General features: G+C 44.7%; 2 protein-coding genes across 4 annotated transcripts; both read right to left on the bottom strand.

Annotated features, from left to right (window-relative positions):
- Positions 1–873: 873 nt before the first annotated feature.
- Positions 874–30,339, bottom strand: SECISBP2 (SECIS binding protein 2). 3 transcript variants are annotated; one of them, XM_037494521.2, is made up of 17 exons: positions 30,261–30,339; positions 29,379–29,524; positions 23,890–24,139; positions 23,533–23,656; positions 22,053–22,282; positions 19,791–19,872; positions 17,761–17,966; positions 15,699–15,821; positions 14,372–14,461; positions 13,029–13,158; positions 10,223–10,389; positions 9,493–9,631; positions 7,321–7,474; positions 6,479–6,699; positions 2,588–2,742; positions 2,214–2,406; positions 874–1,802 (listed from the first exon to the last, which is right to left on the bottom strand). In XM_037494521.2, the coding sequence occupies exons 1-17, from the start codon at positions 30,294–30,296 to the stop codon at positions 1,699–1,701; spliced, it is 2,550 nt and encodes an 849-aa protein (XP_037350418.1). In that variant the 5' UTR covers positions 30,297–30,339; the 3' UTR covers positions 874–1,698. The 3 variants fall into 3 exon arrangements, with proteins under 3 accessions (XP_037350418.1, XP_054545545.1, XP_037350416.1); XM_054689570.1 differs by lacking the exons at positions 23,890–24,139; positions 29,379–29,524 and having other exon boundaries at positions 876–1,802; XM_037494519.2 differs by lacking the exons at positions 17,761–17,966; positions 19,791–19,872 and having other exon boundaries at positions 878–1,802.
- A 1,059-nt stretch (positions 30,340–31,398) lies between these two features.
- Positions 31,399–36,613, bottom strand: CKS2 (CDC28 protein kinase regulatory subunit 2). The gene is made up of 3 exons (XM_037493935.2): positions 36,419–36,613; positions 32,731–32,858; positions 31,399–31,726 (listed from the first exon to the last, which is right to left on the bottom strand). The coding sequence occupies exons 1-3, from the start codon at positions 36,475–36,477 to the stop codon at positions 31,674–31,676; spliced, it is 240 nt and encodes a 79-aa protein (XP_037349832.1). The 5' UTR covers positions 36,478–36,613; the 3' UTR covers positions 31,399–31,673.
- Between the last annotated feature and the right edge of the window lie 24,335 nt (positions 36,614–60,948).

Genomic DNA, 60,948 nt, shown 5'->3' with positions numbered 1-60,948 from the left:
TGCACACAGGAGAGCATTGTCCTCACAGAACAAGCAGACACCTCCAGTTCCCTAATGGGTGTTCTGTTGGGATTTGCGGTTCTATGGTATGCGGATGAGGCTTTAGCTCACTGAACTGTTGAAAAAATTAGAGTTGTGCATGTGCTCTGTGAAGTGACCATACTGGGGAGGCCCTAGGCTGTTTGCTTCCTGTGGCACCTTGACAGCCCAGGTCACTGATGTCACCCGCAGCAGTGGCTTGGTCAGGAGTGAAGCCATGACTGGGGCACCTGGCACTGAGTTGCATGAGACTCAGATGAGCCCCTCCACCCCCAAGATTAGTCCCCAGGCCCAGAGGCCTTGGGCTGAGAGGATCTGGGTCCCCCATACAGATTTGTAAACGTTTTATAATTCTAGACTTCTTAGTACAGCTGATAGGACATCTGATTTTCTCCATATAAATTAATTTGGGAACTTCTGTGAATGATCTATTTTCAAACTTACTGTAGTCACCTTGCTACCTATTGACAAACGGAGGTTGGAAAGCCATTCTGGTGGCCCCAAGGAAGGAACTCGGGGTACACAGTGGGAACGACATGTCCCCCTGCCAGTGTTGTCCACACAACACAGCCTGCATTTCCAACTCATTATTCCACCTTTACTCGCTCATCACGTGATGGCGTAGAAGGGCTGAACTCAACAGAATAGTGTCTTCAAAGCCAAAACAGCACTGCTTGCCTGACAAACAGCAGCAAAATGACATCCATCTCCTGAGACAGGAGTGCAGGCATGCGGGACAGAGGTGGACTTCAGCAACAATAGGTGTCACTAAGGAGGTCCTGCCACGGTGCACCTCTTCCGACTGACCCCCTCAGGGTAAACAGAAGTGCCTGAGAGGGACACGGCAGGACGCACCAACAAGCAAGCCAGGAACCGTTCGCTCCGAAGCCTGAGAGGATGACCTCCAGTGAAATTAAATAATCGCTCTTTATTTAAAATAAATAAACACTCTTTCTGACAGGAAAATAGGAAACTTCTCCTGGCCATGACGACAGAAACTACATTCAGAATATGTTCATTTACAAAGGAAAAGAGTGGTAGATTATCAAAACCGAAATTTAAGAAGTTCAATATACATTGCTGCTTGGAAAAATAAAAGGGAATAATTCATGTCAAAAGGTCACAGGTTAGAGAATCAATATTCCTTGTGAGGCTCATTTTAGCAAACCCTCTAAGAATCTCCAACTCTTGTGGTTGAAAAGCCATGCTGTGAGAAAGGCCCTGCGCCCCCTGGGTGGCTTCTGCAGGGCCGAGCCGGCTCACTGGACAGAGAACAACTCCTGCCGGTCACTGCGACCACTGGTGCTGCCGCTCGCTCACCTGGCTCAGCTATTAGGCAATGGAGAGGAGGTCTCCCAGGAGCAGAGAACTCTGACACCATGTTTTCCAGTATTTTCCAGACTCAGTGCACTCAGAGAGCCAAAGCTGTTGAGACTTTTAGAAAAGGCTCCACCAGATGCCCAAGTGCCCATTCAGGAGGCGCAGCCTGGATGCCCACAGATGCTGCCACACATGCCCTCCACGTAGACTAACTTCCCAACTAAGGAATCATACAAATACTTTAGGTCAATGAAGAACTGAGAAGAAAAAGGCCCTCAAGTCTTTCAAACCACCCCTCCTCACCCCAAGTACACAAACACACAAAAAGAAGAACTCTTCTCATAAACTCAAGTTCATCATCTGAGAGGTTGAAGCTTCCAGAGAGTCTTCCAGTTCCAAGGCACACTGATTGTACACTTCCAGTTGTTTCTTCCAGATTTCAACTGCAAACAAGAAAGCAGCCCAGCTGATGAACAGGTACAGTCGGCACAGATGGGAGCTGCCCAGCAGCTGACTCCCCACTCAGTGACCAGCACAGACTCAACCACCCCTCTCATGCGCCACCCCAGTGAGCAGCACTGGCCATACCTCGGGGCTCTGGGACCTTGACAGACTCCCCCTGGGCCCAGTTACCCCCAGGCCACCTACTGGGTGCCATCTAAGCTGTGTCTGAGACACACCGAGCAGTGCCCTGACTTCTGCTAATCCAAGAACACCTCTTGGACAGCGGCCAGGCCTTCTGCAGCCTGCCCCTTGAGAGTGACCAAGTTGCTCTCCCGGGGAGTTGGACTTTAACTGAAGCCAGTGAAGACCCTCGGGCACTCAGTGCTGACCCAGGCCTTTCCCGCACTCACTGTAATGTGGCTCTTCTTCTCCAGTGGGAGCTGGGAAGGCATGGTCTGCAGAGCAGCTGGGGCTTGGCTCGTGTAAGCTCGTGAGCGCCTGGGGCCCAGGCTCTGCTACCAGCTCCTGGTGCACGTTCTCCAGCAGGGCCTTATATGCCTGTCGGGCGGCCATCGTCAGCTCTACCATCTTGTGGAACTGGTCCTGGGGTGGAGAGGACACAAGTGATGTCTCCTGACCACAAAGGGTCCTTTACATACTGCCCTGCAGGTCTGCACAGGAAAGTGGGAGATACCCACCTGATGACACCCAAAGCACTACTGTGACAGCAGTGAATCCAGACTACCCACCTCCCCAACTCCTCCCACAAACCCGCCCATCTCACCTGTGCCCCATCGTAGCTGAAGATCCCCACCACGCTGACAGGAACAGCTTTGTTCAAACTGCGCCCCAGAGCCTTGCGGTTGAGAGCAAACACGAAGGGGATGTTCTGCTCACAGGCGCAGTCAATGATGGTGTGAAGAGTGTCGTCCAGCCCGCCTGGTAGAAGGACAAGGAGAGAGGGTGGGAGTGCGTCATGGGGGTGGGGAGGAGGTTCTGTCATGGGGTGGGGGGGGTGGCTGGCCGCGAGGCCTTTTCCCATAGAAAGCAGCACTCCAGCTGCTTTCCACACACACATCAGGGGTCTTGCCAGAGGGCACTGGAGAAAGTGAGTTTCCTCACTCCCAGTCATGTGCAAGAAAAGACAAGTCTTCAAAAAAGATTTTGCTGGTGTAATAAACTACGTCTACATTGTGTCATCAGCTGGCATTACAAATAGTGGAAAAATGGAGCTTGGTGACTATTTACTGAACACACAGGGTGCTGTGCCAGGCCTCACTGCACTGCTGTGCCTCGTGTGTATTACCTTCCTCTATGCCCCCAAAACCCTGAAGGGGGAGGCTACACCCCACTTACAGATGGAAACCCTGAGCATGTCCTATCCCACATCCCTGCCCCAAACATGACCTTGCCGGGGTCCCTGACTGCTGCCTGCCCCCCAGTGAGGTGCCAGCTAGACCATGCTCAGGGAGTGCAAGGAGAGGCACTGTGAGCAAAAGGAAGAGGGCAAGGCTGTGAGGGGGAAACCAGCCCACCAACCCAAAAAGCCAGCAGAAGTGACCACTTCGCCCATCAAGGAGACGCCGGTGAACACACACCACACAAATCCAGCGCCGCACACACTCCACAGCAGCCTTGAGTACACGCCATGGAAGAAATGACGCCCTTACGAAAGCAACAAAACATCATGAGGAATAAATTTATCAAGAAACATGGCATTCACAGAGCCACCAGGAATCACATGAAAACACAACAGGAGCAGGAAACCAACAGAAGGCGCAGGTGCTGCTGAACAGTGATCCAAAACAACCTGTCAGTCAGCCTGAAACTGAAATAGTGTAACAATACGCACTGGATCTTTGCAAGAAACAAAGTATAAAAGCCCACAAGAATAGCTTTTTCTAAAAGGAGAATAGTGTTAGGCTAGGATCACTGGGCGTTAAAACTAAAGCGACCAGCACAGAAGCAAGGGGAAGCAGACCACCCAACAGTGTGGAACTGAGGTGTGAGACATGGCATGTGGGAGCAGTGGTGGTGGAGGAAAGGCAGCGGGGACCACTGGGTCAACTTCTGGAAAGATCCATCTTAGGTGGAAATATACCTAAACAAAGAAAACCATGGACGAATCAGGAAATTTTTTAATTTCTAATAACCGAACATGCTTTCATTTTGCACTCTAAAACGTTGCTTATTTATTATTAACATAATTACAATTTTGAAAATAAGAACAAAAACCTGAATGGTTTCATATACATTATGGTCTGTATATTAAGTAATAATATATAAGTAAAGATTTTGTACATTAAATCTCATGCCATTCAAGCATTTACATGTGTTTGGTGCAGACACTACAATCTGTAAAACAGTGTCCAAGCACCACCTGAAATCATTCTTTGTTCTATAAAATCTGACATCAGTATCGAGTAAAAAGGTCTTTGTAATTTAAGTCTAGTACTTCTTTATTGTGATATGGGGAAAGATAAGACACAAATCAAAGGGTTTTAAGGTGATGACACAGTCTCATTCATTTATTCATAGAACATTTATCCCATAATTATCTCCATGGAGAGAGAGTATGACTAGTTAAGAGATGAGTTAGGCTTTTCACATAAGTCTGTAATTTATATTAACTTTGAGAAATGTGTATTTGTGAACTTTTATGCAGTGGAATTTCATAGAATGAATAAACTTATTTCTACATCATTGTGATGTATTTATTTTTTCATGGGGAAATGTCATGACTTTTGAATTAAACTTCTGACATTTTCTAAAACAACAGACCTTTAATGACCTTAGACTCACAAGGCTGAAGAACAACGTGAAATCTAGATGCACTGAAGCAAGCCCAGTGACAGAGCCACACACAAACACCTCAAGCCTCTGCATGGCCCAAAACAGGTTAAAAAATACAGGCAAACCACAAACTAAAAAAGCAATTGCAACTCTTACCCAAAGAAATAAATTCTTACTTAAAAAAAAAGGTACAATGTCAATATAAAAAAGATCAACATCCCAAAAGACAAACTGAACAGAATGAGTCAGCAGTCACAGAAAATACCACAGTCTCAAACAAGTGAAAAGAGGTTCACTAGAAAAGCGCTCCTAATATTTCCCCAAGTGGTCGGGGTGGCCGGAAGGGAGCTGCGCACATGCTGGGGCTGTTCTGTCGTCAAGAGGTGGGTGGTGTGGGTACTGGGTGCACACGCGCACACTGCGTCAGAAACGACATGTACATAGCGGCCACGTTTACAGCTGTTTTTGACACAACAGCGGTGTTGGTGAGGACAGAGCCACGGGGCCCCTAGTGAGCTTGCCGCGGGTCTCGGAAAGACCTGGAGACACACAGTTGACGCTAAAACAAGGCAGACAGATACACACACACACTTTCCCTCCCCCTATAATCTCCAGGACGGACAAAAATCTGGCAGCAGTGATTGACTCTGTGTGGCTGGAGGAATCTGGGGGCTTACTCCTCAGAAGAAAGTAAAGAGTGATGGGCTGCTCCGGCAGGGGGTGGCACACACAACTCCTATCACCTGGTCCCCCAGTGACAAGGGCTCTTCGAACTTCCTTTCGAGGGAGGAACTTCTCTGGGAAATGGGCATATTCAGCTTGATGGGGGCTAATGCTAAAGCCCCCACCCCTCACTTCTGCCCACCCTGCCTCAGAGCACTCTGAAGAGCAGGGAGGGTGGGGAAGCAGCAACCTCAGGGGATAGAAACTTTAAAGAAAAGACCAATTCTGGGTGGTCTGGGAAAAGGGAGAGGCAGAAAGCAGAGCTGGGGAACGGTTGTGTTCCACGGGTCTAGTGACAGCGACGTGATTTCAGCTCACCACAGAGACTGGCCAGCCCCCTACACACAGGCCATGCTGTCTCTTGCTCAAGGGCCTCTCCAACCTTGGAACCCGTCATGCCACACAGCAAGCAGAAAGAACTAGCCCAGCCAGCTGAGAAAGGCCAATAAAACCCACAGATCTTCTCTAATAAGGATAATATAAGACTATACTATAGTCTTAATCAAGACTATAATCAAGTTGCTTATACCTCAAAGCAAAAAAGTACAGGAATTGATACTTAAACGTCTCATGTACACTGAACACCCAACGAACAGATGCAGCACGACTTGGCTCCTCTGCAGGGAGACGGTGAGAGCGCGGCCGGGGAAGGCCAGGTGTGCCGCGAGCGCTGGCTCACACTGACCACCATGCCCCTTGCTGTGCGGCCCGAGGACAGAAATGAATAAGTTGAGGGTTCACCCAGGACGTGTATCCCACCCCACTGAACACAACAGACCTCCCAGCATCAGTGAGATGGCTATGGCTGAGACAACCCACAGCTTCAACTGCGCAGCTTCAACTGTGACAGATTGAACAAGCAAATGCAAACAAGACAAAGGCCCGTGGCAGGGGGTATCCAGCTGCGGATCACACAATCTCTATGGTGAGTGAGCAGTGACCCTCCCCAGTTCCAGAGTAAACTGGCACTGCGCCACCTGGCACACGACAAGGCTACACGGGCCACGGGAACCATGACACACAGTCACACAGTAAGGCACTCAGTGACCATGAACTCTGGAAAACAAATTAACTGAAAAATAAAACAAAGCAGCACCAGGCACTGACTGGTGAGTGGTCAACACTAAAGGACCACGTGCCAGGAGACAACAGTGTTTACCTTTCGACTGTATCTTCTCACAGTTAGGAGAAATGATGATGCATTTCAGCTTTCTGAGCTTCAGATGTTTGAGAACTTCTCTTAGCCCCAGTACAAGTCGGCGTTTGGTCTTCGCCTTGACTGGATCTTTCTGGTACATACGGTCTTGGAAACGGACCAGTTCTTTCAGGAGATCCGTAACACAGGCGTCCACTTCTTTACTAAGCATCTGGCTGCAGTAACTGAAAAAAACACAAGACCATCGGCGTCCCATGGCTGTGACACCGCTGCGCCGCGCCTGTCCCTCCTCAGATGAGCAAAGTGGACAGTGTGGCCCTGCGCTAGCAGCACACTGGATGAGCAATGCTCAAAAGATGAGACTCCTGGGCGGCTTGATTTCACAGGGTAGGATCAGGGCATCCTCTCCCATTCCCAATTACAAGGAACAAAACCTGTGCCCCACTCGCCACCATGGCTCATCATGGCCGCTCCCCACGTGCCACCCCGTCATGAACACAAACGGCGGGAGAGGCCACCCTGGAGGAAGGGGCGAGACACAGCTCCCTCAGTAAGCATGCAGAGAAATGAAAGCGCACATGGAACCCAGGCAGTCACTTGCTTCCCGGGCTCCGGGGAGCTTCTGGCACCGTGCAGGACAGAAGCCCCAGAGAGGCGGACAGGCGCCTCTACCGCACGCCCCTCTTGACTAGGTACTGGTCACCTCCCACCAGCAAGAGGAAAACAAGCTGGCGCTCAGCATCGAGGCTTTGCCAGCTTCTCAGGGTGGCAGACACAGATGCTCCTCACCAGGGGGCCATCACCCGCCTAGTCCCCGTGGGCGGCACCCACCACAGCTCACTCACTCCCTGAATCTCCGGCTGTGGATCTTGGGGTAGCAGGTGCTGTCAGGGGCAAGGGGGCAGACCTCCGTCTCCTTCGGAATCTTTGCCCCCAGACACTCCTCAGACTTGCTCTCCACAGCAGGAGCCTCAGACACTGACACGGTGTCCACCCCTCCTGTATTCACAGAGAAAGGAAGAATTACACAGCATCTGCAACAGAGGCCTGTGGGTGGGGGTACACGTTAGCTTCACAACACCCTGTCACGATAGCAGCCGGACTCCACATGTGTCCACCACCTAGCTGCGATGCTGCGGGGCCTGACAGTGGGCCTGAGGTGCAATGACCTGGGACAAACAAGTACTGGTGGAAACAGACATGGCACCTTTCTGCCTTGCCTGGAGGGGCCCTAGCCTCTATTTTTCAGTGGCAAAATAGTCATATGACTCGCCATGATAGCCACTTCTAAGTGCAAGATTCAGTGGCCAAATTTATTTTAAATTTTGAGACTTAACCTCAAGTTTTTTTTTTTTTGTTTGTTTGTTTTTAAAGATTTATTTATTTATACAAGAACCAGGGTACAGGCCAGATATGTGGGAGGGTGAGAGGTTTCACCAGAGACAGAGCGGGGAACAGAACAGGCAGTCCGACAAAAGAAATACACTGCGGTGAGGGGAGCAGAGGGTGAGACAGGAGAGGTCTGCTGAGCCATGTGGGTTGCTCTGCAGCCAGCGGGGACTGAACCGGCACTGCAGAGGCTGCAGACAGCTTCACAGCACTGCGCTCAACTGCCTGCGACACCAGGGAAGCCCTTCACATCAGTTTTAAAGGTAGGGTTTTAGCTCTGAATTTTTGCACTTCAATGCTGGAGATATTTCTTTATCAAATAATCCTTGTAAGAGTTGAGAACTCATGGGCCTAACCCATGAGAGCCTTAAAAGTTATGTTTAAACATACCTTACGTAATAGCTTAAGTCTCCCAAAAGTTACTGCAAGAGACTTTCAATTTTCTTTTCTTTTTTTTTTAAGATTTATTTATTTATAAAAGAACTGGGGTACAGGCCAGAAGTGGAGGAGGGTGAGAGGGTTCACCAGAGACAGAGTGGGGAGCAGAACAGGCAGATGACCAAAAACACTGCTGAGGGGGGCAGCAGGCAAGACAGGAGAGGTCTGCCCCGCCATGTGGGTATCTCCCTGGCCGGCTGGGAAGTGAACCTGTGCTGCAGAGCCTACGAACAGCCTCACAACACTGCGCTCAATGTGCTGTACCACTGGGGAGGCCCGAGATTTTCAATTTTCAAGTGAGGGGAAGGGTTATCAGGTGAAGGAATTCAAAAGCCAGGATACTGTTCACGCGCTGCTGGCCTGCTCCCCACCCAGGGTAAACTGTAAGGCACCAGCACACCTGTTGGGCAGGAACTTCTAGGGCTAGAGGGCAGAGGACCCCTGGATTCCACAGTCCTGCCACAGGAAAACCATAGGAGGGAATGCTGGCACCCAACCCGCCACACCTCCAGCACAGGCCACAGCAACCCTACTCCTATAGCTGCAAAGCAGAAATGCCACACACCCATCTACGACCTTACATGCTCACATACCTGGCACTACGCAGCAGGGACATACACTGCCAGAGCCCACTGCTAGAAGTTCCAAAGTCACTAGCTGTGCTGTGGTCAGGAGCAAGGCCTTGGTCTAGGGTCTGGGGAACACTAGGGCTGTTCTGCTTCCGAATGGGGCACTCCCGCTACTCTGTAATCTCCCAAGCTGCATGTTTAGGGTTTGTGTGTGTGGATGTTTTCTGAATGTATCACTGAAGGTGCTATAACAGCCTTCTTACAACATAACAAGCTTGCTTAAATCTTGATCTGCCCTTTTGTTTGACACCATCCATGTCTTACAGGTTGTAGGAAACCAGTTTGGCAGTTTGTGGTGTCATTATCGTGGGAACTTCAAGTTTTGAGGCTCATCTCCTCTGTCCCTCAGAGACACTACCAGAACCAGAGCCCCCGCAAGCTCCACCCATCCAGGGTGCCCTTACTGTCAAGATGGGAATCTGAAAACTGCATTTCCCAGGGTCAAGGCTGGTGCTTTTACCACAAAGGGCAGGGGCCAGCAGAGCTTCGGATAGTTTGCTGTACACACACGGCTGCCCCAGTGAAAATTCCTGTAAGCAGCAAACAAAAAGAAATTGGTACCTGAGGGCTCAACCTGCTCCAGGGACTGGTCATCACCTCCACTCTCCCTGTGTTGCACATCATCACTGGCAAAAGCTGGGCTCACCACATTTTCCTGGAAACGCTGCTGCATTCTCTCTTGCCGTTCTTTCAAAATAATCTTCAAAATCAAACAAAAAATTAAAATACATAAATATTTCTACTTACAGGTAAGCACTCTGCGAAATAAGGTGATATGCCTCTTTGATCCTTACTCCCAGGCCCCGGGGCCTGGTTCAATCCTTCTTCCTGCAGCCCAGGAGCAGGGTGGCCCCCAGGTGCAAAGAGCAGGGCCCAGCACACATGTCACCCAACCCTGGACCAGACCGCACTCCCTGACCCGAAGGCAGACACAGCCCACACGCTGTGGGCTGCACCGTACCGTCCCCCGATAGAACACCTGCCAGAGTGGTCAAGAGCCACACTCACAACAGCAGACAGACGAGCTGGACATGATGAGGGTGTAAAGCGTCACACCCTCTCCCACCCCACTCCCATCCCGTCTGACTTCCCTTCTCTCTCCAGCAACCAGGAACCCCACCCAGGCCACATCACTCAGAGGGGGGATCACTTTCAGAGAATCAAGAACACCTCTTGCTATGATGTGTTCAAATAAAGGTTCAAACTACAAACCTCAAGTCTGGGTGCCAGCGAGCACAGACTGAGGAGAGGTATGGGGTCCCGGCACCTGGCTACACAGGAAACCACACACCTTCTTCAGTGAGGTTGGTTTCTTGGCCTTGGGGACTTCCCTCTGCTTCCCCTTCTTCGTCAGAGGGGCGCTGGAGTCCAAGGGGTTGTGCGGGGTCTTCACCTGGCTGAAGCGGTGGCCCTTCTTCCCAGATGCAGCCTCTTTGGAGAGGACTGGCACTGCCCCGACTGCAACACAACGGGGACACATCTCACAGCCACGCTCAGGGACATACGCCCCCTGCCCACTCTTTGGGGCCATACACCTCAGGCCCGCTGGGATGGGGGAGCGCGCGAGACCAACCACACTGCTCAGGCTGTCCCCACAGTCTTGCTCATCCTCACCACACTGTCCCCTGGAAATTCTTTTAAATGGCCAGGGTTTTCAATGAAATTTAGTATCTTTGGCAAGGATCCAAAACAACTGTCAAAAGATCATTGAGACAACCACAGAAATTTAAATAGACTGGATACCAGATGCTAAGAAGAAAAAATGGTTAATATTGTTAAGGTAGACAGGAGAATGGCAAGTGGTTTAGTTCAAAACATCAGAGATGCCAAATGTAAGTAAAATGATATGATGTTCTATGAGTGGCTTCAAAGTAAGTCAGAGGGTTAAAAAAAAAGCAAGTTATAGATGTAATGAGATGGGCAAAATGTTAAGTATTGGAGACAGGGCCTCCCCTGGTGGTGCAATGGTTGAGTGATGGGCTGCGAAGCTGCCCGCAGCCTCTGCAGAGCCGGTTCAATCCCCGGCCGCCAGCGAGGGTCCCACATGACGCAACAGACCTCTCCTGCCCCGCCAACTGCTCCCCTCAGCAGTGTATTTTGTCAGTCTGCCTGTTCTGTTCCCTGCCCTGGCTCTGGTGAATTCTCTCACCCTCCCACGCTTCTGACTATACCCAGTGCTTATATAAATAAATAAATCTTTTAAAAGAATTAAAAAAAGTATTGGAGCCAGGTACCAGGGAAACAAAAGGTCACAAATTACATTATCCCATTTCTATAAAATGCCACATACAGTAAATTCAGAGAAAATGTACCTTAGTGGTTGCCAGGGGCTAGGTTATGAGGGCAATGGGAGATTACCAGAGGGCTTCTTTTGAGGTGATGAAAATGCCCTGGAACTAGACAGCATTGTGGATATACTAAATGTCACTGAACAGCATTCTTTAGATTGGTTAATTTTACACTGCATGGATTTCATTTCCGTGAAAAACAAAAGAAATGACAGATACATATACACACGAGTAAATCTCAATGCTGCGCTGCCAGAACAAAGCCTATGCAAAGGAGGATGTGCCGAGAGCTTCCAGGAATCTACTTAGTTCTAGAATAGGAAAAATACAACCTACTATTCTATCATAGCTGTATATATATCACATTGTTTATTCATTCAAGGGTTGATAGACATTTGGGGCATTTCCACCTTCTGGCAATTATGAATAATGCTGTTGTGGGAATACAGGCATACAAGGATCTGAGTCTTTCTAATTCTTTTGGGTAAACAGAGGAGAGGAACTGCTGGTTCACATTAGTTATTTAGCACTTTAAGGCACTCTCAGCAGGAGCTGCACTGTTTTTACATCACCAGCAGCAATGTACAGGAGCTAGTCTTGCCAATGCTTGGTATTTTCCACGGTTTTGATTACGGCCATCACAACAGGCCAGAAGCACCATCTCTCCATGGGCCTGATCTGCACCTCCCCCTCATGACTGTGGCGCTAAGCAGGTTTCCTTTCCTGTGTCGTTGGCCATTTGTGTGTCTTCTCTAGAGAAATGACTTTTCGAGCCCTCTATCCACTTTTAATGGTGCTTGTCTTTGCTGTTGAGTTATACAAGTTCTTACATACTTGGATACCCTCATCAGAATCACAATTTACAATTTTTTTTTCTCCAAAATTACTCTAAAGCAGTCTCTGAGTAGTCTTTTCACTTCCTTGATACTGCTCCCTGCTACACAAAAGATTATATTTTGAGAAGATCTAATCCACTTTTGCCTTTGTTGCCTGTATTTTGGTGTCTTATCTAGAGATTCAATGTCTAATCCAAGGCAATGAAGATTTACCCAGGCTTTCTTCCAAGAGTTTTATGTTAGCTCTTACACTTAGGGAAATGATCCATTTTGAGCTAATTTTTATATATGGTGTGAGATGTGGGGTCCAACTTCATTTTTAGCATGTAGACATATATAGCTGACCCAGTACCACTTTGGAAGATACTGTTCTTTGTTCTTTGAATGAACTTATTAGTACCCTTTGTCAAAGATGCACCGATCACAGATACTGGGTATATTTCTAGACTCAATTCTATTTCACTGGTCTACAGCTACCCTTATTCCAGTACAATACTGTTATGATTATACAAAAATAATCTTTTTATGTTTACTAGATGATATAACTTGTCAGTATATATGTAAAAATATACGTGTATATAGTTTATTTATTTTTTTTTTTAAAGATTTATTTATTGATTGATTGATTGATACATACAAGCACTGGGTACAGTCAGAAGCGCGGGAGGGAGAGAGAATTCACCAGAGCCAGAGCGGGGAGCAGAGCAGGCAGAAGGACTGAAGTACACTGCTGAGGGGAGCAGCGGGCGGCAGGAGAGGTCTGCGCGCCATGTGGGACCCTCCTGAGCAGCCGGGGATTGAACCGGCGCTGCAGAGACTGCCGGCAGCTTCCCAACCCAGCGCTCAACCGCTGCGCCACCGGGGAGGCCCCGTGTATATAGTTTAGAAATGACTTTTGATTACATAAGAAAATAGTCACAAAATAGTATGAAAGACAACCAACCATTTGCTGGAGACAAAAAGCCTCTTTTACCTGAGAACACTACTGGTTTGGAGGACTGCTTTGCGTTCTGGGAGTGCTGCTTCTTCTCCAGTGCCGTCAGCATGCCCCCCAAATCCAACTGGACGGGAATTTGGCTTTTCTTTGCACTATTTTTAAAGTTCTAAAAAGTTAAAACAAAAACAAAAAACCCCAGAAATTTAAAAACAAAACCAATTTATTTATTACCAACTGTGCTTTTCATTTGTACAAGTCATATAATTAAAAGTACTGCCCATGGTTGTTTATTTCCTCCTTTCATAATATTGGGCTCACATGAAACCACCTAAATTTCTGTCTCTAGATAGCATCCTTATGAATAACAAGGTTCAGCCAGGGACAAGACACCAAGGTCTGTATGAAGTCTTTGCACAAAAGTCTGTATGTGAGGCTAATGGGCTAATTTTATTGCTTCATTAGATCATTCACCCTCCAACTGCCTTACTTAGGTGAGCCAACCAACTGCCATGAGACCATGGGATATCACCAAAGATTGAAACAAGTCAAATCACATCTAGCAGTTAAGTACTAAACTTAGGCACAAAGTTTAATATACTCTAAACAAATGTTATTTCTGAAATAGTTGTGATCTGGGTTTTGAGATTATATAAAAAGGCTTATAGGCCCATGGTTCTCCTGTGCATTAATGTCTCCATGCCTGCTCTCTTGCGTGGCATCAAAACCCACTAGCTGAGGGCTGGCCTCATGGGGTGAAGCAAAGGTACCCCAGAAACCTCTAAAGGGATGGAAGATGACTAAATTATAATGGGAATTCAAAGTTAATTTGCACAGGAATTTGGAATTTTACTTTTCACAAATGTGAAAACAATTACCCCCCCCCCGAAAGGTGAAGTGATAATGAATGTGCTAGAGCAGAAATGGCCCCAAAAGTGCAAATTTCCCCTGCAGATGATGCACCACAAGGTCATTCCTGACTCTCAGTGGGATGGGGAACAGGAGAAGCACCCCCTCGCCTTGCTTTGACTTCTTAGAATTAAATTTGGGTGACTCTCTTCCTTTTCTCCTCTCAGACATTACTGCCTCACAAAGGAGTGTCTGTTTCCAGAAGAAATTGAGTTTTTTTTTTTTTTTTCTTTAACTCAAAGTTTCAAAGGTAGCTGTGCTCGTTTCTGAGAGGGTGGTGCCAGTTACCAGACTCCTAGTACAAAAGGGACCAACTGCTTTAGCTGAAAAGCCAATGGAAGAAATGAGTCAAAACAAAATCACCTGTCACCGTACACAAAGAAGTCTAGAAAACAGTTTTCCCTTAGAGTTTAGTTTTAGCAAGAAAAGTTCATTTAAGCATATGGCAACTGTGGTTTTGATCTAAAAATTACCTGTGGCTGCTGTTTAGATTGAAATTTCGGTGACTCTATTCTGTCTCTTCTTTCAGATGCGACTGCCAGGTTGGGGAACTCCTCGGCATCCTAAGTAAACCACACATCCTTTAGCTCTAGTGAATCATGAGGATCAAAGATGCCCAAATACAAACATTTCCTTGCTCATGTTTTCTTTCTACAAGTTCCCCTGAAAGTATTCAATGGTAAAATAAAGGAGCCCAAAAACCTGTAAGAAAAGGACTTCACCATTACTATACTCTCAAACCAAAATTAAAAAGCCCAGGTCTACAGTCCTGCCTCAGAGTGTGAGAACAGAGGCACCATGGAGGCAGGTACACCTGAACAGTCTATGGGACTGTCCTGGCTGAGTTCAAGCACCCAGCACCCCCATGGCATTTTCATTAGAGAACCATCAGTCCACACTCAGGAGACATGTTTTCTGTTTTGTGTGCTGACTCCAAGCTAGAAAAAAGAAAAGGCGGTAGGCCTTTAAGCAATGTTGAAATCATTTTAAAATGTCTCATGAGTTTTTGTAGGTGACTAGAGAGGGGATGCAAGAAATAAGGGGCAGAAATAGGAACTACTTGTTGGCCCAAGCCATACTTGCTCTGCCATGGTCACAAGTCTTCAACATGCAGCCCCGCTATTCTCAAAGGAATATTCCAAGCGCCTTGGGATTTCCCCAGATTTGTGGGAACAACTGGGTCTTAACCTGAAGCTAGATGCCTGGGTCAAACCCAAGACTTTTCTGCAGGCACTCGGAGCCAGGCTGCTGAGTCTAGTTCAGCAGACTGAAGAGAAACTTAGAATCAAAGATGGCTCCCTGTAAGACAGGGATATTATGGAGTATCATAATTTACAATGCTTTTGCAAGTCCACGACATTCTCCCGATGAGGCCCACAATAGACCTATGGTACTCTAAATTTCTCTATAGCAAAATACTATTGCAAGATTTCTGGACAGAACAAGAGGCCCTGCAAAAGTCAGCATGCTAAAGCAAACACAAACAGGTAAACAAAATACCACCAGAGGGTAGAGATTAGCCTGTGTAACACACATAATCAAATTTTAATATAAGTAATCTGGTCTCTAGGCTATTTGCCCGTCCAGACGCTTACTGAGTGCCTGCTCTGAGAGGGCGCTGTGCTGGGGTGCAAAACGAACGAAGGACAAAAACAGGAGACTAGTTCTGCTGACACTAGGAAAATAGTTACTAAAGAAATGCCGGAGGTTTTCACTGAGGAAACCTGTATGAACCCATATTTCTCTTAGGAAAGAACCGTTTATTACAGCACACAAAGTGAGTGATAAATATAAATATACTTCAATCCTTGGCGGCTCTTGAACTGTCAAGACTTCATAGTTTGGTTCTGACTTTTCTTTCTTTTTCTTATTCTTTCTTGAGACTTCACTTTGCTCACGATCACCACATTGTGCTGCTTTGGACTAGAACAAAAAACAAAACAAAAATCTTGGGTTTTTAGGATATTCAGCAAGCTGTTTAATTCAAGTTTAGCGTACGGTAGCAAGTTAGATAAACAGATGGCATTTTATTCAGAGTTCTGCAGCTCATTCCCTATTTTCCAAGGAGCCAGCATTCAGTGGACTAAAAAATAAACAAAATAGTTGTTACATCCAATTATTTTGAAACTGGCAGAGTTGGATCTACCCTGGTCTCCAGCGTGAGGATGTCGGAGTCTACTAACACCAACATGAAGTTCTGCATAAATCCAGGTGTGCTGTTTCTATCACCAGGGCCCTATGTTTCGCAAAGCTGACTGGTTACCAGAACCCCTGTGGAACCTTTGAATCAGACAAACTTCTGGGCTCGCCCCAGACCTGAGGAGTGGGACCTTATCACTGCCACTCACTCTCCCCCCCTGGTCTTTCTTGATCAGGTCACAGGCTCTCCAGCCTCAGGGCCTCAGAACTTACACTCACAGGGATTCAGCCAGTCTGCCCCCTCCCTCAGCACAACATGACCCATCTTGCTAACCTCTCGCACCCTGTGCTCTCTGTGGCACCGCTTTCCAGCTGACAGGCCTGCACCATCTGTATACAGAGGTGGACAGAGGCTGAAGCGCTCAGGGCCTTTTCATGCTTGGATCCTGCTTTACCACAGTGGGAATGAATCCCTTAGAGAAAAGCCTCAGTGGATAGAAATATTTATCTACTGGCCTAGAGGGGCTGTCCATGAAACTATGTAAGTGAGAAAGGGAACTTTCAAAGGTAATGTGTACTGAATAATTTCATTTCTGTTTAAAAACAAAACAAAATACAAGCTCTATTTGTAGTTTTCAGGAGTCTGAGTCGATGCAGGCCTCCCTGGGGAGTGGAACCAAACCCTTTCCTATGATTAGATCCTTGTATTAAATTTGTCATTTCACAATACAGACAAAGCTTTAGAGCACGACGCAAAGCCATCTGGTTATAAGACGACAGGACAGCTTCACTTTCTTTATTTTGGAGCCTTTCTAAAATTAACTTTTCATATACCTATGACTAAAAATAATTCAAAACACTCTGGGAAAACGAAATAAGATCTGCTAACCCTTAGTAAATTCACTGTGTATTAAGGAAACTGTGTCCAATAGCAAATTGGAGGCCACAGTGCAGACCCAGGTAGAGGGCCATCAGGCAGCGGAGCCCAGAGCCAGCCATGGCCTGTATGTGTATGCTCTGAGGGCAACTCTCCACAGGCCTGGCACCTCACGAACTGTTCCCTCCATACTTTCCTCAGTTACCTGAGTATGAACACACCACTCCCATCAGCAGATGTCAAAAAGTACTTACATACTGAGAAAGAGAGGAAACCACCACACTAAACAAATGTGACCATGTTTCAACCAAAAATAACATTGTTCACAATGAAGATCAAGAACAGTCTTGATCAAAAAAAGGCTCTTCAAGAAACAAATCTAGGCATCAATACAAGGACAGCTTAAGTTATCTGAATTGAAGGGGAAAAAAAATGGGATTCCGGAATGCTATCTTACAATAAGCAAACAAATTGCAATTAACCAAGAATCAGTAACATACACCAGATGACTGCAAAATGTGGAATTAAATTGTTTACAGTATCCTAGGAGGTAAAAAAAAATAATAAACTTGGGGGGGGGGCTGAAGCAACTTTATACACCAGAGCTCAAACTCAAGGACCACGCTGCTTGCAGACATTGTGAGCGGTCTAAAATGTACACCCTCACTCATGTATAAAAGCTACCACTTGTGTTCCTGACTGATGTCTGATTTTTTCAAGATCCAACAGCAACCAGCTCAGATAAGCGACAACGGTACAGAATGAAACACTTTCAGTTAGGACTGGAGAGAAAACAAAGACTCTCTAGTGGTACAGAGATCAACGAAATCAAAACGTGACGCATACCTTTTGAGAAGGGTGGGCAACATGTTTCTCTTTGTAGGAAGGATCCGAAGATAAAACTTTAGAAGATGACATACTAACATTTTTAGGATCTGCTGATGAAGGAACCGTCTTTAGGTTTATCATGGAAGTAACATGTTTAGGGGCTGGTGACAGTTCTGTAGGTAATGTCTGCCGAACAACATAACCCATTGGTGTCCAAGATAACTCTGCTCAAAGATAACCAAAATTGTTGAACAATCTCAACGGTAAAACAGAAACTCCTTAGAAATTTCAGACATGCATTATATGCAGTAATTTCTCAGAGCACAATTTAAGCTAGGATATTACTCAAAACATTCTCTTGCAAACTATAGCACAGTAAACTTGTTTTTATTCCTTGAACAGGCATGCTGAATTTTAAGATTAACTGACTAATCCTAACTTGGGGGAGCAAGTGGGAAGACAAACAATATTTTGGGTTAAAAAACAATCCACAGTTATGTTCACAGGTAAACACACAGAATCAATGGGCTAAAGATCAAAATTTGGTCCTACTAACTTTGAAGTGTACCTGTAACATCAGAAGTCAAACATCACTAGCCTTCAGCTATAACAATAATTGGTAATTTATTTATTTTTAGGACACAGGCATAAGTATATCAATAGTAGGCCTTTGGTGCCTGTGACACTCTCCATACAGATAGAACAATAAGCAAACAAATTGCAATTAACCAAGAATCAGTAACATACACCAGATGACTGCAAAATGTGGAATTAAATTGTTTACAGTATCCTAGGAGGTAAAAAAAAAATAATAAACTTGGGGGGGGGGGCAGATCAGGTCCACAGCCTGCCACTGTTCTTATCAACACAGAGCCACGCGTCCTCAGAGCAGCCCTCCAGGGAAAATCTTTCCTGAACGTATGTACCAGACATGAGAATGGAGAAGAAACACACCCGTGGCTCTCGCTGGAATAATGCTGTATGTGCCCTCTAGAAGGAAGAGCTAGTTAGAATATTTTCAGGAGCAGACTCTTTTTTGACCTCTCCATGACTTGACTTAACACAACTTCTTGGCCAGAACAGACTAGCAGGAGTTCTCAAAGTGTGATCAGAGGCTCCCAGGACCCTCTCAAGGGCTCATGAAGTGCTCTGGTAGCAGGACAGCCTTCCCTGCTCTCGCTCTCCTGCACATGCAGTGGGACTCTGCAGAGGCTGTGGGAGCGAGCCGCAGCAGGTCTACTGAACCAGGCAAAGGGCTGATGACTGTACAAGGCTGCTCTCCTCACAGCAGTTTTTGATTTCAGGGAAGTTATTTTAAATAACAGTGTTATGTAACAAGTGACTGCTGCTTAAAGAGAATTAGAACTTTGAAGTTTCTCAGTATTAACTTCAAATATTGCAAATGATGGCAGTTAGCCTTATAAACAGAAACTCTTAGTGGCTTTAAAAAAATTATTTATTTATGCATACAAAAACTGGGGTACGGGCCAGAGGTGCAGGGGGTGAGAGGATTCACCAGAGACAGAGTGAGGGGCAGAACAGCAGACTAACTGAAATACACTGCTGGGGTGAGTAGCGGGCAAGACGGGAGAGGTCTGCTGTGCCATGTGGGTAGCTCCCTGGCCGGGGATCAAACTTGTGCTGCAGTGGCTGCAGATAGCGTCCCAGTGCTGAGACTTAACCCCTTGGCCACTTAACCCCTTAACCCCTTAGTGGCTTTTTTTGAAGATTCTAAGGGGTCCTGAAACAAACTCTGAGAACCACTAACAACAGGCAATAAGAAAGCAGTCATTTCTGAGTTCATAAAATTTCCCACTTATCTAGACAAATACATCTTTGACCATGTCTGACACTCCTTGGGGGGGGGGGGGAGAGGGTCTCATGTACTTATGCCAATCTTCTTGACCAACAACCAGGTGAGTTTATCAGCAACACATCATTTGCCTTCAAGAAGGCCTTCAAACAAAACATTCCACAACTGCACTGGGCTAAAAATGAACTCAGGAAAGATGACTGAATTCTTTTAAAATAATATTAGCCACTCTTACCTCTTGTACATGAAGAGGGATTGGCAGCAGCATTATCAGTTATAGATTCAGTTGGATTATTTTTTTTCACCACTATTTCACCCTAAAAAGCAAACCAGTTATTTTCTTACCATGTCACATCAAACAGAGTCATTTAATTTTTAAATAGTTTCCCTTGCTAGTCTTAAATTCCACAAAACATATGCTAATTAAAAATTCTAAATCCTTAAGTACATAATGTGAAAATTTAAATCATTTTCCTCTGCCAAACCTCATTCCCTAGAGGAAAAAGTACACACTGTACAGTTTAGCTAGGGCCCCGCCTAGGAAATAAACCTGTGTATGTCGTCTTCACATGGACCCCAATAATGGGCTCACACCACACCTAACAGCATGCAACTCTGAAAAATCACATCACCAACAACTTCCCAGGTTAGTACAAAGGCGCCCGCACAGTTCCTAAAGCTGCAGTGTCCCAAATGCACGTGAAAGCCACAGGTCACCAACCCTACCAAAGCTCCCAATCACCCCTCAAATCACCACAAAGACAACAAATACTAGCCTTGTAAAGCATGCACTCTTTACGATGGGAGGCGACCACATGCATGGAAAATAAGGCATTTAAGGACACCAAGAACAGGTTTGGGTGGGGTGGGGGTACCTTGAGACTCCTCAAGTGACTGACAACAGTGAAGGTAAGGGAAACTGATGACACATCCAAACATGAGTGGACTGACATAAACACTAAAAGTTCCTATGCTTGATAAATGTACTTATTTTGCCATTTCATTAGAGCTGAATCAAGAAATAAAAGAGAATTTAGACACAGCCTGTTCGTTTAGTAAAAATAACTTTTTGCTCACCAAGAACAATGAAAAATTATACATCAATATCAAAGATCAACACAATGGTTATATTTTCAAAGAATACAAGAAGACACAAAGTGCAACATTCATTTTTCAAAATTCAAACACAAGCCCATATGTACATACAATCCCCAATTCATAGCAACCCCCTCAGTGTACCACTGTACCATTTAAAAAAGATTTAAGTATTAGACATGGTTTGCTCTTGGCTGCCCAACTTCAGACAATTATATTTTTCTTGGTGTTTAAATGTACCACTAATAAATCCCAGAGAAAAATTTTCTTTTAGAGGGAAAATGAAAAAACACCAAACATAATTCAAAAGCATGAAAGCATAAGGGAATGAGTATATGAATCTCCTGACATCGCGATGTGTCCAAGCACAAAACACTCACATGTAAGAGGTGCCCGTGACAGTGTCATGCACATCCTGCCTGCTCCTGTGGAGCGCCTGCAGCCCCCACAGCACCCCACCTACCTACATGGAGCACCCGGGGGCTTGGAAATCGTCTCTGACCAACTGTGTCACAGACCCTCGCCCACTCAGCTTTCCCCTGCACACACCAGGCCCAGGAGGCAGTCACTTATCTGCCAACGAAACAGGGGTTCTTCTACAGCCATCGAGCAGCCTGACAGCAACAGAAGCCACTACCACAGAGCCCACAGGCATCAGTATCCAGGCACCAAGAGAAGGACAAGACGGGAAAGAGAGACCCTTTCTCCAGTCAAGAGCCAAGCCAATGGTGAGCCCTGTGTTCTTCCTGATTTCTGTCTTTGCTTTTATACTCTAACCCACTTCCCTTGGTGGGAGACCTGGCAGAACTCATTTTGGAGACAACCATCTACTATATAAAATTTCTTTCCCCAAAGTCTCAATTGAATTGGTTTGAGAGGAAAATGCCTCAAATTGGTAGGCTAAAACGTTGAGATGAAATGTTGACAAGAGTGCAAGTGAAAGCTACTGAAGGCACTTACTGCAACTCTGCTGAATCTGCTATACCATTAACAAGAGAGGGACAGACAAAAAGTCTGGAAAATACACTGTGCAGTTTTAAATATTACAATTAGATTTAAAAAAAAAAAGTTTCTCTCTACATTGGAAAAAGGGCTGTGTCAGAACGCAATACCAGAAATGTGATGTTCACGTGGCCTATCTAAGCAACTGGACTCATGGTGGACCCTTCTCCTCCCGAGGCACTACATTACCTGTTAGCTACCAGATACAAAGAAGAGTATTGGGCAATGCTTTTAAAACAGCTACACTGAGTATCACTGGGTGAAAAGGGCTGAATGTCAGTGAAGGCCGTCGGGCATCCTCAGAGAGACACAGTGAGTACTGTCAGAAGTGAGGGACTTGAGAAGGCATGTTCTGAGGAGAAGAGAGGGAGAGGGAAACAAGAGTAGATCTTCCACTCACCTCTGATAACACTGCAACAGGTTTCCCCACTTCTCTCAGGAGAGAAATGTTGGCTGAGGCAGAGCGTAAAGGTCCCCACTTGGGTGGTTTTTGATCCTCTGATCTCTCGCTGTTCTCTGAACCCTGCAGTTCAGGAAAATCCAACCTGGTAAATTCAAACTCAGGTTTGGAGGCAGGTCCGCTTTTTTCAATGATTCTGGATTTCCTGTCTGTGCGTTTATGACACCCATCTGTATTCACAGAGACAGACACTTAGGTGTTGTTCAACGACCTACACAGCACTTAAGTTACAGGGTATAAAATCTATTGCTGTTGAGGCAACAACATGCTACTGTCCAAACTCCCTCACTTCTGACAGTGCTGTTAACCGTCTGTGTAACAGTGTAAATAAATCATAAATGACTAGAAGACATTTGCTTCTGGCTGAGACACGGGAAAGCGAAATACATTTCAAATTTTATGAAGAATTCTCAGTTGATGAAATAGTTATCATAACTTTATTGTACAGCCGGTCATTTAAAATATTCCTAATATGCTATAATTTTATTGTTTTGGAAATTTAACAGAAGTCCAAAAAATTTCCTTTAAGTAATACTGTCTCTCTTTCAGTTTGCTGGATTGAACTGGAGGAAAGCAAGCAGAATTAAACTTACTATTTCTTTCCCATCTATCTCCTTCAAATGCAAATAAATGAAATGCAGGTGGCAACACCATGAAGCCCTTGCTTTTAATTGTATGGCCAGTTATGACAGCTCACTCTTCAATTTTCCCTTCACATTTTCATGTGCCCAGTGGTGTATGAGTGAAATTAACCCAAGGAGAAAAATTTATATACCAAGTAATATAAATTATACACAAAAATCAACTGACCATTCCTAGTAAGTACCCTACAAGTTTTAAATCATTATATAAGTGGGCGGCGTATGTGACCAAACTGCACTAGTAAATAAATTTTCAGGAAAAAACAACAATCTGTAGAAAGACAGGAATGGTAAATTCCAAGCCCAGAATAGACATGACCTTTGTCATGAACGAAAATGGTGTCCTGGATTACCTACACTGCCCCAAATGTGGCATTAAGGATGGGATTCAAACCACAAACTCTCCCACCCATTAGAAAGTTTCCTAACAGAACTACACAAAAGCAATTTCAAGAAGGAACAAGGTCAAATGCAATAGGAAGAATACAGTTGTGACTTGCTTGTATTTAAGCACACTCCTGAGGTGTGTGGTTGTCACTTGCTTGCTATGTAGCCTCAGAAAGGTTCTTGCAAAAAATAAGGTAATACACACTAAGGGGACATCACAAAACCCATACATAGCAGGTCCCTCCACAGAGGAGAGGTTTCCAGGATCCCACATGGAGTCTGAGGGTCTCAGCTCTTCCGACAATTAAGTTCACAGAGAGTTGCAAAGAGAATGGTACAGTTCTGGGGTGCAGGAGGCAGGAAGACACAACACTGCAGACTGCTATTTTTACCTGATTTCAAACTATTTTCAGCATGAGTGGACATAGGATGGGAACTTTTAACTGATTTCATATCAGATGATATAGCTCCATCAGCCTTCTTAGTTTCAAACTTTTGCTCATCATATGTTTTTTTCTGCAGAAAAGAAAAAAAAAGTCTCTTCAATTAAAAAAACTACCTCTACATAAAAAAGGGTTAAAACAGCAAATTTGTAAGTATTCACAATTCACCTTAGAACTTTCAAAAGGATTAGACCAAGTAAAATCTTAAATACCACAAAATAGACAACTTAAATAGCATGCAAGAATTAACCAGTTCTTTACATTTTAAATGGTGAAAGTGCCAACAAAACCACAGCATTCACTGACCTTAAAGAGAGCTTTCGAGTCCTGTGGGAGGGGGCACATGTGCTCATGGCGTGGCTTCACCATTTGAAAGCCTCGGTAACCATGGGGCTGGCTGTAATCATACTGGGAGCCGGGCACTGGGCAGCCATTCTGTGTAGACTCAAGGGTGTAGGGAGGGTAGGCATAGGGCTGAAGCGCCATCTCGGAAGGTATATACTGAGGTGGAAAAGATGACGCTCCAAAGGTCCTATCTTCAGTATAGAGTTTCAGTCTAAATAAAAGGGTGAAATTTAGGTGCAGATTTCATAGCCAGGAGCTTAATATATTGTAATAACCTAATTTAAACTCTTATTTTTGAGGCTGTGCATTCTAGCAGTGAAGTAGCTCTACAAGCCAAATATAGCCTCTAACATGCTTTGCCTGCAAGAAAAATGCTGACCTAATTCAGTTTTCACTCCCAAACCAGAACATCCATGACAAGACTGCATCACGGAGACAGGAGCCTGGAGGAAGCCCCGGCAGCTTTTCACACTCAGGCTGTCATATCTGGGAAAGTCCCTCCTAGCAACCCTGGCCAAAAGGGTCATCCAGAGCAGTCTCTTCCAGAGGGGGCTTTCACAGAGGCCCTGCTGCCCAAATCTCATCTCCACCTGGCTGGCCTTCTCCAGTCCACCACCCATCCTGGGCCTGCTGACTGGCAGGTCGGAACTGCAGGGGGGCACTGTGCACCAAATGGCCCAGGGACTGCACAGCCTACTGAGAAGACAGACCCTGTGAACACGGCCGCCACCTCAATTTGCTCAAGCTGCTAGACTAAACCAAAATATAATTTCATTCTGATTTTATTTTTGGGTAAATACCGTATGCAGTTGAGGTTTCAACCATTTTTCAGTGGAAACTAATATAAAATGAAATGCTGAGCAGCTGAGTTAAAATACAAACCATAGCCTTTATATTCCCACAAATAAGTACCAAGTAGTTGTTTTCATAAATTTCAGAGATGAAAAACTTTCTGTAGCAAATGAGTGAAATCCCAAAGTATACTGGTCCACTGAAAGGCAGGAAAGTTCAGAGCTAATCAGAAGACACACACTGTGATCTCCCAGTGTGTGAACAAAAGGATATGTGGGCACAGGTACTTCTGACTGGGGGCGTCTAATTCTACCTGGAAGCGAGTGTGAACCTGCCAAGGGGGGTGAGGGCAGTGATCATCTCCAGGTCTGAGAGGCACGCACACAGGCACACAGGAAAATTCACTGCTCTCGCTTCCATGCAGTATGTAATTACAGACTACCAGCTATGCACATTAATTCACAATGTTTTATAGTAAATCTGTATTTTGCAGTACCTTTACTTATAGGCAACTCTAGTAATGAAATACACCTCATTGAGAATCAAATCAGGGCCTCTCCAGTGGCGCAGCAGGGTGAGCACCATGCTGTGAAGCTGTCTGCGGCCTCTGCAGTGCGGGTTTGATTCCCGGCTGACCAGGGAGAAACCCACATGGCGCAGCAGACCTCTCCTGCCTCGCCCTTTGCTCCCCCCAATAGGGTCTTCGATCTGTCTGCCTGTTTTGCTCCCCGCTCTGTCACTGGTGAATTCTCTCACCCTCCTGCACCTCTGGCCTGTACCCCAGTTCTTGTATAAATAAATAAATCTTTAAAAACTGATCTTTCTTTAAAAAAAAAAAAAAAAGTAATCAAATCAAATCCTTTCACTGGTTTTGCCCATGGCCTAGTGCTACTCTCCAAAGAGGAGTCAAAGCTGTCCAGGCAGTAACCCTAGAGGTGAAACCCCATTTTCTTATGTTTGATGCTCAGAAAGTCTAATAAGGAGCAGATGAAGGTAAAAAATCTGTTCTTCACAAAAGAATGGCCAATAGCAAAAAAAGAAAGGTGATCTCACAAATCCAAAAATGAATGAGGACACCAACGAAACTGATGTGAAGAAGAAAATGAGGGCAGGATCCAGAAGTGGTTTTGAAGATTGTCGTCACCTCTCTCATTCATACTGGTCTGGAGACTTGGCTCCCCCCTCTGATGTCAGCAGTCACCTCCTACAGCTAAGTTCCCCGGGCATGTGCACAACACCCACTGATCTCTGGCTCCACTTCTGCTTCCCCAGTCCTAAAATAGTCCCCAAGTGTCCTAGGACTTCCTTCCTGTCAGCTAAGTCACCCTTCTGCATGGCAGCTGCCAGGTCTGGTCCTACTGTCATGTCACTGGGAAGCTTCCCTGGCCTGGACTTGCAAATCTGGTCTCTCCTTGGTTTTGCTCTTCCGTGGTCTGGCCGCCACTCCACTCCGCCTGTCAGTCATTCTGAGTTCAAATCTTCTACTGTTCTTAGAAATTCAGACACTTGCAATCCAGCACCTTCACCAACTCCTGGCCTCTATCTCCAACTCACACGTCATGTACTCTGCATTGTTCACTCTTCCCCCATCCCATACATATGAGTTCAGCCGTAACACATGGTCCCCAAACCAGCCCCACTTCACATTTGTGGTGTCATAATGACATTCAATGCCGTCCATGATATCTACTGGAAACCCCAATGCATCTTTGCTGCCGAATTCCAGATGGACAACCAAGATGTCCATTTTTCCTGCAGCAGGTCTCCTTGCATTTTCTTCTCTTTCCAGTGCCTGGCGGTCAAAGCCTTCAAGCCCTTTACCCTTCAAACCTAACTGGAATCAACGTGCAATTATCATGACCCCATTCAAAACACCACCAAAAGTTCCCTATTTCCCACCCAAGCAAACCTAAATGTTTCAGCTGCTCCATCTAGGCTTTCAATCTACTAGCCGCCATCCCAAACAGCTGGTACTTAGTCTTCAGCTGTCTACAACATCATCTTGCACTGGTCCCTGAGGTCAGGTCAGCACCTCTCAGGGATCCAGTCACTCCTCCACCCACTGAACTACCCCAAAGCCTGCAGCGGGAGGCCCTCCTCTGCTGAAGAATGCTAGTCCTCACAGCTGGGAGGCTACAACTGAAAGCACCTACCAGTGCACTGTGAAATTTCTACAGTAAATTCCAAGATGGTGAAAATGCTCAACAAACTTGCCAACAGCAACAGCAGATTTGGGGAATATAACTGAACTCAGGACAGAACTAAATGCTAATTCTAGTTCCAGTGCTGCTGAGCTGAGTAACTTGGGACAAACATTCCTAGGCTGTTGCTTCAGTGAGAAAAATAACCTTCATCTCTTTACCAATATCATGGACTGTAGCCTGCATGAAAGACATGAATACATGTAGCAATACCCAAACCTAACTCACAAACCTCAAATGTGTGCTGCACAGGGTTTGTCACAAAGCAAGAAGTATATTTGCATAGCCCTTTGCTCATTACACTAATAAATAATCAGTGCTTCCCAAACACCGCAAAGTCTATGTATCAGAATCCTTCCACCGACATTTTTCTTCTCTAACATCACTCTGGAGAAGATTGGGACATTTTCTTTTCTCTCCGTAAGTACAAATCCGTGTGAGAGAAAAAGGGAAGTAAACTCATGGGACAGTCTTCCCCCACTTAGCATCTAATACTTTCCTTTCAATAATTAACTCCAAATAAACAAATGAGTCCCTTTCAGGGCACTGTTAGTGTACCGTGTGTGCAAGGATTCTGTAAAAGTGTCTACCCTCTTTTAGTGAAGGTATGGGACGAGGACATACAGAATTAGATTGCTAGAGCAGAACAAATAACAAAGAAGAAATATGTTTGTTAAGGAAAATTCTACCCCACTTTTTCATAGCAGCAAGAGATTTCCATTTCCGTGACTCTGACTGTAAAGATGAAAGTCCTACCTAAGAACAGACTAATCAACTTTCAACTACGTAGACTCTCGCCATTTCCTTTTCATTTTCAAGGCTCTCGTCCCTTCTAACTTTTGGTTTCATGCTTCCTTTATCCTGGGTTTCTTTCCAGGCAGGAATATCATAAACCAATCTTTTTCATGGTTATACACAACATATAACAGTCAAAGCTAAAAAAGAATAAGGGCTTAAGAAATGAAAATTTGAAACTAAGCACAGTGCACCCATAAGCGTCAGAGTGCTCTCGGTTCAGGTCACTGCCAGGAGACTGCTTAAGCTACCGGAATGTCTTCTACCTTTATTTTAGATAACTGGAATCCCACCTGGCAGACGCCTTATAGTCCTTGCCACTGAGTGATATACATATTGTTTTTGTGAGTCACCTCATGCAAGGAACTCAAATGGGACCCATGCCAACCATTTACAGAGAGTAGAATTGTGGTGGAAAACTTGGGTATGTCTACCAAAAACCTTCAATACACACAGGCAGTACTTTAATTTTTGTCAAAAAATAAAAATAATATTCAGTTTCTCCTACATATGCCAGACAACTCTTTGATTTTCTTATGCTATAAGGTTTTCTTTCTTTTTTTTTTTTTAAGGATTTATTTATTTATTTATACAAGCACTGGGTACAGTCAGAAGCACGGGAGGGTGAGAGAATTCACCAGAGCCAGAGCGGGGAGCAGAGCAGGCAGAAGGACCGAAGTACACTGCTGAGGGGAGCAGCGGGTGGCAGGAGAGGTCTGTGCACCATGCGGGACCCTCCTCCAGTGGCTGGGGATCGAATCGGCGCCGCGGAGGCTTCAGGCAGCTTCGCAACCCAGCGCGCAACCGCTGCACCACTGGGGAGGCCCTAAGGTTTTCATTCTTGTGAATACAATTCAAGAATGCATATGAAGTATAAACTATTTCCCACCACAACATACAGGTATGAAGAAAAAAACCAACACCATGTTTGATCTATATCAAAGGAATATAAATACAAGGATTTTTAACTAAGCATGAAAGTCATACATATCTCAAAAACTAATCTGCAAGTAACCTACACAATTATATACTTAACAATGTTTTTCTAAATTCAGCTAATAATGAAAACCATTTTGCCAATGCCTAAACAAATCTGTAAAAGAATAAAGCAAATTTAAAGGCCATCATAAGCCTCTTTCAATTCACATTTTAAAGCATTTATAACCAGAATCTGTGGACTACATCTCCTTAAGTAATAAAGTAAAACAGCCAAGAGCAAAATCCAGCAACTTCCAAAGAATTAACCACCAAGAGGCAGGTATGTTTGCCAGCCACCACTAATCCTGAGAAAGATTTTTAAATGTTAAACCAAAAACAAAAGCAGGATATTTCTTTGGCCTTTTGTCTGCCCCACTTCCTCGCCAGACCATTGTGTCATTTCATCTCTCCCATCAGATATTTAATAAAGTTTTAAACGGCATGAACAAATGAACCCTGAAAGTGCATTTCCCACTAATTAGTGCAATGCAGTCTCTACATATTCTTTGCCTAAAATAATCAGGTGAGTAAGGAAAAAGGAGAGTTGAAGCTCCAGTTTTCAGGACATGGCTAAGTTGTGCTGCTGGCTCAGAACATTCCTGCCTGAGGAGTACATTGTCTAGTTGCTCTGAGCACTCTCAGGTATTACAGTCCCCCGGTAATCAAGACCTTTTGGATACATACTCAGGCACCGGTAGTTCCTGAACACAGGGATAGTATGGGGCTGCACAGCTAGGCAACACACGAGCTTCTGAAGACTCTGTCCATGCCACACTGAGCCCAGCAAATTTGGGGACAAACGGTTTCACATCTGCTGACAACTTGATACCCTGAGGGGAAAAAAAGGGGTTCTGGCTACATACATTTTGAGATCAACCAAATATAAGCAAACCACCTCCCACTCCCAAGAGAGTCGCTGAGTTCCAGCAATCCCAAAATGCTGTGGTTGTTCAAATACTTCTGCCTAATAAAGACAAAAATTATTTTGCTCAATTTCTCCCTAAATGCTTTTTACTAGAAAAAGTAGTTATGAAATATTAAAAGTGAAAAATGCGGGCAAGCAATTAACGTGGAAGAAAAATTCAAACCCAGATTATATAGCAATAGTTAGGACCACAACTGACAATGATACCTTAATTTTATTTCACCTGTGTCTACGTTAGTTAGGGAAAACCGAGGAACTGTGGGCAAATATACCCGAGAAATGCTTAACTGTAACCCTTGTTCTTGACTTTTAGTTTAGTTTTCAGACCCTATCGGGAAATTTACCTTTGTAATTTCATACCCAGGTGTTTTTAATTCGCCTCAACACCATTTGCGCGGTCACCAGGGCTCCATCTGGCGGTCACGCAAAGCGCTTCGCGCGCAGAGATTTAACAGGCTCTGCTCCCGGGTATGGCCACAAGCGCCCGCAGCCTCGAGACCAGCCAGGGTCCCCCGACAAGAGCTTTCCTCACCGCGTTTCCCCGTGGCAGTGAAGGCGCGCCCCGGGGTTCAGTTAGCGGACGCCCGCCCGCCGCCCCGCGCCGTGCCCACTCAGTCTCCGGCCCACGCCGACGTCCTCACCTCGCCTGGGGGCTCCCGCGGCCTCTCCGAGGCCATGGCGGACGGCTCGGAGGAGTCCCAGCCGGGGAGCCCAGTAGCGGCCCAGGAGGCTGGCGGGACAGAGCCGCGGCGCTTTTCGTCCCCACGGTTCCGCCTTCGGAGCCGACGCCAGGATGTGCGTCACAGAAACGCGACCCGATCCACCCCACTTCCGGCGGAAGCGAGGGAGGCGGAAGCAGCTCTGGGCCTGCGCAGTGACTCCGTTAAGAGCAGCGCCCGGTGGGGTTATTGAGTGGTCGCTACGAAGGCAGCGGACGTTGTCCAATTGCGGGCCGGCAAGGAGAGGGTCTGTGGAGACGCTACAGACCTGGGGATTGGGACTCGGCTACTAACCTAGCAGAAAATTTCGTAACTGCTAGGTCCCTTCCAGCACCCCGCTACCCCGCCCATTAGAACACTGGGAAAGGTGGCGGTGCAAAAGTGCACAAGGCGTGATGCAGGACGTGATGTGGGGAGGGACAGAGGATACAGGGGCCAGATGGATTGAAGGTTGACCAGTGTGGGCGAAAACTGTAGGCTGGAGAATAAATGTAAGTTTCCTCTTCTTGCCCATGGCCATCGGTTGAGTGACTACCAGGTGATGAGTCAGGAAATGCAGACCCCTCCAGCTCTATTCCATGGATCCCTGGGCGGGCCCGTAGGTTGACTAACCATGCCTGGACACACCCAAACCTCAAGAGTGCTAGGAGTTTGGGCAGTAATCAGTGCTAGAGGGTCCCCCCTCTGGTTTCTTTAGGGTCGACTCCAAAAGCAATTAAGTTTATGTAAAACAGTCCTGCCATCTTTGGATTGCTGATCCTAGAAGCAGCTCTAGCTGATGGGTCTCTGGGGATCAGGGGCTGAGGCTAGTGTTCATCACTACTCTCAGTATTGTGCTCCCAATGTGAAGGCACCCCTTTCTCTACAGAACTACCAGACTAGGGCTTTATGTTCCATTAAATTTATCTCTGGTCTCTTCCTAATTAAATGGTATTCTCATCACACTGAGCTATTTTAAGCCCATTTAATATTTCTTTAAAGTAAATTTATTACCTCAGGACTAGAGCAACCTCAAGTCACAAATCAATCTTAAGAAAATAAACCTCAGTAACTTCAGTGATAAATGCAACATACAAACTTTATTTAACAAAAGTAACAGGTAAAATCAAACAGGCACTTATATTAAGAGAACTGACTACAAGAAATTTGTCTTAAACATCTTACAGTAACCTACTTGCAGTTGCATTTAACTGAGCTCTGTTGCTGTGAAGAATACAGCTCATGCACAGGTATGGATGAACAATTTGTACATTTTTCAAGTATTCACTGAATACTACCTTATATACACATATACATTAAATTTGAAAGATTGAATTTGACGATCCCAGATATACTTCATTTTTGTTGATCTTTTGGAAGAGGTCGTCTAAAGAGAAGAATATGTGGTTCTGTGGAAAGAAAATTAAAAAAAAAAAATCATTTTAGTATATAATATGGTCAATTTTCAACTCATTCAAAAATTGAAAGAATTTTCAACCAATCCAAAAATAAAGTAAAATCTATGGTCAGTTAAAATACTTATTTGAGGTAGCTTCAATGTCAATGCCAACAGTATGCAGAAGAAAACAATCTGACAATCAGAATATTTTGCCAGGTTTTACCCACCTTTGAAAAAGAATAGTTAAGTAGAGAAGCTACTTCAAGGAATGATTTCTACATTTAGAATCTTAATCCCAGTGAAAAGTAAAGAGGTAGTTATAAGTTATATTTTCCTCGGGAAGATATCTAACACCTCATTGAAAAGCCAACAGCTGGGAAAATGAAGGTCCCATGGGCCTCTCCCTGTAGACTACATCAGTAGGTAGGGACCAGGAATCTAGTTACGTTCCTCAGTTGCTTTGTATTATCTCGAGAAAGACCTTTTTAAACTCCAATACAAACACACACCCCCAATTCCAAGAAAGTTATGTTTCTTTAAGTTTTTGATGCTGCCGCTTTTCTTTAACAAGAGTAGAAAGCAAGATAGCTTTAGCTCCACCTAACTCAGTCAGCTTCTACTGTACGACTTCTAATTTTTGTTCAAAGCATTCTAAATCCCTTAAGATTTATTGATAACCCAAAAGAATAAATTCCAGAAATTTTTGGTGTATTTTACTATCTAGCATCTAAAAATCCTTCAGGCTAATAACACCACTTTATGCATGAGTACTCCTAATGCATGAAAAAGACAGCACATGTGAGTTCACAAGCTGTTACTAAATTTTAAATGGTACATACCATTGTCCTTTAATAGTAAAGACTAAAGGAAGACAATTGCATTAATTTCTAAGCACAAAACTTAAAAACACTTCTTTAAACAAGTTCTTAGTTTTCAAAGAGGGGACACACCAGCATTCTAAATATATACTTCTATTTTGGGTCAGCTAATGCTGCATGCTAAATAGCAACTTACCTGGTTCATGAATCATGTAATGAACCCAGCCTAGACTCTGTTGGACACCGAGTCTCCTCCATTCCTCTTCAGACATCAGATGGGTTTTGGGTACTTGTTTGGAAAGTTCTCTGGGTAACATGACATGCCTGTCAAAAAGACATCAAGCATTTGTGCTCTGCATAAATATGTGTTTTGTACATTTATGATTATGAAGGCATCTTTGGGCTATTTAAAATTTGAGCTTTTTGTCCTCAAAACAATTCTTTAAAGCAATTCTATTTGTCATATTATAGCTGGTGTCACTCTTGAAGATTACCATCCTTAATTCTGATTCTCGATGGCTTCAAATTAGAAAATTAATGCTATGCAATTCAAATGCAGAAGGCTATCTTATTAGTATTAACTTTTTCTGTTTCCCCAACAAAGACTGCTTATTAGTGGTCTCAATCATCTTTAGGAATAGAACCCCCAAAACTAAATTGGGCACACAGTTACCCAAAACTTCCTGCAGCTACTTTGGGTCATGTGACTAAATTGAAGCTAACAGGATACAAGCAGAAAACATGCAACTTGTGGAAAAGGTCTTCAGAAGAAACATGACTGACTCTTCTTTTTCTCCTTCCTACTGGCTCTGATCAGGAAGCTAGAAAAGACATCCAGGACCAAAGAATGGAACGCAAACTGAAGATAGCCCCTGACTATGATCCTAACCCTTTAGAGCCTTTTGCACAAGACAGAAAAATCCAAATTTGGATTTCTTTATTCAACATTAGACTTATAGTAGATACAAATTCTTGTATACGCCAGAATTTGCTTTATGCTTTGTATTTTGTTCAAAATTTTTACTAAAAAACAGTAATTGCAGGGCCTCCCTGGAGCACAAGGGGTTAAGAATAGCACTATGAAGCTGTCCGCAGTCTCTGCAGTCATACATCCCCCCACTACCCCCTCAGCCAGGGAGCTACCCACATGGCACAACAGACCTCTCCTGCCTGGTCTGCTGCTCCCCTCAGCGGTGTATTTCAGTTTACCTGTTCTCCTCCCCACTCTGTCTCTGGTGAATCCTCTCACCCCCTGCACCTCTGGCCTGTACCCCAGTTCTTGTATGCATAAATAAATATTTTTAAAAACCCCAGTGATTACGAATACATATGTATCTTCAACCATTAAGTTACTGACCTATGTCCAAAACTTAAGTTTCTTAGAAGACATGTAATATTCTTCTATGCCAAATCAAGAATATGTACAATTTTAGATTTCTGTAATTATTGAAAACATATTGGTAACCCCTTAATCCCCAGACCCATTTTTTACCATTTCTAGTGGCAGTTTAACAGTTTTATACAGAAACATCCATAACCACCACCCAGACCTTTTTCCAGTATGAATTATCTGTGAGGCTACAGAATGAGAAAAAAGTACAACCTGGCCGCAATTTCTGGCATAGAGGGTAACAAAACCTGTAACCTATTATTAGCATAAGCTGTCATCAACCTACGGGTTTGAGTCTGAGGTTAGTTAATTAAGTACCAATTTAGTATTATTGCAGGACAACATGGAGCCTTAGAAAAATTGTTTATGTTGCTAGATTGCCAGGAGGTCACCAAGTCAAATTATAATGTCATAGTTGCTGCATAAACTCTTAAGGCTCTACTAATACACTGTTATCTTATTTCTACCTTCTACCACAACTGATTAGTCTCAAAAAGATTAATGCTAACTAGCTTTGTAATGTATATCCACATAAATTATTTCCCAAATTCAGTATTTCAGTACCATAGGGCATGGGGGGTGGTGGGGGGGGGGGTGGAGAGTGTCAAGAAGGCCAAAAATAAGTAAAGGAGCTACTAAGGGAATACTGGAAGTCCCAAATTCGAAAGGTAGTTGTGGAAAGGTTTTTTAAAAATACAAAATCACAGCTTTTATGAACTTAAATCCATACAATCCAGCATACTCCTTACATGTAACCCCATTTAGTTCTGAAGCTCATTTAGAAAAACAACAAGTAATTTCATACTGGCAAAAGTAAATACTAACCATTGAAGTATATATATCGCATGCCATACCACCACACACAAACCATCCTGGAATCACACTTCGGTGATTTATCATCAGTATAGCCTTGCCTTTAAATGTATGTCAGGAGATTATTATTCTGTCTCATAACACGACTTGGTGAAGACCAGCTTTAATACTGGGTTAGAATATATCACTTGGCTAGGACAACACTTTCTTCTATACTACAAACAATCCACTTCATCAGGCTAAAATGTTAACACAGCCTTCCTTACTCGGTGCTTATAAAGATTGTGCTAGCATATTAAAAGTAAAAATGTTACTCCTAAGAGACATCTTGAAAATAATCTACTTGGGGCGAGAAGTGTTTCAGAGTAGTGTTCCAGATTTTAGAACGGTATTTAGAGTTTACGTTACTGGTTATCCCCAGCTGGGCTCTTAGGTTACATCACACAGTTGAATATTATGCCCATATATGACATGACTGGAACTATCTAGTACAAAAGATGATTGACTTCAAATTTACCTACAGTTAGAAGAAAACTTTTGCAGCTAGGAATATGAAACACAACGAGGGTGTCACTAATTTTAAAGTTACCCTAAAAGGTCCTATTTTTCTCCAACGAAGACAGGCCTCCTTGACACCAGGGGATAAACAGAGGCAGGCCACCCTCTTTTTGTCCTTTCTCCCTCAAGTAATTTTCTCGTAAATCCAAGCTAAGGGGAGAGAATTCAGAAAACAAGATCATTTACTCGGCCCCGCCTACTTCTCGGCGCCGACCCAGAATGCAGCGTCGCGGGCACCCCAACGGGGAGGGGGGAGGGGCGGCCGGAAGCCACGCCCCAGCGGAGTCCCCGCGTACAATGAGGCTCCGGATCGTTAGGGGCCGCTTCCTCCCCGTCACCCGCCGCGGACCCAGTTTTCCACGTTGGTTTGAAGCCCCAGATGCCACAGCGCCAGTCAGCTGGCAGGCGGGGAAGCCACGCAGCCACCCGCACTCTCACCTGAGGCGCCGGCGGGTGTCCTCTCCTCCGGGGTCACCCAGGCCCGCGGTTAACTACCGCACTCCGAGCGCAGGGCGCACTAACAGTGAACACTTCCGAATCCCGATCCAAAAATTTCCCGGGGTTCCCACTCAGGGTAGGTGCTGGCACCGCCGCCCTCAAGAGCAAGACAAGAGGCTCTCCACGCTAGAGACAGACCAAGTCAACGGGCCACCGAACACCCTCCGCGGCAGGGCCTGGGGCACCGGGGCGTCTGCGGGGGCGCCCCCATCCCGGAGCGCGCCCCGGCGGTGGTCGGGAACCCGGCGGTGGCAGCCTCTCGCCCGTTCTGTTGGCGCCGGCCTCGTCCTCACCCACCTAACAAAGGGCGGGGGCCCGACGGGCAGGAAGCCCGGCCCCCACTTCCGATCCGACCGAACCCCGACACGGCCCGACGTGATTAAAGCCCGAGGGCTTCGACCAGGACTCGCCCCCAGCCCCGACCTGAGGAACTTCGAGCCCGACATGGCCGCGGCCCCTACTCAAGCCCTCACACCCGCCCCACAGTCGACCCCCGACCCCGGTCCGGCCCGAAGCCTGGGACCGAGCACAGCGACCTCGGCCCAAATCCGACCTCCAACAACCCCTCCCCACCGCCCGGAGCCCGCATCCGGTGCTGCGGCTGAGGAGCCATCCTGCAGCTTACCGGTACTCGTAGTGTTCGTCGAAGTATTTGTCCGAGTAATAGATCTGCTTGTGGGCCATCCTGCGGCGGCGGGGACGAAGCGACAGGTGCGTGAAGAGCGGACACAGCGCGCCGCACGACCACCTCGGGCCAAGGCAACGACTCGACTGAGACCAACCGACCACAGGCCCAACGAACCCGGTTTGAATCCGACAGCCCGCCGCTGATTGGACGGCGGTGCCGGCCAATCGTCTTCCGCGCATACAGCGGGAAGGCGGGGCTGACTTCCAGCCTATCGTTGCCGCCTCTCCGAGGCGTTCATTCCTAAGACTAGCGAATGAGAGGCCTGTTGCGAGGTTGCCAGCGGGAAGACGTGAATGATTGGCATGACGTGGAGGCGGAGAGCATCCTGAGATAAAGGGGCGTGGTCAAGGACGGGCGGAGCCGGGGCGTTGAAAGCTGCAAAGCGCGTGCGCAGGGCTTTAGAACGTTCCAGGTCCGCTAAGCCGTTGGTGCGGCTGACCTGGGGGAGGAACGAGATCTCGCGGGGTTTGGGGAATCCTAGGCGGGGCCGCTCGCTGAGCGGTCGCCGTTGCGCAAACTCAGTTTGGGGCGCGCCCGGTCGCGCAGGTGTGTGAGCCCTGAGGCGAGTGAGGAGTCGGGCTGGGGCGGGCGTGGAGGGAGTCCTGAGTGGGAGTGTGACGGGGTGGGGTTCCGCAGCCGCCCGAAGCCGGGTTTGTGGGTGAGGCACGCGGGACTGTCCGTGTGGTGCGGCGCCCGGCTGCGTGGAGGCTACCGAAAGCCGCGGCAGAGCGGCGCTTAGTGGCTGGCGGAGGGGGCGGGCGGTGCGTGCGCGCGGCCTTGGCCCGCTGGGGCGACCCTCTCTGGCACTGAGGCGACGGGCGGAGGCTCCCCGGGAACAGTGTTGCTCCCGGGCGCTGGGGTCCCGGGGGCTTGGGAAATTCCCTCGGCGCCTAGGATGAGCCCTAGTTTAAACACAGGTACCTGCAAAATAAAGCGGCCTGGAAACACGCCAGGGTGGAGACGGCGGTGGCTTTCCGAGGACAAGGAGAGGGAGCTTTTCGGTTTTGGTCACACCGTCCACCTCGCGCCTGTAGCCGAGGTTTGCACAGTGTTGGTTCCCGCACAATGCCGGTGGGATACACCTCGGGTGGGGGGTGAAGAGGGTAAAGGGGGGGTCAAAAGATAGGAGAGGGGGCAAATAAAAGGCTCTTAAATAAACAAGCCACTGCAGCCAAGAGAGCCCCCCAAAACACACGCACGTGCACCCCACACCCGGCGTCTCGTCCTCGGCTCCCCGACGAGCCCCTTCACCTGTCCCCGCCTTCGAGAACAGCGCTAGGTCCGCGGCATCCTGCGGGCTTCTCGCCCGCCCCCGCAGCCGCTGCAGTGGCTTGTTTGCCGGGGTGGGGTGTGTCCCCCACGCGCCCCAGGACACCTTTGCGCCGCGCTAACCAACACAAGCCAGACCCCCGGCCCCCGCAAGATAAAGACGCGAAGACCAAATTTTGAGAAATAATGTATGCCTGACTATAGAGGCGTAATTATGTGCCGTGGTGGGAAAAGTGAATACACTTCAGGGAGGTGGAGAAGGACAACCTGGGGAAAGGCTTCCATGGCAGAACCTGGAAAAGAAAAGCTGCTTAAATGTGTTTTTACGGACATACTGTGCAGGATTTCACACACAGGTGTTAGCAACTCCCATGTACCACTCAGCTTCAGCAACAATTTGCCTGTTTTGTTTCCTCTGTTGATTCCCCCCCCCCCAGCCAAAAATAACTTTGAAGCACCTTAAATATAATGTCTTTTCACTCTGAAATAATACTTTGGTGCACATCTCTGGATTCAGTGTACAACTCACTGTCATTACTTAAAATTCCTCATTATTCTCCACTGGCTGGTTCAGATTCCCCAGTGGCCTCACATACGAACTTTTTCGGTTGGTTGATTGGTTTGAATCTGCATCCAGTCTGCTCCACTGCCAACAGCAGTCACATTTTTAAATACGAATTTATCAGAGAAGACAGGTATTTGTGCCTTTGGAACATCCTACAGTTGATTCAATGTATGTAGGTAATTACTTTCTTGTGGTTTTATTTAATTTTCTTTCCCTGTAATTCAATATTTAGATTCTAGGTTTAAAAAAATTGTCCAAATCCATATAGCAAGTAAGTGCACATGCAAATTTGAATCCAACCTGTCTTGACTCCAGAGTTAAGCCTCTTAGCCACTATGGTATATTTTTGCTTTTCTAATAGAGGGATGGATGCTTGTGAAGGCTGAGGAAATACAGAATGCTGAGTGGGTTTGGTTTAGAGTGTTGAGGTCATGGAGAAGAAAGTTGTGGGAAGTGAATGTGGGAGGGGGGATGTGGCAGTTGAAAAAATGGCCACACAGATGTCCATGTCCTAGTCCCTAGTCCCTGTGCATGAGATGGTACCTTCTATGGGGAACAGGGACTTTACAGATGTATTAAGGATTTTTATTCAGGGTAATTATCCTGGATTGTGAAGGTTGGCCCAGCACTATCACAAGGGTCCTTATAAGAAAGACAGCCTCAAAAGCAACATGATTCATAATTTTTAGAAAATGGGTTCATAAAGCATTGACTAAAGGAAAGAAACTGATAACACTTTATATTGGAAATAAAGTGACTTAGTATTTTTATTGTCTAAAAAATCAAGAATTGAGAAAAAAATGTTACTGTAGATTCAGAAACCAACTAGAATAGACTGGCCCAGAGAGGAGTGAGTGCTTGCTAAGACACTTAGTTATGTTGATAAGTTTAAGAAGCTGAAAGAGATTAGGAATCTATCATTAGCACCACTGGCTACTGTTCTTGCTATATCTGCAATAGCGAAATTAGATGCTTCAAGTACCACATCTCTCTTTGGGGTAAATTTTAAGTTGTCACAAATACTCCAGCCCTGTTACACTTGTCATTTTCAAGGTGACCTCTCTCCATCCAGTAGCAGGTGGTCCACCCTTGGTTTGGGCCTGTAACTCGCTTTTACAAGAATGTGACTGAAAGTGGAACTAAAGGGAATTGTGCTTAGTGAAGTATGCCACACAGAGAAAGACAAACACCATATGCCTTCACTCATTTGGCATAGAGAAAACAAACATTAAATACAAAGAAAAATATGCTTTTGCACTATAAAACAAATTAGTGGTTACCAGAAGGGAAGGGGGAAAGCAAGGGTGAATAAATGAAGAAGGGAACAATGGCCCCTACATGTCAATAGATGCAGAAAAAATATCTAGTAACATCTTGATTTCTAATAAAAATGATCAAAATAGAGGAAACTTTCTTAGTTGATGCAGGCAACATACCTGAGCCCTACAGCAAACACACACATATTAATGGAAAAAGTTTAGACACATCTCTTTTAAGATTGGGAGTAGTGGGCCTCCCTGGTGGTGCAAGGGGTTAAGACACAACCCTTGAAGCAATCCACAGCTACTGTAACATGAGTTCGATCTCTGGCCAGGGAGCTACCCCCATGGTGCAGCAGACCACTCCTGTCTCACCCGCTGCTCCCCTCAGCAGTGTATTTCAGTCAAATCGCCTATTCTGTTCTTCACTCTGTCTCCAGTGAATCCTCTCACCCCCCACACCTCTGTCCTGTACCTCAGTTCTTGTATGCATAAATAAATAAATCTTTAAAAAAAAAAGATTGGGAGTAGTACAAAGATGCCTGCTATCACTATGTGCAAATAGGCTGTTGTCCTATCTGTACCATGATGTGAAAGAGTTTGCAAGTCCTGCTGTAAACCAATGAATTCTGCTTATCTGTTTGACTTCTTCATTGCAAGGCCAGTCTTGTTTTCTGTTCATATTCTCCGTCAACTATTGTAGACCAATAAAAAACAGCTCCACCCTCCCTTGGGTAGGGCAGGGAACCTGGACCCCCCCCCCCCTTTCCTGAGAGTTCCTGAATTACTAGTTTCAGATGCTCAGAGTTGCATTTTTAATTCACTGAAAAGGGACTGCATGCTTATTTTTGGAAATGTTTGAAAACAGAAGGCCAACTAGCCCTTCCCATCTTAAAGGCCTGTGATGCTTAGTTGTTGTCCATGCATAATTACTCCTCTCTGCAGTTTTGAGGAGGAGGAAGAGAGATGCTAAAGAATACTTTTGAAAATAAAACTTGTAGACTCAATTTTTTGACTTTTATCAGGAAAATGTAGAAGAAACATATGAGTAAACTTATTTTAGGAATTGAAGTGACTTTAAGTGGGAAATTTCTAACCCTAGCAGCAATGAGTCATTTCTGCAGTGTTTGTAACACATTATTTCTGCAATGACATATAAATTTGAAAACATACCTGGGAAATGCAATGTGATCCATTTTTTTCAACCATGTGTCGCATATGTATTTTAAGTGCTAAGACAAATACAAATGGATATGCTAAGATCGTTTAATTTTATAATCAAAGACTTTTATTTTAACAGCCCTGAAGGATAATCTGCAAACTTATTATTTTACTCCAAGAAAGCTTTTATATTAAGAGAACACTTGGTGTCATTTAAAATTACCTGTCTTAATCATCCCAGCTCATTCTGGATAACATATAGAGCCCAGTTACTGGAGTATCCTAGGATGGGCGCTTTCAGTGCTAAAATAGGGAGAACCCCTAGCAAACTGGTCACCCTACACCCCGCAGGGGGCGGGTGGGTACTGGGCTCTCAGTTCTTTTGTTTGGGGATGCCAGGGGCCTAACATGGGGGGCTGTAGTGGGTAAGACAGACAAAGGATTTATTCATGCTGAGCTTCCAGTTCCTGTCTGACTGGACTGTCTGGCGGTAAACACAGAAACTATCAGGGTGACTCCAGGTAGGGTTGTGTGGTCAGAGGAAATCAAATCTGCTGGTGTGAATGATAAACAGATAGGTGGGCAGGTGTTGGTTTTCAGCAGGCCCCAGAAAAGGCCTCACAGATAATGTATGACCTTAAAAGGAAATTATGCAGACCTATATGAACACAAAGAGAAGCCCACTTCCCAAAGAAGGTATTCACTCCTCCTGAGGACATTGAAGTGGTGCCCACAGTGGTTTGAGTGGAGTGGTTTGCAGGGGTCAGCTCAGTGACAGTGACATAGAGCAAAACAGTCACCTTTGTCTTTCTAAAGACTTATAAACTGTATTTGGGATGAAATCCTTGATACCTTCTTCTCTCTCCTCTGCAATTCCAGCAGCAGCCACGAGAGGGCTTGCTGCTCCTTCGTTTCCAGGCGGTGGCTTTGGAGAGAGTGTGGGTACTGGTGTTTCCCTAAATGCTAACAAGTGCTCTGGAGGGTAGAGGAAGCCTGGCAATGTTGCTCTTTTCCTTGTTGTAAATAATCCCCCGATGCCACATCTCAAGGGTCAACTGTTTAGCAAGGTTCAGAGGATTCTCAGTAACAGCACAGCCCAGTTCAAATGGCTGTGAGGAACACAGCCAATGAGTATGAGGAACACCCCAGCAGGGCGGGAGGCAAAAACCAGCCACTGACAGGGACAGAGCCCTGACAAGTAGGGACCTGGAAAAGTAGGAAACTTCCTGATGCTGAAACATGGACCTTGCTCGTTAAAACACTAGACTAACTAGCAAATCAAAATAGCTAACAGAGATAGAAAACATTCCAGATAGTTGGGGGGCAGAAGGGGTAGAAGGAGAAGGCTCCCAGGCAGCCGGAAAAGTAGAAAACAAGAGAATACCTACTCTGGAAACCAATATTAAAGATCCTTACCAGGAAATGATGCTTGCTTCCTAGAAGTAAGCACTCTGAAAATCTGAATCACTGAGCTTAGTATTAAGTGTTAACTGCTTTCACTTGTCATATTTAGGCTTATTTCAGACTTGGTGTTATTTGCTCAATACATACTTGAATCCAAAAAAGAACTTCAGAGAATGTCTAACTTGGGTATACTAAGGTACTTGTTTTCACAGTATACATACAGCGTCTTTGATATGCTGGTAGAGAGGAAAATCTTTTAAATCTTTGATTTTCCAATGATTTGACCCTGTAAACTGGGTACATGTGAAACTTAAAACAGAAAAGAAAATGAGGGGACGAATTTTGGAGCAAGAGAAAAAAAGAACTTATTAATTTCATCGTTCACAAACCACCCTGCTATCTTTGAAAGTAGACATCAGCCCACTGTGGCACCTGGAGAAGCCCCACAATAAATGGGTGGGACAAATAAAGACAGGGCTGCTGACTGACTTCAGAATGGGGGGTTCAAGCAGGAACCTGGTATAGGCCTGGTATAGGTTCCAGCCCTGGTATAGGCCAGAGCCTCAGTAACAGCACCTGGAAACTGGCTGGACATGCAGCATCTCGGGCCCACCTGCAACCCGCTATATCAGAAACTCTGATGGGGCTGGGGGACAGCAATGTGTGTTTAATCAAACCCCTGCTAGTGAGTCTGAGAATCATGGTGTCTCATGGGACTTTTTCTCCTCTGAACTGAGCCTTTTATTCTCCCTAGCTTTTTATTAGCTTGAGGCACAGGCCATATGTTTTTAAATGGGAAGGGGCTTCTTTTTCTCCCTATTTTTTTCCTACCTAAAATTTTAGGATGAAATAGTCATTCCTCGTAATGACATTCAAGTCAATGATGGTGGTACCCATAGCCTAGGCCACGGAGCATGGGTGCGTGGTGGGCTCTGCCATCTAGGTTGATGTGATTACACTCTGATGCTCCCACAGTGACAGTCACCGTACAACATATTTCCCAGAATGTATTATCATCATTAAACAACGCAGGACTGAAATTTGTAGGGGCAAAAGACAATGTTTAACATATGTGTAAAACTAAAGAATAATCAAATCAACACTGCATTTAGGAGTTAGAATGTCACTATTCCCTGACGCATCTCAAAAGAATTGTGTTTTCAGATATAGGCCTTTGGAGGTAAGGACTATTTTTTTAAATGGCTCTTTTATTATTATTACTATTACTTCAGAGTTCATAGTATTAGACTTCAACCATTTCAAGGATCAGACATAATTTTAATGCATAGCTTCCAGTTTCTGTTCCCATTATAGTATCTTCAACCTCACAGATGTTCTATATGAGTCAGTTCCTTAGAATTTTTTTAATTTTGTGAACTTCAGAGTCCACATTATTGGTTAGTTGCAAGGTTAAAACATTCATTTTATTCTCTATAGCTTCCAATTTTGTTGTTCTTCATAATATCCTCATTAAAATTCTATGATTCATTCTTTCTTTCCTTTTTTTATTTTTTATAAAAATGTCTGGTGTTCAGGCAAAGACTGATTAAACTAGCTGTATAGGCATTAAACGTTAATGCCTTTTTGTTTCATTTTTACCCACATATCAGTAGTTACCATGGTTACTAAGAAGGACCCAGGCAGTGCCAACTTGCAGACGTGTTAATATGTTTTCCCTGGCTCAATCTCTCAGTTACTACAATATTACAGTAACTATTTTTCAGGGGAAGCATTTTTTTCTATCCTAGGTTAATTTAGGGAACTTATTATCTCTTATTCTATACACCTGACTCAACCAACTCACTGTGCAAAAAAGTGCTGTTACAGCTATATCCGGCAGACCCAGGCGACCCACACAGAGAACTTAAAGAATGACAATTCTACTCCCCTGTCTGTTTATACATTTATTTACCATCTATAATCATCTCACTTCAATGATGAGATAGGCCCACATTCTCCATGTCCTTATGATCTCAGTTGAGTTCTTAGAATTACTTTGGTTGCAACTAACAGAAGCCAACTGGAGAAGTGGGTATTTCATGCCCCAGGGTGGGGGGAATGCAACTGGAACCAAGGACTTGAATGCTTCAATATTTTGTCTTTTTTTTTTTTTTTTAAAGATTTATTTATTTATTTATACAAGCACTGGGCACAGTCAGAAGCACGGGAGGGTGAGAGGAGCCAGATTGGGGAGCAAAACAGACAGACTGACAAAATACACTACTGAGGGGAGCAGCGGGAGAGACAGTGGAGGTCTGCACGCCATGTGGGACCCCTGCCAGCGGCCGGGGATCGAACCGGCGCTGCAGAGGCTATAGGCAGCTTTGCAGCCCAGCGTTCAACCGCTGCGCCACCAGGGGAGGCCCAATATATTGTCTTCTTTTTGCTGTTTCCTGTTATTTCTTTCCTTGTGATGGTGGTGGTAAAATGCACACAACATAAAGTTTTACCATTTTAACTACACAGTTCTGTAACTTTAAATACATTTATGTGGTCATACAACCATTAATCATCACTCATGTCCAGATCTCTCTCATTATGTTAACCTGAAACTCTGTCCCAATTTTACCATAATTACTCACCCCCTCTCCCTGCTCCTGGTAACCACTATTTTACTTTCAGTCTTTAGGAATTTGACTAAGTACCTCATATAAATGGGATTGTAAAGAATTTGTGACCGGCTTATTTCATTTAGCATTATGTCCTCAGGTTTCATCAGAAATCCCTTCCTTTTTCAGGCCAAATAAAATTCCACTGGATGGATATACCACAATTGGTTTATCTAATTCCTTCAATTCCTTCACTATAGGACATTGGGGTTGTTTCCACTTTTTCCTTTTTTTTGACTATCATGAATAATGCTGCTATGAACATGGGTGTGCAAATATCTGTTTAAGTCCCAGATCTCATTTCTTTTGGGTATACACCCAGGAGTGGAAGTGCTGGATGATAGGGTAATACTATGTTTTATATTTTGAGAAATCAACATACTGTTTTCCACAGCAGCTGCGCCATTTTACATTTCCCCCCAACAGTGCAAAAGTCCTCTAATTTCTTCATGTTCTTGCCAATACTTTATTTTCTGGGGTTTGTTTTCTGCTTTTATATTTTAATAACAGCCATTCTAATGGGTGACAAGTGGTATCTTGTGGTTTTGATTTGTGTTCCCCTAATGATTAATGGTAATGAGCACCTTTTGGCGTGCTTTTAGCCATTTGTATATCTTCTTTAGGGGTGTCTACGAAAATGGTTTGCCTATTTTTCTGGTTGGTTGTTTGCTGTTGTTGAGTTGTAGGCGTTCTCTATATATCCTCCATATTAATCCCACAACAGATTTGCAGGTACTTTCACCTGTTCCATAGTTTTACTCTGTTGAGTGTGACCTTTGATGCACAAAAGTTTTCAATTTTGATGAAGTCCAATTTATTTACTTATTTTTTTCTTTTCCTGCAGTTCCAGTGTCATATTTAAGAAACAGTGCCAAATCCAGTGTCACTAGGCTTTTACTCTGTTTCCTTTTTTATTTATTTATCCTATTTTTGGATAAATATTAGGATAAATATCCTATTTATAAGAGGATAAATATCCTATTTTTATTTCCTTTTTAAATTTATTTATTTATACGAGCACTGGGTACAGTCAGAAGCACGGGAGGGTGAGAGAATTCACCAGAGCGGAGAACAGAACAGACAGACTGATGAAATACACTGCTGAGGGGAGCAGCGGGTGCGGCAGGAGAAGTCTGTCTCGCCATGCGTGACCCTCGCCGGCAGTCGGGGATCGAACCGGCATTGCAGAGGCTGCAGTCAGCTTTGCAGCCCAGCACTCAACCTCTGCGCCATCAAGGGAGGCCCTCCTTTTTTTTTCCTCTCATAAACTATATTGGTTGTTTAGAGGATCATTACACAGATATCAATTTGTAAGCAATTCTTAACATACACACGCAAAATCTAAAATATCACTGTGATTCTTTTCTAAGCAATTATTCCAGTGACTTTGCACCTTAAAATTTGAAGACAAATTTTGTTTAACTGACTATCAAGCACCAATACCTTCAAATGTTGATGAGTTGTTATAAGTCCCACTAACTCACAATTTAGTATCATAGGCAATACATACTCAAAAATTTTTTCAAACATCCAGGCACATAAAAGTTTTTATTAATCCTCTGATAAAAAATCTGCACAACCACCACAGACATAGACAAAGTCACTGCAGAATCTTTACTCCTTCTTTTTGCCGGCACCATCATTGGCCTTTGCAGTCCCCCTGATCGTCTTGATTCTCTTCCTGCATGCCTTTTGCTGTTTTCTTGAGGTCTTTTTCTCCTCTTACGGGCCATGTCTTGTAAGTCTGTTTGGGTTCATTTTTCTTTGCATTGACCAAGGAGTCGTAAATCATGCCACAGTCAGTTGTTTCGCCACCACCAAAGTGGGTTCTGAATCCAAATACAAAGATGACATTGGGGGTGGTCTTGTACATTTTAGCTCATTTTCCCCGAATTTCTGTCCCAGGTGCCGTTGCCTTCCAGAGTGAAGGATGGCCATTTGTTTCGGCCGAAGCAGTGGATTGGTCATGAACTTCCTGGTCCGAATAGTTACTGTGTTGTGCATGATGGCTCTGGGGTTTCAGGCAGCCAGGGAGGAAAAACCAAATTCAAATTTTAATATTTGACTGCACATTAGCAAATTTACTAGGAAAACTAGACAAGCATGACTGAAGATGTTACGGAGTGGGTGAAATTCTGGCAAGAGAGGGAAAATCAAGGAGTGGTTCTCATTAGGAAACAATCTTACCAACAACATGGGAGGGCCTTCCTGGTGGTGCAAGGGGTTGAGCACTATACTGTGAAGCAATCCACGGACTCTGCAGTACAGTTCAATCCCCCGCTGGCCAGGGAGCAACCCACATGGAGCAGCAGACCTCTCCTGCTTCTCCTGCTGCTCTCCTCAGTAGTGTATTTCAGTCAATCTGCCTGTTCTGTTCCCCATTCTGTCTCTGGTGAATCCTCTCTCTTTCTCTCTCTCTCTTTCTCTCTCCTGCGAATGCACGCGCGCGCGGGCGCGCGCGCGCACACACACACACACACACACACACACACACACCTGCATCTCTGGTATGCATAAATAAATAAATCTTTAAAAAAGAAACCATCTTGGGAATAGAAAAAAATTATGTTCAAAACATATTAAACGCATGACTGGGTCTCCAAACTGGCATGTAGTGTGCTTTGTACAATAAGATATAAAAACTACCCCCCTCTATGGAATGTTAATCTGATATCCAAGACAATTAAAGCCTCCCATATGCAATATCCCCCTATTCTCTGGTTGTACCAACAAACAAACAACAACAACAAAAACAGCAAATGATTTCACCTCTTAAAAACAAAGACATTTACACTAAAAATTAGACGAGGTGAATCCCCTCCTTAAAAATGTTTCTAGAGCTACTCAAAACTTGTAGTTACAAAATAATTGATAAAAAATGCAAGAAGGGAGACAGTTAGCCCTAATAAGACACGTTGCATGATATTATCAGATTTGGTTTCGTTCTTTCCTGTGGCATCAGGGGCTACATTTTCAGGGCCTGGGACAAAGGAGAGAGGGATCATATGGTGAAAGATCCATCTGCCCAGGTCAGTAGCCCATGCACCCAGGTGTCAAACTTAAAATCGCATGTAAGATTTTAGGTATGCTATTTAAAAAAAAAATCGATTTAAAAAGAATAACCCAGACATGATACGAACATTTAAAATAAAGACATCAGTGTTTATGATGGGAAATTTCCTAAAGCAACACCATCTTATTGCTGGAGTTTTATTTTCAAACTCCATCCTGCTGGTCTCCTCCCTGCTCTTGAGAGGGTCATTGGCCAACCGGGATGGAGAGAGAACTTGGGGTTTGAACAAAGATAAGAAAGCAACCTAGGACCAAAGAAGGAAATCCGAGGAGCAGGTCTTTTTTCTTTTGATTTTTTCATTAATCATTTAATCCTTGGGCCTCCCCGGTGGCGCAGGGGTTGAGTGCTGGATTGCGAAGCTACCTGCAGCCTCTGCAGCTCGGGTTAGATCCCCAGGCTGCTCCCCGGCCACCGGAGGAGGGTCCCACATGGCCAGCAGACCTCTCCTGCCTCCTGCTGCTTCCCTCAGCAGTGTACTTCAGTCCTTCTGCCTGCTCTGCTCCCCACTCTGGCTCTGGTTAATCCTCTCACCCTCCCGCGCTTCTGACTGTACCCAGTGCTTGTATAAATAAATAAATAAATCAAAAAAAAAAAAAATCTTATGTTATCTTTAAAAAAAAAAAAAAGTTAAAAAAAAATCATTTAATTCTTGCCCTTCCCAATATGATGAAGTAATCCTTGGCCTTTTGTCCACGGCACTCTGTGCTGACCCAGGAAAAAAGTCTGGACTGGTGAATTTTGTCGCCCAGAGGCCATTCTGGAAATTAGAATCAGGGACCCTGAGTGATCCATCTCACTTCCCAGCATTCATACGGCTCCCCAGGGCTATGAACTGGAAACTTCCACCATTAGGAGAACATGGCTAGGGCTCCAACTGTGGCATCCTCTGTAGCATTGCCTGGCCAAGTGACCCTCAGCAAACTATGCAACTGCCTCTGAGCCTCAGTTTCCACATCTGTAAAATGGAAGAATGGTAGCAACATGCATCCCAATAAGGGAGTTAAATCAAAGTGCAGAGACTGGACCCAGATGTGGATGGAGCTCCAGTAAGGCTAGCTGCCTGCTGTTCCACATAGCTGTTGTGTGTGGAAGAATTGGTCATTCAAGTCTGCGTGTCCACTTGCCTCTGTCTCCACCCAACATGCTTTCAGTCCTATCCCTTCCTTATTGGTTCAGGGGATGAGAATCTTTTTAGTGCCTGTTCATGAAAAAAGCAATTAGGAAGATCAATACTATTGAGGGCAGGATGGTTAAAACCCCCAAGTAGAGTCTGTTCCAGGGCAGTAGGTGTGTTTCCTGGGGCTGCTGTATCACATACAGACTTTAACTATCTCACAGTCACGAAGGTCAGAATTCCACAATGGTCCCACTTGCTAAAATCAGGCATGGGCAGGGTATCCCATCCTGGCAGCTCTGGGGTGTTCTATTACCTTACCCCTAGCTTCTAGAGGCTGCCTAAATTCTTGGGCTCTGAGTGCTTTCCTCAATTTCCAGTCTCCCAAAGGCAGATCATCCATACCAGTCCCTATGACACTTCTATCCTCATGTCCCTTTAGCTGGAAACCTCTCTTCCTTTAAGTCCCAGGTGACTGGATTGTCCCCACCTGGATACTGCAGGATAATACCTGTTTCAAGGTCTCTCCTCTGTGCCTCTTACCACACAGGTTCTGGGGATCAGGGCATGAATATCCCTGGGATGTGGGGAAGCACATGCAGAGTCTGGGAGGTCCAGACTCTATCTCAGCCTACCAGAAGGTGGGAAGTCAGATCAAGGCATTGAACTTCCTCTTCCCCCTGCTTAGTGGCACAATAATGACAGTGGCTGGGTCCCGAATCTGAGAAGAAGGCACCTGGCCAGTGCCTGCCCCTGGTCACATTCCAGAAACACTTTTAGATTACATTTGGGTGTGCTAAGAATCCTGTGCACTACACAGACCTAAGCTCTCTTGGAGAGCTTGGATGAGTCTTATAGAGACAACTCTTGAACTTGGATTTTTAAAAGGATGTTTGTTTTAAAAACAATTTGATGTATCTGAAGTACAGTGTGTTCAAAAAGACCAAGTGAATAACCTCACTTTAGAAAACTCATTAAAACTGTGTTTAAAGTAATGAATTTCAGTTCTGCATCTGATCTGTCACCCCTCTGGGTGGCCAGCATGCCTGCAGGTAGAGCCACGTGGAGGCTTGGAGCTGTGCCAGGCCCCTAATTGGACACCTTGATGAGTGATAATTGAAAAACGTCTCCACTCCCTGCTGGGCGCCTCTTGGAGGCTCCTCAGTGGGAGAAGCTATGGTGTGAAAGCAAAGTGATACCTGGGGCTTCAGATCACTCACGTGGCATGTGGCCAGGCCACCCCTCTCCTTTCTTCACTCTGCAGTCCTGCTCTCAGCTCTGGCTGATCAGTGACTGAAAAGGACTGTAAAGAGGGGTGTTTCACCTGCTGCCCTGGTCTCCCTCCTGTCCTCTTTCTTTACCAGGCAGCCGCTAATGACAATTTTTTTCCCACTTTTAATTAATTAATTCATATTTTCAATATATTTTGTAGTCCCCATAGTTCTGCTACCATTTGACCCGTGAACCACCACCATATTCTCTTGTGGTCAACCCTCCTCTGTTTTGACCCTCCTTTTTCCCCCTCCCTTGTTATATGCCTCTGATCTTTGGTCAACTTGCTAGGTTTAACTTTTTCTTGACTTTGTGTTTGGTTTCTCTATATTCCACAGATAAGAGAGGCCATCCAATATTTACCTTTTTTTCCTTCTGGCTAATTTTGGCTAGCATAATGCCCTCCAGCTCCATCCATGTTGCAGCAAAAGACACAAGTTTGTCTTTTTGATCGCTGAGTGATATTCCATTGTGTAAATATACCACATCGTTTTGATCCATTCTTCTGATGATAGTTTGGTATCACTAAACATGTCCAGAAAGTGTACATTTTTTCACTGAAATTTAAACATGGATGCACATACACACATGTGCATGCATGCACACATGCATGTGGACACACACTGTACCAGCCCACAGGCCCAGACATTCTGATTTTATTGGCCTAGAGTAGAGCCTTGGTAATTTTTTTTTTACATTAAACACCCACAAAACACAAAAAAAACCTTCAAACCTATAAACAGAAATTCATGGAAGGCAGCCCATCAAATCCTATGACAAGCAACACTTTACATTGTTACCAAGCATCTTTCTGAAGGATTGACAGGGAGGCCCCGCCACCGTGGCACGGTAAGGGTTAGATGGTGACCTACAGCTTATAAAGATTTGTTTCAGTGGCGGGGCCTCCCGAGAGCCTACTTGTAGGCTTTTTGGTTTTTTGAAGTCTTAGTGATAGAATCTGCTATAACTTAGGGATCTGCTATGTCACTACCTTACATGGGCTCCTCCAGTTGGGGTCCCCATTCTCTGTGGGTGGAGTATCATGACCTCTGTCCTCTGGTGGGTTCTCCATCTGGGATCTGTGAAGTTTGGGAGGCAGGTGAGGGACTCAGCCTGCCCCCTTGGTTCCTCTACTGGTGGCCTTTCCAAAGACTCTTGTCCCTTTAATGACTAGGAGGGCCCTAAGATGCTGCACCAGCCCTGTGGTCCCCAGGCTGTATGTTCACATAATTTCTTCATTAAACTCCTCTCCAGTTCCCCTAATGAATAAGATTGCTTCTACTTCCTGCTGGGACTCTGAGGGATACCACTGAAGGGTAGGATGTTGTTGCCTTTGTTTCTGGGACCACACCCCCCGCTCCGCCATACAGGATATGTGTTCTGGGGCATCCCCATGCAAGCTAATAAAGGAACTATGCCACGCCACTCACAGCCAGAGGTGCTGTGTGTCAGGGAGTTGGGGCAGCTAATAAGCCGATCTTGGGGAACATGGACAATTCAAATGGAGTGGGTACATGCTCAGTATCCTACAGTTAGCACTAAAATCCATGGTGTTGAAGTGGGAAAACCAGAGGGAGGAAGCATGGAACCATTTATGTGACCTAAAGACAAGAGCACACACAAAACATTACAGTTGCAACCACCTAGGAGGGGGTGCCTATAGGGGGCAGGGAGGCAGAAGTGGTGAGGTGAGGGGTCTGAAGGGAGAGCCAAATAGTACAAGAGAAACTTCTTGCTCAGATGGATGCTAATTATAGTCTACAAATTAGAGTACAATCAACCATGTGACTCAAGGTTTAAAAAATGCCCTTTATGAAGCTATCCTGGCTTCTGTGGTGGCCTAGTAGTCACAAATTATCTGAATAGCGTTCTTAAGAAATAGCTCTCCTGATAATTTTTTTGCCTTTGTGTTTCACAGAAGGCTTGATTTTGCCCAAAGAACCTGGAATTAATTCCTCCACTCTGTGTTATGGCAAAACATGTGTTACCATGGTTTCTTAAAACAAAATTTCAATTAGCAGATGGAGCTACTGAGAGGAAAGTGTCTGATTGGTGTAGAAATTTGGAGCAGAATTAAAACTAAAATAAACACATTTCAAAGAGTCCTACCATTTAGGATTATAATGAATTACTGCCAACAGTATAATGATGTATTAATTACTGTGCAAAAGATTCTTAACTGATAAATATTTCATGAAAATTATCAAGTTCTGTACCAAAGTTTAATTTATAATATTCTTTATTTTAGTCAATAATATTTTTAAACTTGGGGAATGTTGGATAGAGGTAGATTAAATAAAGAAACTTACTTAGAATTCACTGCGGATGATTATAAACTATTGAAACATTTTTGAAAATGTTGAATGAATCAGCAGACTAAATCGTATGGGAATTTAAATTATCTTTGTAGAGTATTTTAAACATTAGGAAATTACAGGTGTGATATAAAGTCTGAGACTGTTAGGACTCACAACTTCTTCTCCCCATGGAAATATTATTTTAGGTGGGCTTGGAATGAAGACTGCATCTCCCAGCAGCCCTTGCAGCTACATGTGGTCATGTGACTGTGTCAATACAGTTAGGACTATTTCACCGTCTTGGAGCCTTCCTTAAGATCCAGCAACCTGCCCCTGTGCTGACTTTATTCCTTTCTCCTCATTTTCTGGAATCTGGCTGCTGCTAAGGCATCTGGGCTTAATTTATTTGTGTGTGAAGGGAATCAGTGTCTGCACAGGGTGTACAAAACTATCTGGAGTTACTTCAAAGAAGGCTAGTTCAATCTATCGCAAATTCTTTTATAAATTTAGGAGGCATGAGACTTCAGAGGCATGGACCAGAGTGGGGATATGGAGTTGAAGGGCATTATAGAGAATCACCGGACATTACAAATTAACCCAATCACACCCCAGAAGTGATTAATTTAATAATAAATAAAAAATTTCACACAGGAATGAACTCCCTCCCCCAGAAGCTACACAACAATCAGAACAACTCCTGCCCTGGCAAAATGCAGTTCTTGTTCCCAAACTGTCCACCTGTGGCCCTGTAAGCACCTCTTTTAACAATCCTTTTCCTTTCAAAAGCAGTGGTAACAGCAGCAGCAACAGCTCTCTGCCCACCTTTGTCAATGCAGGTAGCTCTTTTTTTCCTTTTTCCTTTCCCTAGTAAACCTGTCCTTTCAAAATGCAGTCTTTGTCTATTTGAGGCTGTGCAAACATCTTTGTCTCCTTGGTAAAATCACTGTGTTTCACTGAAAGGGGAACTCTGCTGAAACTTTTCTCAGTGGTAATCCAAGAACCCCATTTATCTGAACCCCAGTATCTCATCAGAACTCCATCACTGACCCTCTGGCTTCAGATCTTATTTCTCCCCCTCATAAGACTCTGGGCACAATTGCAGTGCGTGTGTATGTGTGTGGGGAGGTGGTCTCCACACTGCCAAGCAATTTGGAGACATCACATGGGTTTCCTACAATTCAACTCAGTCCTCACTACCCCATGATATTGCATATCTCACAGGTTGATCATTTTTACAAGATTCCTCACTACCACCCCCACATTACAGCCAGTTTGCAAGTTGAGCTTGTCACCTGTTTCTGACAGTTGTAAATCAGAGGTGCCCATGAGTCCTGCTTTGGGTTCAATTAATTTGCTGGAGTGTCTCACAGAACTCAAGAAACCAGTCTGCTTGCTATATGACCAGTTTACAAAGGATAGTAAAGATTATAAATCAGTATCCAGGTGGGAGAGATGCTTTGGCCAGGCGAGGACACGGTGTGATGCTTGCATGCTCTCAGATTATCCCCCAAATCTTTCCATGCTCACAGATCTGGGAGCTCTCCAAACCCATGTTTTTGGGATTTTATGACAGTTTCATTACATAGCCATGATTAATTAAATCCTTGCCCAGGAGTGATGATTCAACCTCCAGCCCCTTTCCCCTCCTCAGAGTTTGGGGGTGGGACTGAAAGTTCCAATCCTCTAATCACGACTTGGTTCCCCAGGCAACTAGCTCCCAACCTTAGGTTACCTAGGGACTTTCTAAAGTCAACTCATTAACGTAACAAAAGACACTTTTCTCAACCCCCAACTTAGGAAATTCCAAGGGCTTTAGGAATGCTGTGCCCACTTGGGGGATGAAGACCAAATATATATTTCTTATTATAAATTGCAAGATCATGCCTCCCTTTCTCTGTCAGACCACTCTGTGTCCAAATCACACACACACACACACCCCCATGCTAAATGCTACCCTGGGGACTCTGTATCTGCCATTCCCTCTCCCCAGGCTCTCTGTCCAGCATCTATGGCCATTTCTCTCAGCTCCTCCAGTGCTGACAGGCTGTGTGCACGTCCCTTGCTCTGGGTCCTCCCTCTACACCAGCCTGAAGTCGCCTGCCCTACTGCTTCTTGGTCTTCCAGTGACTCTCTTTGGTTCTGTTTCTCATTAGCACTCGTTGTTGGGGTAGCATTTCATAGAGTTAAAACTTAGTTTCTGCACTTTGCTCAGCTGAACAATGCTGGAAGACACAGAATAAATGAAGAAGGGAACCCGACAGAGTTGCCACGGGAACCTGGCCCAGGGTCCACATGACCAATAGGGGACTATGGAGAATTCCGGGAAATGCGGAAACGGCAAACAGAACCAGGCAGGACCCCTCCTGTGCAGAAAGCCCACCCAAACCTGGCGTCCCAGCAGATGGTGACCAGCAGACACCTAGTGCCTCAGCCATGAAAAAAACAGTGAAAATGGGTTATAAATGCAGTCCCAAACCCTTCTTCCTGTGCAAACAATATCTTCTGTCTCACCCCTGCTCTCTTGCAGGGCATTTTCTGTTCTCCACTGTGTCTCTGGTGAATTCTTTTACCCTGAGCCTCTGTCTGCACCCCTGATATTAGACCGTCACATCCATCACGAACTGTCACCCTAGATATCTTACCTCCTTATCTGGTAGATTTTCTTTCTCCTCCACTACAATGTAGAGGGGCAGAAAAATAACTTCTCTTGCATGGGCAAAAAAAAAAAAAAATTCTACGTTTTGCTCTGTTAGAAAACATCTGCCTCACCCCAATCAAGGTCATTTCAGAAGTTGGAGTCAGAACAGTGGTTCATTTGTTGTGAAAATGAAGAGAAACAAAGGAAATGGCCCCAAAGTCCACAGACTGAGCCCCGGTAACACCTGCAAGTTTCAGGAACACGCACAAGTGATGGCTTGACTCTACCCTCGTGCCTGTGGGGGTGCTTTTAGGAGAAAAGAATCAGATACCTCGGGTCCTTACCTCTTCCCAAACACAGGTAGCTCTGCCTGAAATAGCTCTGTGAGATCAGGGCATGGCTTTGCAGTTCCAACAGTGTTTTGTCCTGTTTCCATGAACTAAGTTTGCTAGAAACCAACCTTCTTTGGCTAACTAAAAATGTTAGAGCTTAACTAATGCATTTGTTCCTTTGTCAAGAAAAAATAATTATGTATTTTTTTCTGTGTATGTGCCTATATAAACCCAGGTTGAAAATTCTGAGGGGACCACTCAGAGGAATTGAGTCTCCTAGGCCTGGATCCTTAGTCTGAATAACCCCTTTAATAAATTTCTCTAACTAAACTTTGAATTCACTTTGCAGCAGTGATTATTTCATTTCTTTTTTTTTTTTTTTTTTTTTTTTTTTTTTAATAGAGGCATGTTTTATTTATTTATTTGTTTGTTTGTTTGTTTTGTTTATACAAGCACTGGGTACAGTCAGAAGTGCGGGAGGGTGAGAGAATTCACCAGAGCCAGAGCGGGGAGCAGAGCAGCAGAAGGACCGAAGTACACTGCTGAGGGGAGCAGCGGGCGGCAGGAGAGGTCTGCGCGCCATGTGGGACCCTCCTCAGGTGGCCGGGGAGCAGCCGGGGATCAAACCGGCGTCTCAGAGGTCGCCGGCAGCTTCGCAACCCAGCGCTCAACCACTGCGCCACCGGGGAGGCCCTTGCAGTGATTATTTCAGTCGACACCCTCTATGCTTCTAGGTTCTTGGCTGAGATTCCCCAGCAATAAAGGAGAGATTAATAGGAGAAAAGCAAACAGAAGTTTAATAGCATGTACACCCCCTGAAAATATTGGGAGAGATCCAGGAAAACTGAAGGTGGAAATGGCTGGGCCTATCTTCTTAGATATCACCTTCAATTAAAGATACTAGGGGCTGGGAAACCATTTGTGGGAGTCTCCAGGAAAGGCATAGTGAACAAAAGTCTGGTCGTTATGTAGATTTAAATTGTTGCCTTCTCCCTAGATCAGAGTTAAGAAGAGTTGGCCTTTTCCCCTTGATGTCATCTGGATACTCCAGGATGGGGCATATTACTGTTACATTACCAAGTTTTCAGCTACCTAGATGTTCCTGGATTTTGGGGTTCCTTAGTCCTTGACTTAGGTCATGAAAGAATTCAAAGCTACATCTTCAGTAGAAGGAAAAGCAAAGCTTATTTAGAGACAGGATGAAAGTACATCCAGGTAGAGGTCTTGGACAGGCAGAGTCCAGGTAAGAGCAACTGTGAGGACTGGTGGGGGCATTCCTTGCTTTTATGGGCTCCCTAGTCTCATTTCAGGCTGTGTCCCTGTTCTCCCTCTTCATGGTGGGGGTGGGGAGAGTGCCCTGCAGGAGTTGCTGTGGGGACTGAATAGTCAATGGAATTCCTTCCTTTGGGGGAGGGAAGCATTTTGTGTTTTGGAGGGAATTGTCCAGTCCATTAGGGCAGTTTCCCAGTCTATTTAGGGTAATTGCCTTATCACCCCCACAATAGACTGACTTTGAGGAATTGCCACCCCTTCCCCTCGCACCCCATCCATTCCCCCCCCCTCCCAACCCGGGTGGTCTCCTCAGGCTTTGCTGACCTGCCTGTAGGTTGGGGTGGAGGTCGAATTTCTCACCTTGCCTTGGCCTCTAGACTGTGACATGTGTGGCTCTGAGAATGTGTGGCTCTAGGTGGCAACATTTGCCCCATGTAGGCATTTCTGGAAAAGCATGATGTGTAAAGTGATTAAGTGATTTAATGGGTCTGTTTCCTCAGCAGGGAGGAAGCCCCCAGGTTGGTCTCTGAATCTGAACTTGGCTTCGGTCACAGGGAACCCCTACTTCAGAGCTTCCTACCAGGGCATTTCAGGGTAGGGGTTCATGTGTTTGGAATCATCCCCTTGCCTCAGAAACTTTCTATTCCTGGAAAAAAGATTTCTGCTGATGAGTATGCTGTGAGATCAGACTTTGATCAAGAACTTCACTGCACTGTTTTGCAGGCACCTTTCTGATTTATTCTGAAAACAGGAAGCAAATTTAGAATATGTTTAATCTAAGAGAAGAATAAGGAATGTAATTAAATGATATGAATGGTATAAAGTAGCTTCCAAATGAGGAAAATTTAAAACATTTAAAACAAAGGTAACTAGTCAGAGAAAGTAAGAATGAAAGCAAGATTCTTTCCTTATGGAATCTGTCAGAATAAATTGTTTTTCTGAGCGATTGCTGTGCATCAATAAGGAAGTTATTTGATGTATTTTAAACCACATTTGGAGAGCAGGTAGGGCGAGTTAAAATATGGAATCTGTGGTCTGCGTGAACTGTTGGGGTATGCACTGGAACATGGATGCCTTCTAAAGCTGGTGCAGCCCTCTCTTGGAGAGAAGGGCATATGGCTGTGGATGCTTTTACATGGAAAGGGAAGTCACAGGCCATGGGGGAAAACATTGGTTTAAGGAATGGGCTGCTGGGCCTCTCCTGGTGGCACAGGCGGTTGAGTGCAGCACGTGAAGCTGTCTGCAGCCTCTGCAGCACCGGTTCCATCCCAGCCAGCTGGTGAGGGTTCTGCATGGTGTGGCAGACCTCTCCTGTTTCACCCGCCACTCCCCTCAGCAGTGTATTTCGTCAGTCTGCCTGTTCTGTTCCCTACTCTGTCTCTGGTGAATCCTCTCACCCTCCCGCACATCTGGTCTGTACCCCGGTTCTTATTTAAATAAATAAATAAATCTTAAAAAAAAAAAAAAGAAATGGGCTGCTATTTGAAATTTGAGGTGGAGTTGCAGGCTGGGACAAAGCACTGCTCTGCAGTTATGCTTCTTCTCATATGGCCCAGCCCACAAGTGAAGGGCAGATATCAGTGTTCCTGACCCTCCCTCAGCTTGGAAAGTCAGGCTAAGATAGAGGAAGGAAGTTAGTGTGGCATCCCAGATACTCAGCATCAGCAGGGCCAGGAATAAAACCTGGAAAAAGAGATGTCTTGTTTCTGGAATATCTCACCCAAGATATTGCTAAAAAGAGAGCCAAGATGGAGTCCAAATAGGAGCCCAAATTGGTCCAAAATGGAGTCATTTGTGCTAAGCCCTATGACCGCAAACTGAGACATAGTACTAAGACAATCGCAGTTCTAGCCTCTCCCACAAACACAATATTTAACCCAGCAAGCTAGAATTATGTCAGCACTAATGACATGGTCTCCCTGATAGACCTTTCCTGTACCCTTTTCCTTTGTCATTCCCTTCCAAGATACTGTTTCATTTTAAGACTAAATTTCTCCTTTCCTTCAATAAAAATATCTTTCATTCCTTACACCTTCCTTTTTTACTGAACACACATTCTTATTTTCTGCACATACAGAATTATTCGCCTTAAGGTTTGTCTGGCTTTAATTTCTTACTTAGTAAGCTAACCCTTAAAATTCTAACGTCTAATTTCTAAATTGTAAGCAATCATAAAACTGTTAAACTAGTCATCTTTTATATTGGAAACCTTATATGTAACTTTTCATAATTTCTAGACTATGTGTTTGGGTCCATTTTACTTATGTACCCAAATTCTTTAATTCCCTTTCAAAAGGAGTCAAAAGTAAACCTAAATTCCAATTTTTTAAAAAAGATTTATTTGTTTATGCATGCAAGAACTGGGCAACATACCAGAGGTGAGGGGGATAAGAGGATTCTCCAGAGACAGAGTGGGAAGCAGAACAGGCAGATTGACTGAAATACACCGCTGAGGGGAGCAGTGGGTGAGACAGGAGAGGCGCCATGTTTGTAGCTCCCTGGCCAGCCGGGGATGGAATTTGAGCTGCAGAAAGCTTCATAGTGCTGTGCTTAACCCCTTGAGCCACCAAGAAGGCCTCAGTAAACCCAAATTCAGTAATTTTAGTAGAATGATCTAGATAGTCAGTGAATTCTCATTATTAAACTTAGTAAGACCTTAATTTTCAAAAGGAAATTGGGAAACTACTTAGGTAACGGTAAAAGAACAGACTTAAAATGGAGTAGCCTATGTTAAACTTTCATCTAGACTCAATAACCAAGAGATTGCAGTTTTAGTTTCTTCTTAGGATGGAATTCCCAATCCAGTCAAACTGGAATCAAATTGTTAAGGCTATTTTGCCTGAAGCAATCTTAACTTTGTCTTGTTATTTAGTTTAGCATAGGTCTAAAGGTTCAAGTTACCATAGATCTCCAAAGACTATTGCTAAAGATTCCTATATCAGTTGGTTTATCTTTTAAAAAAAAAAAAAAGATTTATTTATTTATACAAGAGCCGTGGTACAGGCCAGATTCGTGAGAGGGTGAGAGGATTCACCAGAGACAGAGTAGGGAACAGAATAGGCAGACTGACAAAATACACTGCTGAGGGGAGCGGCGGGCGAGACAGGAGAGGTCTGCCATGCCATGTGGGTCCCTCACCACCAGCCGGAATCAAACCGGCGCTGCAGAGGCTGCAGACAGCTTCACAGTGCTGAGCTCAACCACTTGCGCCACCAGGGGAGGGCCTATGTCATTTGGTTTAAACCTTTACCTCTTTAAGCAAGTTCATCTGACCAGGAAACTAGGCTGATATTCTGAGTTTAGGCTTATCACAAAAGACTCCATTTTGGACTTGTTTCTTTTGATATTAGTCACAGAACCTTATGAGACCAAGCCAGTTATTTTTCCTTGTTAAATAACATGAGCTAAACTTTTTATTAATAAACAGTCACAAAATAAACTATACATCCAATATTGTAACTCTAAAGACACACGTGTTTCAAATTAAACTATTACATTTTAGCTAGTTCTCATTGACCAAAATTTATTCTAGATTATGTTTCTTGAAAAGAACAATTTGGGTTAGTTTCTATTATATTCCTGATTTTAAAATTTATGTAGGTGCCATTTATAAACCAATTATATATGAATTAATTCTAGTATTACCATCCAGAGGTAAAATACATGGAAGAGAAGGCACACAAACATATATGGATACCAACAGAGATCTCTTTGTTTTAGCCGTGAGTACCGACCGCTAAGCACCTTTCTGTAAAGTTAAAATTAATGTTCTATTAATGAAGACAAGGAATTTTCATTAATTCTATTTTTAAAAGTTCTCTTATTTGTTCAAAAAAGAATGTACTCCTTAAATTTGCATTTGAAAGAATGACTCTGGTTCTGAAGACAGTAAGGGCAGAAAATTTTATTACAGAGATCATGGACTTTTGCTTTCTATAGGCCGGATCTTTTCTTTTCTTTTTTAAAGATTTATTTATTTATTTATACAAGCACTGGGTACAGTCAGAAGCGCGGGAGGGTGAGAGAATTCACCAGAGCCAGAGCAGGGAGCAGAGCAGGCAGAAGGACCGAAGTACACTGCTGAGGGGAGCAGCGGGCGGCAGGAGAGGTCTGCGCGCCATGTGGGACCCTCCTCCTGTGGCGGGGGAGCAGCCGGGGATGGAACCGGCGCTGCAGAGGCTGCGGGCAGCTTTGCAACCCAG

Source organism: Talpa occidentalis, unplaced genomic scaffold, assembly GCF_014898055.3.
Source record: "Talpa occidentalis isolate TD23 unplaced genomic scaffold, MPIMG_talOcc4v2.1 talOcc4.7, whole genome shotgun sequence".
Lineage (NCBI taxonomy): Eukaryota > Metazoa > Chordata > Mammalia > Eulipotyphla > Talpidae > Talpa > Talpa occidentalis.
The sequence above is the reverse complement of the archived record's forward strand: the minus strand, read 5'-3'. Positions and strand labels throughout refer to the sequence as shown.

What these genes read in the sequence shown, in the direction of transcription:
- CKS2 (XM_037493935.2), bottom strand. Translation starts at nt 36,477, where the DNA reads ATGGCCCACAAGCAGATCTATTACTCGGACAAATACTTCGACGAACAC. An exon ending in GACGAACACTACGAGTACCG is followed by an intron (nt 32,859 to 36,418) that starts GTAAGCTGCAGG and finishes TCTTTTTGACAG; the next exon opens with GCATGTCATGTTACCCAGAG. An exon ending in TTACATGATTCATGAACCAG is followed by an intron (nt 31,727 to 32,730) that starts GTAAGTTGCTAT and finishes TTCTTTCCACAG; the next exon opens with AACCACATATTCTTCTCTTT.
- SECISBP2 (XM_037494521.2), bottom strand. Translation starts at nt 30,296, where the DNA reads ATGGCCTCGGAGAGGCCGCGGGAGCCCCCAGGCGAG. An exon ending in CGCGGGAGCCCCCAGGCGAG is followed by an intron (nt 29,525 to 30,260) that starts GTGAGGACGTCG and finishes TTTTCCCCTCAG; the next exon opens with GGTATCAAGTTGTCAGCAGA. An exon ending in CAGGAACTACCGGTGCCTGA is followed by an intron (nt 24,140 to 29,378) that starts GTATGTATCCAA and finishes CCTTTTATTTAG; the next exon opens with ACTGAAACTCTATACTGAAG.